The 71,607-nt window shown below is 38.0% G+C and overlaps 4 protein-coding genes across 20 annotated transcripts; 3 read left to right on the forward strand and 1 right to left on the reverse strand.

The window, feature by feature from the left end:
* The first annotated feature begins 86 nt into the window (after positions 1–86).
* LOC105697089 (cytochrome c oxidase assembly factor 6 homolog) lies at positions 87–2,246 on the forward strand. Of its 6 annotated transcripts, XM_023434833.1 has the most exons (7): positions 87–358; positions 487–557; positions 952–1,043; positions 1,120–1,233; positions 1,386–1,527; positions 1,684–1,745; positions 2,053–2,246. In XM_023434833.1, exons 5-7 carry the CDS (start codon positions 1,387–1,389, stop codon positions 2,168–2,170), a joined length of 321 nt encoding a protein of 106 aa, XP_023290601.1. In that variant the 5' UTR covers positions 87–358; positions 487–557; positions 952–1,043; positions 1,120–1,233; position 1,386; the 3' UTR covers positions 2,171–2,246. The 6 variants fall into 6 exon arrangements, with proteins under 6 accessions (XP_023290601.1, XP_012275519.1, XP_012275523.1 ...); XM_012420096.2 differs by having other exon boundaries at positions 952–1,233; XM_012420100.2 differs by lacking the exon at positions 952–1,043.
* Positions 2,168–7,643, forward strand: LOC105697086. 2 transcript variants are annotated; one of them, XM_012420089.1, is made up of 9 exons: positions 2,168–2,252; positions 2,310–2,396; positions 2,493–3,358; positions 3,426–4,203; positions 4,277–4,685; positions 4,770–4,909; positions 4,988–5,139; positions 5,211–5,597; positions 5,673–7,643. In XM_012420089.1, exons 2-9 carry the CDS (start codon positions 2,331–2,333, stop codon positions 7,606–7,608), a joined length of 4,734 nt encoding a protein of 1,577 aa, XP_012275512.1. In that variant the 5' UTR covers positions 2,168–2,252; positions 2,310–2,330; the 3' UTR covers positions 7,609–7,643. The 2 variants fall into 2 exon arrangements, with proteins under 2 accessions (XP_012275512.1, XP_012275511.1); XM_012420088.1 differs by having other exon boundaries at positions 4,277–4,909.
* Positions 7,629–40,799, reverse strand: LOC105697085. 6 transcript variants are annotated; one of them, XM_012420082.2, is made up of 20 exons: positions 39,711–40,799; positions 36,291–39,608; positions 32,121–36,125; positions 31,630–31,757; positions 30,966–31,521; positions 29,654–29,983; positions 29,037–29,547; positions 28,782–28,966; positions 28,556–28,703; positions 28,184–28,390; positions 27,359–27,474; positions 14,608–14,676; positions 14,448–14,522; positions 14,156–14,370; positions 13,787–13,969; positions 12,609–12,719; positions 11,589–11,677; positions 10,782–10,956; positions 10,240–10,554; positions 7,629–10,151 (listed from the first exon to the last, which is right to left on the reverse strand). In XM_012420082.2, exons 1-20 carry the CDS (start codon positions 40,351–40,353, stop codon positions 10,062–10,064), a joined length of 11,469 nt encoding a protein of 3,822 aa, XP_012275505.1. In that variant the 5' UTR covers positions 40,354–40,799; the 3' UTR covers positions 7,629–10,061. The 6 variants fall into 6 exon arrangements, with proteins under 6 accessions (XP_012275505.1, XP_012275504.1, XP_012275506.1 ...); XM_012420081.2 differs by having other exon boundaries at positions 32,121–39,608; XM_012420083.2 differs by lacking the exons at positions 10,782–10,956; positions 11,589–11,677; positions 12,609–12,719 and having other exon boundaries at positions 32,121–39,608.
* On the forward strand, positions 16,912–23,604 carry LOC105697087 (diphthine--ammonia ligase). 6 transcript variants are annotated; one of them, XM_012420092.2, is made up of 14 exons: positions 17,204–17,355; positions 17,847–18,123; positions 18,198–18,409; positions 18,783–18,967; positions 19,102–19,175; positions 19,309–19,489; positions 19,799–19,890; positions 19,984–20,074; positions 20,156–20,330; positions 20,437–20,604; positions 20,727–21,028; positions 21,121–21,448; positions 22,630–22,731; positions 22,805–23,604. In XM_012420092.2, exons 3-14 carry the CDS (start codon positions 18,295–18,297, stop codon positions 23,107–23,109), a joined length of 2,118 nt encoding a protein of 705 aa, XP_012275515.1. In that variant the 5' UTR covers positions 17,204–17,355; positions 17,847–18,123; positions 18,198–18,294; the 3' UTR covers positions 23,110–23,604. The 6 variants fall into 6 exon arrangements, with proteins under 6 accessions (XP_012275513.1, XP_012275518.1, XP_012275515.1 ...); XM_012420090.2 differs by lacking the exons at positions 17,204–17,355; positions 17,847–18,123 and adding an exon at positions 16,912–17,197; XM_012420093.2 differs by lacking the exon at positions 17,847–18,123.
* Positions 40,800–71,607: the final 30,808 nt, after the last annotated feature.

Here is a 71,607-nt window from a genome sequence, read left to right on the forward strand (position 1 = left end):
CACACGGTGCGATCGCGCGACCCTGCCCGTGAGCAATCTCCCAACTCATCTCTGTCATCTTTGCCTTCCACTGCTATGCGAGGTCTTGATATTTATGGTCTAAGGATGAGCACTCTCTGTTGCTCTTCAATTTAGGGCTTATCTTTTAATTCGATCTTGGAGATTGCGGAACTCATTTCAATTTATAAGATTTCTTTGCAGAATCCGATTTCAACGCGAAGAACTTCAAATAGAGAATCTTAACATAAAAGATACATAATTATTAATTAATTGGTTGACGGAAACTGTAATGTCGCATGCAAGAGAACATTAAGAAAGCAGTTCTAGGCACTATACGGTTTAAAATAAAAATTCTCAGGTTGGTTATGTACCAATATTAAATTTATGGTGATGATGCTGTAATTAGCGGTATAGTTTAACTGCGTTGCCAAGGACGCAATTTAAAATCAATCGTGTAAAAAATTACATGTCGGGAAATCTTTGTAGAAGATCCAGCATGAGGACCAATTGTGACCGACTTGCGTTATAACCTCAAAGCCGATTTGAAATAAAATTCAGTATGTTTCCTTTAAATATCAGTTTGCACTACTGTAAATATTATACATATAATATGTTTTTACCATTGTCTATTGCATTTTATTGTAATATTTTGTTATTTATGCTTTTAATTCTCACTCATTAATATAAGCATTATTACATAACCTATTTATGTTGGTTAATTTTGAATGAAAATGTCTATTTTACTCTCGCTATAATTAGTAATTGCGATTGTAGTTGATATAATTGAACAAATAGGTAGACTGATAAACTTTAAACACAAGCTTTTTATACATCTGGAAAAACATGAGTGAGTTGACTGTTCTATTTATGTAGACTTCTGCGTATCTGAGAATCCTTTGACATTCATTCAGAATTATTTCAGTGAGAGATAGTAAATCATAGTATTTTTAGTTCAAGGTTGACAGATGCTAAACCACTTTTCATTGAAGGAACAGTGTTTCGTCCAGTTAGACGTGAAACTGTGGAGTTATACAGTTTAATTTGTTAGTTAAACTTTTTATACTGATATCTCTATTTAACTCTGTTGTTAAAGTATAGTTGCTTTTCCTCTTGCATTAGGAGGATCTGTTAACAACTATTCTTGTCTTAAACGTGCATTGAAACGTGTCTGAGAGTGAACACCTGTATTGCTTTGTCATCTTGATCATAAGAGCGTTGTATTCATTACCGTAGGTAAGTTCTAAACTTGAAAAATACTATCAATAATTGTCAAAAAATATATTTAAATTTAATTGAAAGCAGCTGAACGATGCTTCTAAATTGGAAGAGAAATTATCCAACCTTATATTTGAAATTTTGAAATGGTAAATAACTATTGATTGCAGAATGTCTTTTCTAAATAAGGAAGAACGTCTTAAATGTTGGGGGCATCGAGATGAATACTGGCAATGCTTAGATCAAGGAAAGTCAGATACAGAGTGTAATGAACATAGAAAACGATATGAACAATTCTGCCCTTCACAGTGGGTGAGCGAACTCTTCGAAATAACCAAATAATTTCTATAACTTCGTGTAATTTACCAGTTTTTTTTTTTTTAAACATTGAAAAGTTTTATCAGAAATATCCCAAGTCAGTTTCCTGACTACATTGTTATCCTTTAATGGTTGTACTTGCTTGGACAGGTAAAGCATTTTGATCGAAAGCGAGAGTACCTAAAATTCAGGGAACAGATAGAAAAACAAGGGTATGTTCCAGAATTTCCGAGGAAAGAAGAACAGTAACATAATGAATTAATTCTCTAATAAGAATTTCCTAGCGACTTGTATTAACCTTCTTTAATCATTGTAACATCTGATTTCGAATTAAAATATATTGTTACAAACAAGATCTGATCTTTTCTTAACTCATCAATAATTATTAATGTACCGTGACTTGGAATGCATAGTTTCAAACTTGTTAACCAGTGCAACTAAGGAATTAAATAATAAATTATATTATAGTACGCTGTATTGATTGCAATTAAATAGACAACAAATATGTCTTAATTTCAGGGATAGTAATTCAGATGGTATGAAACTATGTCAAGATTCAGAAGTTTCTGTCAAAATCCCTTCACAGAAGCGGCACGCCATTGCGTTCCGTGTAAAGCATAAAGATCCTACCAACTGAATGCAATATGACAATGAGGACTTTTTTGTGCAAATGAACACGGACTACAAGCAGTTTCCATGTATTAACCAAGAGTATTAAGGTACAAATATATTGAGAATTAAAGGGGAATTATTAAGAATTATTAAACTTCTTACAGATTACAAATCGATGGTATAATATGGAATCGCAACAAATTTCACAGGAGTTACAAAGTGAGAGAAACAAACATGCGCATACTTTCAGTGTCAGTATTTTATTTATTATTGCAGAACGGTTATATTTAAATACAGCATAGGAACCATTGATATTTACTTATCTCTCCTTCATTTCACGTTTCTAGAGAATAATTTTGGCTGCATATAAGGGTAACCTACAATTTGCACAATGGAAATCAATTATAACAGAATTATTGACAATTTTAACTAATAATGAAGATATCGGCGGTGATTACATACTGTTAGCATCTCGTGCTTTCTCCATGATTCTTATATGCTTCCCAGAAGAAGTTGAAAAGAATTTGAAATGTTATTTAACATTTAATAACAATCGACTTCAATCATTTGACAGTGATTTTCATATTCGCGATGCAGAGTTATTTAAGCTAACAATTACAAATGGGTATCTGCAAGTCAGTAAGGATGCGATCCTTTCAAAAGCCATTTGTATACTATCATTTGATGTGATATACGCAAACTGCATTCGCTACACCAAATATTCCTACTTTGCTTACAAAGTTTTACATACATGGCTGCTGAGCACATTGAGAAATAATTTTTGGACAAATAACGAATTGATGTACGAGCATAAACTTGAAGCAATTATTTCTTCAAATTGGGACAATTCAATCTCAGATATCAGAAAACAAAATGCCACACTGATATTTAATTTATATTTGAAAATAATGGAGGATAAGTACGAAGGTTTCATTAAGTTCGTTTTTGAATGCTGTGTTTACAACATGTCTTGGTTGGACGAAGTAAAATATGTCATATTATCAGAAATATGCAACATATGGAACGATGTTTCACTCTTCACTGGAATAGATTTTTTAACAACTTTGTTCATGAGTTTGACCAAAACCCACCTACGCAATGCTGGCACAAAGCTGTACACCTGTATTACTTCTAAACTCGATGGGAAGCAATGGCAAGAGGCTTTTTACATGCCTTTAAAACTATTTGTTTTGAATTGGGAATCCTCACCTCGGTAAGATTTCACACATGAATTGTAAAAAAAGAAAACTTAATAATTAATTAATTAATCATTGCTGTAGGGAACATACTTCTCTTGATGCACTGTGTAAATATTGGTTAGAGCCGACTCTTGACAGATTCAGAGATATTTTACCATTTTTGTGTAAAAAATTTGCTCGTCTCCATGCTACTCTATTTCTGTCACATCTGGAGAGGATAGCCAGCAAAATCGGATATGAATTTGAAGTGTGCAAAACACATTACGGATGTTATTCAAATGACAGCATCAGGATAAATGAATTTGCCATCAACTGTTATAATGCATGCTGCAGTATTGGCAGTGGTAACAGTGAACCATTTGCTACGTTGAAGCATCTCTTATATCTCAGCTCAAGTATTACGACAGCATTTCTGAGAGATGGAATCATCCGTTACTTCAAAATTTTCCTTAGAAATTTGGAAAAATCTATCAGTGCCTGCAAGAGCAACGATGCCTGTGTTCTTGACTTCATGAAATGGTTACACGAGTACCTGCTCGATTGTTTTGAGATTGGTTCTTGTTACCAAAGGAAGATCCTTGGTTTGAATCTGTATAAAACTGTCCTGTCACAAACTAACGCCTCCTACTGCAACAATAGTCCACGAACAAGTACTTCTCGTCACCAAAAGAAACAACATTCAGGTTTTGTATTGGGTGCTCATCTTAAAACACGGGGCATGTGGACCTTTACAAACAAAGAAAGTTTATTCATGCTGATAAAACTTGTTTTGGAGCCTGCGGATGATGTTAGGAATACAGCTACCACGATTATATTGGACCATTTCGATCACAATATTTTAATGGATTCCGAAAAGAAAGTAAGGGCTATTCTATTTTCATGGCTAAATTATTAGATTTATCACATGACTTTTTTAATGTTCTGAATTCCAGATGCTGTTAGGTACAGCAGTAACAAAGTGTAATTCTTCGAAATTCTATGAAATTGAAAGTGGAGTGGCTCTCGTCAAAATAATGACACACTGGATACCATTCGAGCAAGCACGAACGTTAGATGTCCTAACTAGTAGAATGGAAGAGTGTTATTTAAAATTGTGTACAAACTATGTTGATTTCTATTACCATGACGCGAAACAACAACTTATCCAGATAAAACAAGATATTTTAAAAGCCATCATTCAGGGCTCACCTTTCTATGGGTCTATAATGGGAATTTTAGCAGTTGGTTTTCTAGAATCCGAGTTAAACGTAAAACAAACGTTTGCAATAAAGCTACTAAGTCTTCTGGAGGAAGCAACGGATTTCTTCTTATCACTGCTTAACTCGAAGTCTTCCAATTTAGGTAACGAGAGCACAGAGTATTTTATTATATTTATATCATTTTATAAGATTGTACCCGTTTCGATTTATCTTTCTGTACCCGTAGAAAATTCCTCCTCGTTTGCTGAAATGGGCTTAGCAATTAACGAAGCAGTAAAATCAAGTACAATGAGTAATGAGTACGATGAGGTGATTTTGACTCCGGCTCATCAATTGATCGTGTCCTGCATATGGATGTCCTTAAAGGTACCTTATGTCTGTTATATATAAACGTTCATTGCATATTTTTAAAGACATTACGTGTCTTCATCTCACATTTTTAAGGTTTCGTGCGAAACAGCCTGTGAGATAGGTCTCTTGCTTTTGTCAGAGGATACCGTGCATCGTTCATTCAATATAATAGCATCCGTATTGTTGAAATGTCGTCACAAGGGAGCAATAGAAGCAGCAGGAGTCTCCATAGCACAATTATCAAGGTAGACTTCAAGTGAAATGATTTTATAGAATGTACAGGTTAAATTAATATCTTTGTATCGTTTACCTTTAGATGTTTGTGCAAAGAGAATCGCTACAATACCTTGCCACAGACATATCTGAGGAAACTCTTAGAAACTGACCAGAAGGAAGGTGTAAATTTGACTAGACGTGGTGCAGGTCGAACAATAATGTTTCACAAAATCGTTGCAAGTGACGATAGAAAAGGCAGGCCTCTTTTGCATTTTGCCGTACGCACGTTACTAAATTGTCTTCAAGATGGAACAGAAAATTGTATCGATGACCCTGAGTGCATCTACGATTCTTCACGTACTGCGTATCTGCACTTCTTGTGTTCTTTGGTGGCTGACAAGGAATTACATCCACAATTAGTATCATATTTAGATGACATCTGCCTGACATGTTTTCAACATATACAATCACATGCGTGGCCGATAAGGTACAACATTTATATTACAAGGTCAAGTTCTTCCAGGGTATACATAAATCACGGCTCACACGTATTTATTTTCAGAAATGCAAGCTTACGGTTATTCTGCACGATAGTTCCCAGATTAGTAGGCCAAACATCGGAATCGCAGACATCAACTTTAGTTAACGGCTGCTCCGTCGATCATTTTATCACGCATTATCCACGACTCGCCGAACACGCTCTGAAGAGTCTCCAAAGCTACTCAAATTCATCCAAATCCTTAAACGCCACATTTAACGATCAGTCGAGTTGCATGCAGATTCTTACTCTGTTTTCCAAAATGTCCACCGGTGGTTGCGATTTCATAGACTACTCGTCCGAATTATACATTAAACGAGTTAAATTTTGTATCCGAGAGCTCCTTGCGAGCGTCATTAGTCACGTCAGACTTTTAGCTGCGAAAGCTTATACAGCTTTAACGGCCTTTTCACGAATCTGTACAGAAGTGGAAAAAATAATGCAGACTGTTATAACTCTCAGGAATACCAATTTGATTCACGGATATTTGTGCACGACATACTATCTATTGGCTAAATTGGACGCCGCGAAAACTCCAGAGTGGAGTTTTGTCCAATTACGTCAGTCGTCCAATTTAGTTGAGCGAATGCACAGATTTTATCTGCATTGCTTTCAGAAGCGTGTGATAAACATGCCGTACGTTCGTAATTCTACATACGACGAATCGCCAGATCGTGTAACTTCGAAAGGATTTTCTTACGTCGTGGAAACAATATTTTTAAAACTGTGTCATAAAATGGGAGGGAACAAAGGATTTCTGGAGTCATTTTTTCACTTGGACATGGATTACTTAAGGTCACTTGACTCGGTACTAAAAGAAGGCAGACCAGGTGCTTATGAATTTAGTGAGTTCGTGCTTTCACTAATGTGTGACAGTCTTCACAAGTTTGGGCTTCGTACTAATATCGAAATCAACGAACTGTTTGACTTTTCGAGCTTGCCTTTAACGATAACTTTCTTGAATTGTCTTAAACCACACGATGCATTGACAAAGGATATTATTCGACGTATTGCGAGCACTTGTCAAAGCCAAAACGCGCAATTACTGGATGCTATGATTACTTATTCAATTAAATACTTTACAAGAAGTTTACCCGCAGCAAAAATCAATGAATTGGAACATGACGAGAGCGTCATTGTTTTAATTGACAAAGTAAGGTATCGTCTAGGAAATTCCAAGCTGGAACATTTAATTCACTTGTTAGTAGCTTCTGTAAGTAATGATGACGACGCTAATTCGATGACGACATTGTACGTTCTCCAAAATGCATCGGATGCCAATGAAAAGAAGAGACAATTGTCGTTGGAATGTTTGTCGGTACTAATACGCAATTATTACAAGCTGCGGAATAAAGATAAGTTAGTAGTAGGGAAATCATGCTTAATGCTCTTACAAGATGACGTTCAAGAAATACGAGAATCTATCAGAGAAGTTATTCTAAATGAATCTAACTTTTATAACTTTAAAACGGGAAATAGAATTCGAGGATTTAACGAAGCTTTGTACTACTATTTACTTATTGATATAACACGTATTAAATCAGATACGTTTTTCTTTCTAAGCGATGGATTTTCTTCCGATGAGATTCTAGGTTTCATTTCTAATTGTCTCGATCAGATAAATGAATTTGACAGCGTTCCAAATTTAGAAAATCCATTCGATCATGGCGATTATACGCCTTTTTCAGAAGAAACGAAACTCTTGAATCTCCTTTATCTGAGTTTTCGAGTTCACTCGGCAAACCGTTCAAGAAAAACCGTGCTTTCTATTAACACAGTGAATACTTATAACAATGAAGTATTAACGGATTTTGCCAATGTTTTTCGAACGAGGCGCGAAGTGGAAACTAAATCCGACTGGGACTTTACTAACTTGAGGTTTTTCTTAAATATAACGGATGCGACTTACATACAAATGAAGAAAGAATTGTTACAGAAGTATGTCCGCGAGAACGAGTAATGTACAGTGAATCGAATAAATCAAATTTACTGTCATTTATTATAAATAAAATATTATTTCTTACAATATTTATATCATAATTCAAATCAAGTTCGAGAGATAGCGAAATAGCTTGCTAAAGCCGTGCCAAGTAATTAAGAATTTATTTAAACTAAGGTGTAATAGATGCATCGATCCTATTTTTCAAGGTTTTAAACCATATCGTTAAATACACAGAAAAATAGAATATCTCAACGTAATTGCGAGAATCGTTAGGGAAACAAGTTTTAGATATATTTTAAAACGTTTTAGATTAGGGTAATTCTACTTTGGAAGCAGGTATATCTTTCGACAGATACACTTATGACAAAAATGATAGTCGGTCTTTTTAAACGTTCCCCTATACACATACGTGTATAGTAACTTGCACTTACTGCACCTGCTACTTATTCTACAGTGAAGTTTCGTATTTACATTTGTCTTAAGGTGTGGCCGAGTTTAAGACGTTTCTTGGTTTGATTATAATATGCAACAATATTACAACCAGTTAAAGACTATACACTTTGGAAGATGTTCAAGAAACATTTGAAATCCTTATATATTTATCTACGTGCAAGAAAATTATCCTCAAACTCTTATGTTATCCTACACTTACGTGATACTTTATAAATTTAGTATCTAATTTATCTACTCGATTACTGCGCGTTGACTTATTGAATCGTTTTTCTGTTTTCCTCAAGAGCATGCATCGATTAGTTTCTTTTAAGGTCTTATGAGAATTAAAACACGCATGTTTCTGGCGAGCTTAGTTTTTCGCGATTTCGACGAGCAGATTATCAATATACATTATCTCAGACTTAAATCATCTAGTCCCTGGCTCTCTGCATTCCTCTAGGGTCCGTAGTTTCATGAACTTGGTCTCGAAAGACCAACCCTTATTGCAGAAGAGGCAAGCAGCATCGAAGCTGGACTTCTGCATTCTCAATGAAGAATAGCACATACCATTAAGGTAAATAAATAGTGTAATGGCGCCTATATTATATAATCAAAATATCTAAAAAACATTAAAATGAATCTAATAACTACATATTGCGTCAAAATAAAATACAAACTTTTAGTGTACAGTATCCACTCAATATGCGTACATCGGTCGAATTTGTCTTTTTAAGGTTATGCACACGTGAATGCATAAATACCCATATAAATATATAATTCAGTTTTTCAGTTTCAATTACAGAATGCGTGCACTCGACTCGCAAGATTTCACTTAATCGCTGAACTATATCCGTAAAAAATCCTTTACAACTGAGTCAGGAAATGAATATCAAGTGATCGAAATGAAACATATATATATATATATATACACGTATCAGTCATGCTTTACAAACTGAAGTTAGGTACATTTCCATTTCTATAATTGCAATCAGCGGTTAACAGATATACATACGTACATATACGCGTATAATATATAAATCTAACTATCAAATGACAGATGTAATGTAAGTTATCGATACAAACATTGAAAATCAACACTTTAAACTGTATCAAAGACTTGGAGATTTGTTCCTTCGGGTGAAGTGCAATTAATTTAATAAAACTATGACTTCGTATAAACATTGGAATTTATGGATCAGTAACCAACAATACTAAGATTTCGCTTCACTGTGTTCGCATTTAAATGAAATGGTCTTTTGGCTCATTTATCTCGATGACATGAAACTTTTGAACTTAATTTTTTCTCTCTTTTCTTTGGCTTAATTACGATATGTATTTTCAGCCTCAGTTTGCAAATTAAACGACACCATTTGATGCACCGAGCTCTTTGCGGATTCGTGTGCGTGCACTGAAGCAAAGCAAGCATCGTATTTCAATATATTTCCTCTCATTTCGGTCGTAAAATAGATAGCATGATTATCGTACTTCCTAGAATTGTTAAAAATAATAGTCGAACTAATCTGTCGAGATTATTCTTGATATCGAACGATCGTACGCATTAACATCATATTTTATCTTTTACACGTGAGATACAACACCACTGAAGTCTTTCGGCTCTTGCTTAACGTCTTCACTTACATAACTTCTACATTATTTAATGGAACATCATCGTTGCTTGCTCATCAATGACCTGTCGTGTCTCGATCCAAGCAATTATTCTGTCCAATTAAATTCGTATATACGGCGAAAGTGTACCGTCTCAATAAAACCCATACACTCCAATAATCCCTGAGTTTCAGCAAAATACTCGATTCTCGTTTATAGTCAGTGATTTTAGAAAAACAAACACCACCTCTCAAAATCGGCTGTGTACTCTTTTCTCCCATGCTTCCATCATCGAAGAATACTAGATCAATAATTTAACGACTCGTTTAAACTCTTCGCAATCCTTAGGATATGAACCTCACTATGGGTGCCATATGTAGTAATTGTTCTCGCTACTTTTCACGTTTAGTGGTACCAAAACCGCTATTTAATTGTTATTTGGTTGATTGACTGAGACCACTAGACGCTTTTGATTTTTGAGACGTTTCTGCAGCTTCGTTATTCGATGTTTGATCAACCTCCATCTAAACAAAACAAAAAGGAACATATTATTTTACGAAAAGGTTCCACGCCAATAGGCTAACATTACACATATGAATGTACTCTATGTACCTTTTCTTCTTTTTCATCATCGATTAAGATCGGTCCATTCTCAGCCTCGTACTCTTTGAGTACAGCGTCCAAGTTGTACCGCCGACGGTAGTTCACGAAGAAAGATCGAAGGTGGGCCTCGGTCTTGGTTCCAATGACATCGGCTATGGCTGAAAAGTCTTTTCCATACTTCCGAACACCCTGGACAGCAAGTAGTAACTCGTCATTCGTCCACCGCGCGTTTATACGACTGGATACTTCAGGTGGACGTAGATCATCGATCCCATCGGTCGTCTTGCGTTTCAGTGCGCTGACTTGTTGTTTGTTCGACTGGATCTAAGATCAAAGAAACACGATAATTACAGGATCACCTTTTTTAATTCTCAACGGAGCCATTCGATATACGAATAAAATCTGGTATCGATAATATAATGATAACGTAGTAGCTACACCAAGTTCTTTTCGGAGCATTCATATGCTCCGAGCAGGAAAGATACAAAGTTCATAAAAAATGTATCCACACGATTTACATCGTTAAGAGGTATGGTTCTTTCATAACATACTTGTCGTTTCAGGCTAACAATTTCTGTGTCGATAGCTTGCAAGCTGTTGCTGGCTTGATTAGGCTGACCAGCCAAAGCTGCCAAATCATCGTGATTTACAACCAATCCACGTGGAGGTTTTCTTTTGTTTGAGCGACCCGGCATGGAACTTAGTGGCCTCGCGACACCAGTGCGCCTAAACGATTAAGAAATAACGCTACGGTTGATGTTTTCTATGTTTCTAACATTAAGGGGATGTGAAAGTGGCATCCGAAGAGTCAGTCGTTCATGAAACTCTTTTCTCCGTACTGGAAGGGCCGAATCGTTTCAAGCTTTGCAGCGTGAATATGGAGGCTATAAGGATGGTCCAGACACTCACGAAATTAAATTTTTTATAACAAATTCTAAGAATATCTATGAACAAATTTTAAAAAATTGAAATCTCTTGAGTTTCAGGACCTCCCTTATACTCTCCATACCTATATTGTAAAGGCTTTAAACGATTCGGTGTACTCAGGAGAAAAAGTTTCATAAACGAGACCTCTTAGACGCCACTTTCACATCACCTTAAGACATAAGTTCCTTGAACCAAGTACAAGAATGCTCATACAAGTTGAACCGTTACTCGATTGCTTTTCGCCGTGACATTGGATTCCAAGGATAGGAAGGGATAATATTCGGTAGCTACCTATGGAAAAATAACAAAGCTTAAGACGCGCCTGTATGAACATCCTACCGGCAATCGGAAACGTTCGTTCAGATTGAAGAAGTCCAACTAGATTTAGAGGATTTTACGTGTTTACGTTTACATGACAAGAGTTAACTGACCTCCAGTGCAGATAGCAGCTATGACACGCGTGTCCCTTGGGCGTCGCACGAACACTATGACAAGCAACGCCACAGTTGCTACACGACCCCTACAACACATAATTCCCTTTTTAAAATAATTTTTCGATAAACTGACCCCCGCCCCAGCGTAAGAGACAAACTCCTCGCGATCGCAACTAAAGCCACACATGAAAAATTAAGTGCACCGTATGGAGGACCTTTTAGAGAAGTGGCATTTGAGGACACGTTACCGACACTTGTGATCGCACAGAGACGCCCCGTACTACACGAATTATATAACTTACAACGTCCAAACCTCTAAACGTTTAAGAAAATGGAGGTCTCGATTAAAACACATTATGTATCGACAGCTACTTCGCCGAGCCTGGAGTTCCAGTAAATTGTACAGAAGTTAAGGTGATATGAAAGGGTCATTCTATGTATCAAAATGTGAAAAGATTCATAAAACTTTTCTCCAAACTGGGTGCACCGAATCATTTGAAATTTCCGCACGTGTTCATGAAGGCCTTAAAGAAAAATGTGATGCTCGTGAAATTTCATTCTTAAAAAAAAAAGATTTTTTATGTATTTATCCTAGACTAGAACCAAGATTACATTTTTTTTTTTGTGAATAATGAAATTTCACGAGCATCGCGTTCTTCCTTAGAGCCTCCATAATCACGTGCTAAAGTTTTTAATGATTTGGTGCATCCAATTTGGAGATAAGTTTTATAAATATTTTAACGTTTTATATATATAATGTTCCTTTCGTATCACCTTAAATGATAAATGTCCGATGATGATATTCCACCGTTACGCGTCTGGTCTACGTTACGAGTCCATTTCTATGTCCGTAGTTAGCCAAATGAAAGTGTAGTTAATTTCCTCGTGATCGTAAGAGTATGTGGTGTCGGCAATAAAATGAGACAAATTCGCTAGACTGACGTAGTGCGAGAAAACATAGCGGAATGTGGTAAGCAGGCTATATTAAGCAGGTGGGGTAAGGTTTAGGTTGAGTACCTGAACCTGAGGGATGTTTTCCGAGTCGGACGAGGCCTTGGCGTCAGTGCCTTGGCTTCCTGGCACAGCTTGGTTCTTTCCACGACGTATTCCGCGGTGGATCGTCCATTTCTGGAACGTTCCACATTTACGTTCATACACGGCACAAACCTGACATCGCAACTTACTCCCTATGTGAAAGAAAACGACTGCCAATCGATATATCTTTTCGTTAATGAACTTTAAGTGCTTATCGCTTGGTACATGAATCGGTATGCATATTTCCTTCGAACGGTTAAAAGTGATTTTGAGAAATTAATTAGACACCTTTCGATGTTCACTACGACACTATCTATGTACAAACAGGGTGTGTATTATTTACAATTCTACGGATTTCCCACGTTTACTCCAGTCTTTTTCCGTTAAGATTACCAACACTTTCTGTTTCTACAAACTCTTTCAATATGGCTCAATGCATTGACGTGTGGATACATTTTTAGGTAGCCCTTAATGTTAAGTGGTACAAAATAAACAAAAAAAAAGATAGACGATTGCGGTAATTCCCTTTGAGAGCTCCAATTATTTTCTCACCATTCTCCTTCCTATGCTAACACGGACTACACATGAATACAGTGAGTTCTTTGAGAGAATCCAGTTTCTTGAAAATTTGGGCGAATTTGAAGAAACGTTATGGATTATTTTAAGTAATACTTTTGCTAGATTTCTTGAAGCGGTTCATGTTACATCGAGCATAACTTGTTAAAGTCACGGAGAAAATATCCTTCAAGAATGTTGAGATTAATTAAACAGTACAGTAGTCGGATAGCAGCATTGCAATGTTTTAATGTATATACAATCTAAATGTAGATGTAAATGAATTGACCGAGAACAGATCCTTTCGTCAGAACTCACAGGTAAACAGGAAGGTAAGTGATGGTGATATCAAAGTTGGCGTAAACTACTATGCATGCATTTTTAAACATGATTTAATAACAATATCAGTTGGCATTATCATTTATATGTAGATTCACCACCCGTTTACTACACAAACTTGATGTTATAACATAAAAACAACTATGACGTTAATTACTGTGGTAGTAAAATGAATAAATTTTCACAATGGGTGAACATAATAAGGAACAATAATAAAAAATGCAACTTAAGAAACAGGTTAGAATAAAATGTTGGGAAGATCTTACTTTTTCCTCCGACTCGCTATCTGTATTAGATCCCAGTTCACTACCATTTTCGCTGCCATTTTCTCCTTCTTTTCCCCCGCTAGTCAATTTGCGGGCTTGTCTGTCCATTAACGATGTTCGTGTCCTCGTCTTCTTCCAACTATAGTAATACTTTACTAAACTTGCTATCGATTTATCTGGAAGCTGGAAAACAATCATATTTAAGGACTTCTGACCAATATATGAACCTCATACATCTTCGTCATTTAATTTGACATTATTGCCTATTATGTTTTAAAAAAGTAGTATTATTCATTTATTAATAACAATGCAGATGATTGAGAATGCTATTTAAGATCAAACATGACTAAGTAATAACTTAAATCTTACCATTTGGCGAATGCGATGAAAACTTTTTCCGTGAAACTGAAATGCTTGTTCAAACAGGACTTTATCTTCAACGGTCCACTCATCGGGGAAGGGTGTGAAGTTAGCCAAATCCAATACAGCTCTCTCCAAATTATGCTTATGCCAAAATAACATTCCAAGAGCTTGTTCTCCATTGTAGCCATATTTTTCTTTCGCTAATATAATGTATTCATCAACTGAAAGATACGAAAGAGATTAGAATTATGATTCTTATAGAAAATAGTAACATTTTAACGAAGCAAATAATAATTACGTTTCTGATCCGGTATGTCCGTCGTCGGAGACCAAACCAGTAAAGCTCTATCGGGGCATTGATCCAGCCGTCGCTCTATGATATTAATGTACAAGATATTAAATACACAGAAAACAACAATATATATGTGTTACTTATTTTATACTTATTAAATACGTACCATTGACTGGAACAAATTCAGGGACGATGACTTGGTAATCCCTTCCAACACGAATTTTCTCTGCTGGAACTTAAATTCAAAGATTTGATATTAGACAAATATATTCCTGATAATATTTGTATCAACAAAATGCTAGAAATCCATACTCCGAAATAAATAATCTAATTTACATTTAGGAGTTTACATTTTATATCCATATGAAAAACAATCTGTGCAGTGCTCAAATTTCGTATATTTTAAAATGGTCTCCAATGCAGAACACCATATGACTAATTTACACGGAAAATAACGCTTCCGTATAAATAAAGATATCCCATCTTGCGAGCTATGAAAACGGTTAAAAAAAATGTATATCCCCCATTTTCTAAATTTTAAACGTTAAACACGCGAAAGACATTAAATATTTCCGAGATTTCGTTCTTTGGGAAAAAAGTGGGGCGCGCGGTTTGAAGATCAGTTCACGCATCTTCGCCTTTGGCCAATACGGGCATCGCGTAAAATATAAAAATGCCTAAGAAGGTTTAGTTCCAGTAGCGGAGAACAAAAATTCAATAAAATTGGAAACAGAAGAGCATTTATATTCCCAGCGAAGCCCATAATCCAAGTCCATACCTCCGTCTTCCTCGCTCGACGATTCAGTCTGGCCATTGGGGCTGGGGCCTCTCGATCTTCGACCATTTCTCACGTTTTCCGCGTTTCTCTCGGCCAGAACCATCGTATACGACTCTCTTGCCTCTTCCTACGTTGAACGATAATTAAATTTCTCGATCGCTGGAACTTTACGCGTTCGAAACCCGCCGTCCAAGCCGCAGCTTGACGAGCATACGAAATGGTTCCGTAGACTCTGGCTTGCGCTTCGTGCGACCGTAGCGAAAGCAAAGATGGCGGCGCCTGACAACCGTTCCTATTGGTCGCCAGTTCACGAAGGAAAAATCACCATTACCACTTTCCGTTGGTTTCGAAATTAACTTTGTACCTTTCGACTAACGATTGCCCTATTTACACATTCCGCATGCTAATTAATAATATTTTATTATATGTATCTTGGAAAAATGGAAGCACTTTCACAAGTTCGTACGCCTCGCGTTTCAGGGATGCATCCAGGGGTTGAGACGCCCGTCCTACGACTGCCTTACCGGCGGAAGGGCCATGTAATTTTACCCCTATAAAAGTTCTCCACGAATTGCTTAATCCCTAAAACTTCACGGAAGTGCCCATAGTACGGAAAACGAATCCGGGAATTTCGTTCTCTCGGAAGAAATTTCGTCATCCACGTATATTTATATTAAAAGAAGCAAGTCCTAATTTACATAAAAATGTAATCAAGCCAAATCTAATAAGGAAACGAAATATATACGCTGCAGTAATTAGATATCATTTTTCACTCTTCCCTTTGGTTTAACATAAACAACGCAATGTAGATTATATTTAATTATGTTAATCGATATTTCCACGTGAAAATAGTGGTGTTAATTTTATATAGATATGGATTTATATTATTTGTTTATACTTTACATTTTATATTGAATTTCATTCAAGAAATAAGTAGGGCATTAGGATGTCGAGACTCGGATGTTCATAGGCTTGCCGCCATATTTAATAGCTACTTTTGGACGCTTGTGATTGGCTCATAGTTCTATATATAACGAATTGTAATGTTAGTTGATCCCTACCCCACGCTGTCTAGTTCACAACCTATCTCTTTCTGACTCATTGGTGGAATATGACCCTGTTGCACTATCTAGTCAGTGTTTTAAAATTTACTACTTACCGTTGCTAGCATCGTTGGGACTCTTTCTCTCGTATCGCGGGAGATAGAGATAAAATAACGATGAATTTATCACCTGAATTTCAGAACACGGCTTAAATTAGTAAGTTACCTCTCTTTTGCATTAATTAGTGAAAATTTACTAATTAATGCAAAATAAGCAATCTTAACCATAACAAGCAAAGTGGGGGTAAACTCGAATACGGAGTTAAATAAATTTATTCAAAAATTGATCCCATATTGAATCAATTTCTATCGATTAAAATGAGGAAAGGAATGATTTAAGAAGTCCATCCATCGGTAAAATTAATTGGTGCAACCACTTGTTTACGTTTTCTGTTACAAATATAAATTCGTATGTTTCTCGACTTAAATAATAATTTTGCCACTTTGGATATAGTACGTTTATACAGTATTATACTTGATAATTACATTTTGTATTTTAGTTAAATACTTTCGGGCAAATGTGCTTTCCCTGAAGTAGCCATGTAAGAACAATTTTAGCATCACCCTGTGTGTGGTGACGTCACGAACTACGGTCGCGTGTGTTTCACCTGAGGATCTGTAGCAAAATATGTTCCTCTTATTTCTTATTACTAAATATTATATTATACGGGGAAAGGAATTACCTGATTATTTTATAAACGCGATTCCTATTGCGAGGAATTATGAAAAAGCATTTGTTAAAATGGTTTTTATAAAAACTTAGAATAACCTCAATTATCTGAAGTTGTCGGTTTGACCACCACGCGACGCCACAGTGCAGATTCGCAGTCGTTGATGGACTTTGCCGTAGTAGAGAGTATCCTCGACAATTTTAACGTAAATATTGCATTTATTGACATTCTGGTACTTATTTCGGTAGAATTGGATTCCGGACGGCTATTTCTAACCTATTACTTTGCCATTTCTTAACGACATTTCGTAGAATCCGCTTATTATCCTCTTCAAGAATAACCGAACCAAAATTTTTTCTGCAGGTATTTTTTTCATTCCTATCAATTTCTTGCAATGCGTTTCCAAACTATGTACATTGTGTCTTGTTCAGACGTTTCGACTTTGGCTTTTGTCGTTAATTTTGCAATTGATGCACTGTTCGATCACTATCCTACTCACATAAAAATATATATGACTTCCACTCAGTATCACATAATTTTACCTTTGATTCATTTTGCTTTTTCTCTTTTATGAATGACTTATTTGCAATATCTAAATTGTACTTGTAGTCATGGAAGTTTTGGAACATATTGATACACATTAAATTATTATTTGTCATAATCCAGTGTTGCACTTATCGATTCGCATTAATTGGGATATAAATGTTTTTGGTGCTACAGGTTCGCAATTATTTGTAACAAATATCATAGAGGAGTTAAATTAAGATTAATCTAAGTTCTATTAATAAATCATCCTATAGTCGGTTTTTTTATACCATACTTCTTAATCAATTGATATAAAATGTTTATCACAGTTGCTATAAAAGTCTTCAGCCTAGTGACGTAACTACATGGAAAGTTTCATTGATGCAATAGCAAGTCCTTATCATTAAAAAAACAAATGAAACATGTAAATAAGAACTAAGGATCGCTGCAAAGTATGAGGAATACGTAACTCTGATATGGCTGCCAAGTCGTTTCTTGTATTATTTCGTGTGAATTTTATATTATACTATTGTGGAGATAAATAGTGTTAAATCTTTGTTTTTACTACAAGTGGCATAATCAATATTGGTTATACAAAGAAGAGAAGTATATATTTGGCACAGCTCTGTTTTTCTTTGTAAGCACTAATGAACTAATGACGTTCCTTTCTATCATAATAGATGATCGCATGAATGCAGTAACAGTGACCTGCATCTACTACATCATAGACTTCTCACAGATTACTTATCTGAAACTCAATAAAACCTATACCCTAAAATGAGGGTTGTGGCATTAGTCAGTGGTGGCAAGGATTCTTGCTTCAATATGATGCAGTGTATAGCAGCTGGCCACAAGATAGTAGCTTTGGCTAATTTGTACCCTGTTGGAAAGGGTAAAGAATCGATTTTTATATCGGAATCTTTTTCAAATAACTTTGCTAGACTTAAAATCATCTCGTTAATGTTAAAACCTTATAACTTTTACTGTAAATTTTATAATTGTCTGGATGGAATATTTATGTCAAATTTGTAAGTGATTTATGCGCCTATGAAACATTGAGCAAAAGTATTAAGACATTAAACAGTTCTTCAAGTAATCAGGAACCTTTTTATAATTTCAAAAAAGTTAGAAGGTATTTACATTAAAATAGAAATGTACTATGCATTATCCTTTTTTTTTTAGAATTTGAAATCAAAGTTTATAGTGGAAAAAGGAATAATGTGAATTTCATGATTATTTTGAATTAAAGATTCATTAATTTTTAGATGAGCTGGACTCATACATGTTCCAAACTGTTGGCCATCAAGGGGTGGAGTATTTAGGTGAGGCGATGGGTTTGCCGCTGTATAGAGAACCAACATTTGGTAAATCGTTGCTGAGGGAGAAACATTATTTACCAACTGAAAATGACGAAGTTGAAGATCTCTACAGGCTCTTGGCCAAAGTGAAGGTAGTGAAGTGTACTCATTGCAGTTGAAGAAAAATGAATAATAGAAACTGCGTTATAATCACAGTACAAAGCCTGTTAGATGTTTTTCCCAGTATTATTTCCAGCTGTTTCTTTATTGTAGCTTTTATTTCCAGGAAAAGGAAAACGTGGATGCCGTCTCCTCTGGCGCAGTTCTCAGTGATTATCAAAGAATCCGCGTGGAAAATGTGTAATTAATTTATTTTAAAACTTATACATGTATGATAATGAAATATGCTTGAAATTACGTTCACACACGTGCGATGTTTGACGAATAACTTAATATGTTAAATATGGAACTAAAAGAAAAGGATCTGTTTCAGGTGCAACCGATTAAATCTTACCTCTCTAGCTTACTTATGGCGGCGAGATCAAGAAGAATTATTGAAGGAAATGATCGAATGTTCCGTAAATGCAGTACTGATCAAAGTAGCATCATTGGGTCTGGAGCCGAGACATTTGGGCAAATCTATCTCTGAAATGCAATCTCACCTCGCCAAAATGGTAAGTAAATGTCGTGGTGATTAATTTGACATAAGAATATCGGTTGCTTTCAATGCTTTGCTGTAAGCGTAAACCTAAATTGGACCTGTTCCAATTCTTAAGACAGCACTTGGGGTGGAAACAAAATTTCAGGCAGTTATTTTGAGATGAGCATTTTGAACCAAACGATGTTACAAGAAACATGTAGAACAATTAAGTGTACAATGTACACGTATTAAGCATTTACATATTGTAAATTTCACTCAAAGTTCACACATATTTTTTATGATAACTAAGAAAATAATTGTAAGATATACGTTCTCTTTACAGAAAGAAAAATATGGTGTCAATGTCTGTGGCGAAGGTGGAGAATATGAAACTTTTACTCTCGATTGTCCATTGTTCATAAAAAGCATTGTAATGTAAGTTTAAATAGCATCACAATTTGTAAATATCATATGTTGCATATTAACTGTATGTATGTGTACATGAAATTCAATCGTTATATTTTATAGAGACGAGTATGAAAGTGTTGTGCACTCTAATGATGAAATTACGCCTGTTGGATATTTGAATTTTAAAAAGATACATTTACAAGATAAAGACGTGAGTACTCGTTAAGTTCGTAAATAAAATAAGAGCTTCGCAGGAAAATCAGGACATAAAAAGAAACCAAAAACATTACAGGGTGGAATAGAGAAGTTAACGTTACAAGAGAGACTGAGGTCGGTTTCGGTAAAAGCACCATATGACTACATGGCTGAGATCGTAGGACCAGAACTGCAGGATGGCTGCAATTTGTCGGACGAGGAAAACGACGAGCATGAAAGTGATAGTAAAAGTTTAAGAACGTCAAATTCTGGTTAATATTTTTTTATAAATAACAAATTAACAGCTGTACAAATTTCAAGTGACTACAACCTAGTTAAAAAAAAGAAAAGGACCTTTTCACGTCAACGTCTTTACAGGTCAGTTCAACCCACCTAGTCCTATGGAAATTGTCTACGAAGAAGAGGATTATCCAGACATGGCAACGTCCAACAAGAATCAGAACGGTTGGGCCTGGTTCGGAGGTATCGTAGGGAAACATCCTGTAGCGAAGCTTGCCATGGAAGAAGCTCTAGACAAATTAAGCAGTAGGTAAAATTTACGCTTTTCTGAAATGTTCTTATTGAACATGAAATTAAATAACTCGTTCCCTATGCTGCAAAAGTCTGGTGTCGATCATAGCCAAGGTAACAGTTCCTCGTTCGTTTAGATCTAGTCAAGAAGGAAAACCTCCAGATATCGGACATCGTCGCGGTGACGCTGTACATCAACGATATGTCAAACTATTTATCGATAAACGAGGCATACGTCTCAAAGCTCGGTAAAACGAATCCGCCGGTTCGTGTTTGCATTGCGTGTCCGCTAAACGTCCACGTCGTCCTCGATGCCTTGGCTTATAAGGAAATCAGTAACGTTGGAGACAAGGAGGTCCATAAAAGACACACGATGCATGTTCAGAGCATAAGCCATTGGGCCCCTGCCAATATTGGCCCGTATTCTCAGGCAGTACGAGTAAGTAAAGAAGTAGACGAAGGAACAATTCCTCGAGTTGTCCCCCACGGTTGACATTACGCATGCTAACGCGTCGTTCGGGAATTCTCTAGGTGGGTGACATTATTTCGGTGGCTGGACAGATCCCTTTGGTGCCTGGCAGTATGACGATCCTAGACCTAAATATAAAAAGGCAGTGCCGCCTAACGTTGAGGCACATCAATCGAATCGTCAAGGCCATGGACTCGAACACGCAACTAAGGGATATCGTGCAGGGCATCTGTTTTCTGACACATCCCAGTTATATATCCGAAGCACGGAAGGAGTGGGAAAAGCGGACGAACAATGCCATCGTGGATTATGTCGTTGTACCGAGTCTGCCTCGAGGAGCCCAAGTCGAGTGGTGTGTTTGGGCTCACAGAGATAACAATAGATTCGAATGTACGTAACAAGGCAATAATAGTAACGAGACGAGACGTATTACTATTTATACAAAACAGACGGCCACTCGGCAAACAACAGCGAGCGCTCACATTGACACTGACGAAACGGGAAGACATTCGAGTAGTCTGAATTTGGTTTCAACGATTAAGGTAATGTGAAAGTGGCGTCGAAGGGGTTTCGTTTATCAAACTTTTCTCCGAACTGGGCGTACCGAATCATTTCAAACTTTATAACGTGAACATGGAGGCTTTAAGGAAGGTCTTGACATACATGAAATTCAATTTTTTTTTTAATTTGTTTATAGGCGTTCTTAACATTTTTTTTTATAAAAAATGAAATTTTCATGAGCGTCAAGACCTTCCTTCACATTGCCCCCATAGCATCCAAGACATCGTTCACAATGTGAAGTTTGAAACCATTTAGTACAATCAGTTCGGAAAAAAGTTTCATTCACCCCTCAGATGTCACTTTCACATCCCCTTAATGCCCGATTCCACCAACCTCGGTCAAAAAGTTAATCCTCGGTTACAATGAGTTGCACGTTCCACCACATTTTAACGGCGGGTTAATTTCCGTTAACCGCCGTTCAGAATAACCAGTCAAATTCGATCGTTTCGCTTCATTCAATTGAATTTCAACCTAAAAACTGCACACATATAAAGAAAACATGGATTATATTGAGTATGTATTAACATCTTACGACGAAACGGATGAAGACGCTTTTGATTTTATTTACAATTTCTTAATGATCGAAGTACACTTGAAAATATTTTATAATAATTCTTAACACGTTCCGTGCCACGCCGTGTACCAGCCGATGTTAACACGTATTATCGGTGGTACACGTGGCACGTAACGTGTTAACCAGGGAATTTTACTTTTTGAGGCTAGCATCTGTGAAATAAATTCTTGCATGAAACTAGTGGGACTTCGTGTCTCGAAATCACGCGAACGCGTGCATCTACAATTCAACTTCCTTGTACTTACTCAATGGTGTTTACAATTAGTTCATTATACGCTCCAAATAAATATGGTGGAACATTTACGTTTTTAACCCATAATTAGCTTGGACGTTAACTTTAACCTACAGTTAGGTAATCAGTGATTTAACCGAGGTTGCTGGGACTGGGCTTGAATTTGATTAGAACGATTAAATCGTAATTTCTCTTGGTTTTCAGATGAAGAGACTGGAAGATGTGTCGGTAACTACAAAGTCGCTATCAGGCGAAGATGGAATTACGAGAATACGGTCTCAGCGATCGTTTGTTATTTGTCCACGGGTAAATAACGTTGAAACGCGCCTGGGTAAGGGATCCTTCGCTGACTCTGGCTAAAATTCTGCATATCCCGCAGGTTCATCAAACTCCACTGGGAATTTAGTAGCCGAGACAAGTCTGAGCTCCGCCGAGCTGACGGAGGCCGAGCTGACCGAGGTGTTCGAGTACTTGCTCTGTAAATTAACGAAAGGTTCTCAAAGCGTAAATCCGACCTGCAGTTTGCGAATCTTTTACAAGGTCGGCAGCTCGCCGGGTCCGAGCTTCATCCAAAGTGTCCTAAGTAACTTTTCGACGCGGAATCTCGTAGTCACCATAATACCGACGACGCATCTCCACAACTTCAACACCTTTCTGTCGGTGTGCGGTATCAGGCACGAGTAAGGCGCGAGATTATTTTTATACGTTGTCAATTACACGTGGAAATTGAATAAGGGCGTGTGCACTTGATAGTCCAGAGGAGCCAACTATCGAAATGGTTGTGTACAAAATGCCTCGTGTCGCGAACACTTCTACACGACACGGCGATGGAGATAAAAGAGTCACTTACTTCCTAACCAATTGAGCCTCGTCCGTTCAAACTTGAAATACCACTAAATATCTAGTCCACCTGTCGTACGAGTAAATTACACGTCAACACTCTTCCGGCTCGAATTACTTTGCACGTCCATCGGCTGTCCGTCTGACCATTTCGCTGGCATTAAGGGGATGTGAAAGTGGCATCTGAGGAGTCGATAGTTCATAAAACTTTTCTTCGAACTGAGTGTATCAAATCGTTGCAAACTCTACAGGGTGAATATAGAGGCTACAAGGAAGGTCCCGACACTCATGAAATTTCATGATCTTCGGGACCTTCCTTATACTTTCCATATTTATATTGCAATGTTTGAATCGACTCCGTACACCCAGTTTGGAGAAAAGTTTCATAAGCAAGGCTACAAGAAAGGTCCCGACACTCATGAAATTTCATGATCTTCAGGATCTTCCTTATACTTTCCATATTTATATTGTAATGTTTGAATCGACTCCGTACACTCAGTTTGGAGAAAAGTTTCATAAACAAGGCTACAAGGAAGGTCCCGACACTTATTTATATTGTAATGTTTGAATCGACTCCGTATACCCAGTTTGGAGAAAAGTTTCATAAACAAGACCTCTTTGATGTCACTTTCACATAACCTTAAATTCGCACTACGGATACCTTACGTTTCGGCTAGTCAACGGGTCGAGTGCAATTGCGAACTGACCGTCCCGTTAGTGTAAGTGCTCTAGATAACTCAATCCGTAAGTCACGTACGTTCTCTAATTTTGCTCAGGGTATTCTTTTTTATTCATTAAGTGTCACACACGGAGTGTTTAAAAGGCGTGATTTCCCCCGGCGATTGAATGTACACGGCCATCGTCAACCAGGGTATACGAGTGATTGTAAGAAATTCATCAACGGCAACGGCGAAGCCGTACCTCAAATTCTTCCGACTTTTGCACGGTGTATATCAGAAGTAATCGAGTTTCTAGTTCATCTACACTTTTGTTATCCTTCGACAGAGGGGATACGAGTTAAGTCGATTTTCAACATACCCTGGTTGTAGCCAGGTCAAGAGATATGCAACTCCGATACTTTTGACAAATGAAACGTGTTTCTGCCGCGAAGGTATCCTAAAGTGATCCAGGATGAATCTTGTTTACGGATATGTTGACAAAGAAAACAAAGGAGTTCCTTTCGCCTCTGAGATCGATAAGTCAGTGCTCGGTTAATAAAGGTTCCTCGTGTGGAAGTATCAGCTTTGCGATGACTTAGGGCATAGGATGATCATCGAGTCAGGAGCGCACGCACAAACTTTCGTTAACAGTGCTCATTTGTTTGTAAAATATGTCGCGTGGAAATAGGAAATTCTAGAGAGGGTACGTCACGACTTCGTACAGTCAAATTGGCACAAGAGAAGCCAGAATTAATGCTTTTAAATTTCTCGATACTGGTTTCGCTATTGTTTCGTTTTTCCTTCTTTTTTTAATCGTGTAAATAATGAAGAATAGTAAAAAAATACTCCTGTAATTAGTGTTCGATGAGAATGTTGCATGCTTAAAAGGTATGCCTCAGCTCAACGAGTAGGATCCGTTTATCGAGGCATTAACCATTGCAAAAAAAAGGGGAAGTTAAGATGAACGCAAGATAAGTTTCAAGACGAAGGACTAAAGGAAGAAGAAACTGCTATATGTGCGAAGTGATTACTATATTATTATAAATATGTAAAAAATATATAATGCATCCACGTAAACTTGCAACAAACACTGATACAAGAATTACCGCAAACGGAAAATAAATAAAATGGTATATATTTTTAAGAAACCACCTCTTGCTTCTATATTTTATTATCTTTCTTTTTTTTCCTATTTGCAATTGCGTGCGATATCCTTACAGAATATAAAAGGACCTATCCATCGTAGGTTACCAAATGGAGGACTTGTGTTCGGTCTAATCCCTTTTCCAATCCGTGTTTAGTAGAGCACGAGATCAGAAAGAGTTCATCGAAGGTGTGAACAATGATGCGTTAAAATGGCAATTTTCATTACACGTGTTTGATACTTTTTACGCGCTCTCTTTCTCTCCTGAGAAAACGAAAAGGACGACGAAACTATACAAAAATCACATCGCTAAGATGCATCCGCTACTCCTGAGCAGTCCCGACGAAGGCGATTGTCAGGCTTTTTTTTTTTAATCGAAAGACCATTACTATACAAATCACCTCTAATATTTCTTTTTCACAAGTCGTGGAGCGCTATTAACAGAAAGCATTTAACATTAACGAACGGCAGTCATTTACGGATCCGCCTGGCAGCATTCGAATCAAAATGGCATAACACTCGACGCATTTTCAATGATGCTCTTGAGCTCCGTACAATAATTTTGCGAGTGCGTCAACTGTTATCTACATTGTAAAAAAGGGGAAAAAAAAATTTGTACGTTATCTACATAATCGTTATAAATATAAAAGTAACACTTAAACGTTCCCCTGGTTATCAACGGTCGGTTCATTACGTTTTCGTCGTTTTAGGGGTTAAAGGTTTAGTAGGCTGCTGTCGACTCGGCGCGCAGAAATCACAAAGATAGTTTTTCTTGTCGATTACCGTTCCCTTGGTCTCCACGCACCCTGACAACATAGAGACAATTATGAAGTACTTCGGAAATCGTTACGAACTTACAGATGTACGATACCGCAACTTCATTACATAACCTTCAAATGCATGATCAAAAATTAGCCTACTAGTTCCCGGCTCCACCAACCTCGGTTAAATCATTGATTATCTAACCGTAGGTTAAAGTTAACGTTCAAATTAATCATGGGTTAAAAACGTAAATGTTCCACCACATTTATTTGGAGCGTAATTAACTAATTGCATACACCATTCGAAGTATGTTGAATTGTCGGTGAACGCGTCGCGTGATTGGCTGAAACTCCGATCGACTGGAAAGCAAAATAGATGCACCGTTTTCGAGACACGAAGTCCCACTAGCTTTATGCAAGAACTTATTTAACAGGTGCTAACCTCAAGAAGTAAAGTTCTTTGGTTAAGAATTAATATAAAATATTTTCAAGCGTACTTCGATCTTTAAGGAATTGTAAATAAAATAAAAAACGTCTTCTTTCGTTTCGTCATAAGAAGATGTTAATACATATTCAATATAATCCATGTTTTCCTTACATGTGTGCAGTTTTTAGGTGAAGTTCAATTAACTGAAGTTAAACAATAGAATTTGGCTGGTTAATCTAAATGGCGGTTAATGGAAATTAACCTGTTAAAATGTGGTGGAATATGTAACTCATTGTAACCGATGATTAGCCTTTTGACCGAGGTTGAAGGAACTGGCCATTCATTTCTCTCGATAGAAGCAGATATACAAGAAGTAGCCACGACTAAATGAGTACTAACGATAAGAGAAAAAGTGTTCAATGAGAGAGAAAAAAAAGTTAAACTGTGAAAAACCGAAACATTCCTCGATCAAAGAAATTGAAACTGCACAACCATGTATAGCAATGAAATGCTTTCTCTAATCTTTGCTCTCTTCTGCACGCTAATACTCTATCGTGAACACAATTAAGTACATTCAAACATGACATCCACGTTTAAATGAAACGTCGAGAGTACAAAATTACACGGTTGAAAAACAACAGCTAATTGTTTATGCTTATCGACTATTTTACAACTAACGATGCAAATAGCTCCTCTCCAAGGTCAATAAAGAACTATTGATAACAGGGTATCGATATGCTGATTTTCCGTCACCGCTCTCACTGGAGATCATGAAATTCCTTTACCTGCGTGCAAGGCATGATTTTTCCCTTAACCAATGTATTTTTCAAATTTGTTAACAAAAATCATGAAGATGTTTCAAGATTTCCTAGCGCCCTCCTGACTGTTGGATATCGCAATAAATTTTTTTACCTTTCTACGGATTCATTGAAATGTTTCCAAATTACGGAGCATTGTTATCCCAATATTGAATGCTTGTCGAATTCAATGCTATTCTAAAGTTTCCACGAGTTACACCATAGCCCGACATGACATGCATCAAAACTATTTAGACAGTGCAATCGAACTAGAGGACGGAGCTTAATGAATACTGAAAAAATACCTAAGTGCAGATATTTGTCACATGCGCTGCAATGCACTAGATTCGGTTCCAGGTCGAGCCTCGTAGCACTGTAACAGCGACTGCAGTACGGGCAATATCGACCCTTTCGCCACAGCCTTATCAACGTATAAACGATTATGGGGTTAGTGAAACGAGATCCCACATCGATTCACTACTTTTAGGGCCATCGAGCAAGGATAGGCAACAATGAATTTTTTTCTAACCCTGTCACATCACCGACATGAAGTTACTATACTACTTATTGCGTTGTTCGCAGTCACATTCGACCAGTAAATAAGCAATATAATTCCTTGTTAGAAATTATAATGATGAAAGGTCGTGTACCGAACATTACCGGAATAAATAATGCAACGAACTTTAATTGAGGTTATGTACTGAATCACAAAAAATCTACCATTGCCTATCTTTGTCGATGAATGAAACACTAGAAGAGGGAAAGAGAGCTTTAATACCCGAAATGTGTTATTTCTTAGTGAATCAATATGGTACAGCTAGAGAAATGTATCGCAGTAATTGCTAAATATTGCTTTTAAAGAAATACGTATCGATCGTCGATGCTCAACGTTCGAATTAGGTTAGTATCAGATGCAATGCCTTGGTAAAGTTCTAAACCAGGTAGATTACCACTTCATTTTGAAGTTGTATATTTTGAGTCCCTAAGATTGCCACGAGTTCCATCAAGCGAAGGTAAAGCTCTGTACAGACATTCGTCATTGAAAACAGTACGCAATGCAGCGATTCTCCTCATTGGGCATTTGCCCTTCATACATACACGATCGATAACATATTTGGTAGTCGACTTACTTCGAGCAAGGAACACAAAGTGTGGAAACGTAGATCTTGGTGTTCTTCTCTCCCTTTTTGTATTCGTGTTGCCATTGAGCAACGCTATTCCTATCGGAAGTTGCACCGCCAGCTTCCCTCGAGCCACAATTTGCACACACCGCGCATTCTTGACAATGCCACCTGCCTTGAGGTACTCTCCTTAATCCCACGCAATAGATATGGTATCTGCACGTTAAGAAGTGAAATCACTGACATGACGTATAGCTCATAACCATATTTTTTTATAATAATTTGCAATTGGTTACCATAGCGAGGAATAGATGGCAAACTATTATCTACATAATATCGTTCTTATAAATTTCAGATTGACAAACAAAACAATAAACCTACCCTCGATCACACATGTCGCAGAAGAGCATTTTATCCTCATCGGCGGGATCATGACATTGAGCGCATGTTTTACAATCTGTACATTGCCACGCATATGCTTGTATGTGTGGTACCATATCTAAAGTTAAGTCGATACATGAGGGATGAACTGGAAAATAAATTGTCCACGTGATTAATACGATAAAAATTATGCGCATAGTTAAGACATCGCTCAGGTTTTACGTACCGTTTCCATTGCACGTACCACACTGAATTAATATTTCGCTTTTACTATGCTTATTTAGCGTTTTTAAGCACATCTTACATTTGACATTTTTCAATTCCTCCTTCTGAGCTACCATCTCTATGTCCACTTCATCCATCGTTGATTGTGACTCCTCCGTGTCCTGAGTACCTTCGCTGGAAGACGAACTGCAGAATATGTTAAATATTAATTATTTAACATTACTAATTAATAATTAAGCATAGACGATTTCACTACCTTGAATCATCGGATGACGAGTCACTGTCACTGTCACTTTGCGAGCCATCGGACTGGCTGTCGAACTTTCGTTCGTTTGGCCTCATCGGACCATAAAGAACTGTATTTAGAGGATAATATCTTAATTCCGCAGGTGTATATTCTCGATAATAATCCGTATACTGTCCGGGTATGAGGGCAACTGGATAATGACTGACTTTTCGATCCTCCTCGACCTTCTGCTGTTTCTTTGGCACGTGTATCGTGAAAGTCTGCAGGTCCAAGCTGCATTTTCGACTTTCCTTTCGAGCCTTGTTAAAGTTAACGTTCCAAGACATCGCAGACTGGACAGCCATTTCTGCCAGATCTATCCTGTTCCTTTCGGCATTAGCAGCCGCGGTTAATTCTTTCTGCTTCTTGGAATGTTCTTTGGCCTGTTTTTCTCGCATATGCTTACGATATTCTTCGTACTGATCGGGGAAATCGCTGCACATTATGTCCAATACTTCGGAGCTGCATACAGCGGTTAAGCCTAAAACACAACAATAAATTAAAAACAAAACCAAAATTCACTATTAAATTACAATATTTATAAGAAAAAAAAAACACGTTACAGCAACATTTTCTTTTCAACTCACCCATGTCACACATAGCTTCGCTAACAAGACCATTTTCTCTCAGATAGCTTCGCTCTTCCATGTCAACTATCCTGCGTTTTAAATCCGGATACTTTCTTTTGAAGGACTTCACTCCTAAATACTGCGATATCTGCTCCTGTATCATGAAAGTTTCCCCCTTTCGATCAAGAGGCCACTCATACTCCGCTATCTTGTCGACAGTAAAAGGTCCTTCGTCAGGATCAAAATTAATTTCCATTCTTCGGTTCTTTATTTTGACTTTCTCTGATTCGGTTGTCGCAGTGCTGAGTACGCTGCCTTGAGATTCTTCATTAATTATCGTCTCCGATGCTGAAAACATGAAAATTAAGATTAGTCATCGAGTTCAAGTCAATACTATATTATTAAAAAAAATGTGTACTTCAGGTTTCAAAAGTGCACGTACGTAATGTAAGGTGCGGTGAATGCACATATTTGTGGAGTTACAAGTTTCGTTTGGGACACCCGGTATGTCTATACAAGGAGGAAGGAGCGGTAATAGGATTACTGAACGTAACACGTCCTTTCGTAGATCGAAGCCAGTGAATTTAAATACGCTGCGACGAGCAACCGTAAAAGCACGATAAATTAAGACTTTTAATGTGTAACGCTGCAACGATGTTATATCCGAAATAGCATCGAGGAACGTGCAATCACAAAGGAACCGCATATTTCTTAACACCACACACTCCCTAAACATCGAACATGTCGCACTACATCCTCGAAATCAACAAAATCGGCGTTCCCTTTACTTAAACGCGCCATGTCATTTCACATTTGGGAACTTGGAGATCTTAGAACATCAGAAAAAGATCTATTTTTAGCTGCCTCACTTGGAGGTCCACCAATACGTTTATGCTTTACTTTAGTCTATCTGGTTTACTGATATAATACCGTTCTTCCCAACTTTAACGACCGGAGCTCTATATTCTTATTTATACATGCATTTAAAAATAAATTAAGCACTTACAATTCAAACAAAGAGCCCCTGAATGGCGTACGTGAGATATTACGTTGCATTAGCTTTACTTTAGTCCAATTTGTATGAATAAAATAAAAATATCTAAATATCCTACATTGCAAGTAGGAACTGGTTACACTTTTGAGTGTCATAATAATGCGGTTAATTATATCATTTTATAAACTTGAAAATATAGGTTCATTTAAAGATCAGTTATTATATATATATATATAATTGCTTTCCTTTCGTACTGTTACTGTACGTGTTTAAATATGAACACACATGTACTATGAAAATAAAATTAGTAAGTAAATAAAAATGATAGTAATGTACCTAGAGCGGATAGATTTCTGGCAGGAGTTTGAGACCTCGATCCAGATTCTGCACTCATCCTGGTCTCTTCATCGATGACTTGGACAGTGGATATAGATTCGTTTCTGGTGGGCTCCTTCTGTTTATCCATATCGGTGGAGTGTTTCTTCGACAAAGGTGTCAACCAGTTCTGATGTACTGGAACGATGACTGCTTCCTTCCCATCTGTTGTCTTTTTCTCTTCTAATTTGCTCCCAGACTTTTCCTCGATAATTACAATCTCTGCTTTCTCATCCTCCTCTTTGCCTTCACGGTTCACTCCAATTACAGATTTGTCATTAATGGATATAAGTTCGGCAAGTTGCTGGCTAGCAATGGGTCCTTTTAAATTGCTCGTGTCCAGTTGGGCACTACTTCTAGGATCTAAAATAGTAGCCTTATGTGGATCCAGGTTTTTTCCCAGTTCCTTACGGGCCACTTGCTTTTCACCTCTGCTCGACACACTTGTGCTATTACGGTCCATAGCTGGCTGTTTGAGCGCCTTGTACAACTCGGACGATTTCTTCCCCTTTTCGACCTGTATCATTTCAGACAATTTTCTTACTTTCTCGGCCTGTATCGATTTGGCTGATTTTTTTGCTTTTTCGATCAGCATCGATTTAGATGACTTTTTTATTTTCTCTACCTGCGTCGAAGACTCCTCAAGAGTGATCAAAGCCATGGTGGAGTTCTCGATTGCTGTCAAGTCCTGCTCGATTCTGGCCTTCTTCTCATCGGGCATTTCTACCTTGTCCATCTTTCGTTTACCTCGTCCTAGAGGAGTAATAAGAGCAAACTGTTGTTACGTGGTATTATATCAGAAACTGAAAAAAACATATTAAGGTATAAAATTGAAGAAATAAATGTCCAGCATGTCGAATTACCCTAAAAGAGTTCAGCAGAATACAGTCCGCTTTAAATTGTTTTTAGACGTCAAAGCAAAAGCCTACAAAGTAATCAAACTAATAATAAAATCACATATTATCACGACAAACGTTTCGAAAATTATTAACACAGGTAACATACGTGTTCGAACTACACAATTCCAAAACGGTATCATTTATCTGGTAAAACAAAATGGTTATAACAGTTTATTTAACATAAAATAAAATAAGGTAACATCAAAGTTGTACAAACCTCTTCCTCGACCTCTCTTAGGTGGAGCATAGCTCTTTTGAATCCTGCAGGTTCTTCTAGGCCTCTCGTTCTCCCTGTGTTCGACAGCATGAACTACCTGTGGAAGGTCATCCAGAGCCAAAGGATCTCTGGGAATAATCATTTCTTGTATCGGCTGCATCATCTGAGGAGGAAGAGGATTCCTCCGAGGCCTTCCTCTCTTCCTGGGAATTTTGATTTCCGGCATTCGGATGGGTTGGACCTCCTCTATTATCATAACGTCTTGGCTCGAATTAGAATTTTCGTTAACAATAATTAATTCTGGCCTGTGCTCGATGATCTCGCAGTCAGAGCCCACTGGAGACATGGCTCTGTTCTTTCCTAGAATGTCTTTAAGCTTATCACTCATCGATTGATCCTTCGATTTGGACGGCCTCACTTGAGTTATACTAATTTCCTGACTAATTACGCTCATTTGCTGCCTACTTATCACACTGGTTTTTGGATCGAATATCATCTGCTTGGAATCCCTCATCATAACAGGCTGGATGGTCACTTCAGGCAGGATCTGAGAGAGCTTTGCCTCGAGCTTAGACTTCTTTGATTCCACTGGAGAAATAGTAACTTCCTTGCGTTTCGGTGAAATGTTAGCTCCACCACTTTCGTGTTTTCTGCTTTGAAGGTGAATAGGCTCGATCGTTAATTCGGCTCTGCTGCTTTGAACGAGCGTTGGATGTCCTGTTTTCATGATCTTCAACGCGGGCTCCTTGCCGGGTTCGACATCTTTGTGCTTCTGTGCAGAACCGTGTGTATTTTCTGAAGAATCTTTGCCTTTTTGCGAAGAACTACCTTCTGCCGATGCATCACCTGGGATGATTGTGGGGTGACCTGTCTTCGAGAGCTTTATTTTCATTTCCAACGAAGGATCGGTGTCCTTCCTTTGCCTAGCGGCTTTCTCCTTTTTCTCAGACTTCTCTGGTTCTACAATTGAGGCATCTCCAGACTTTGATAGCTTTATCTTTACCCCCAAACAGGATTCCATACCTTTGGATGACTCCATTTCTGAGGTCTGCGCAGGCTGTGCTGATTCTTCCGAAGGTTCACTTTGAACTATAGATGCATCCCCGGTCTTTGAAAATTTGATTTTCATCCCCAATGGAGATTCCGTTTTCCTGATCGTTTCCTGCGGTAATTCCAGTTTTTCTTTAATCTTTGACTCATCGGTCTCCTTGTCAGAGTGAACAATAGAGGCATCCCCACTTTTGGATAATTTGATCTTCATTCCAATTGGAGACTCAGATTTCTTCAATGCATCTTTTGCAGTGTCAGACTTTGAAGTTTGGTTGGTCTCTGAAATCTCTGAAGATTCTACCATTACTATGGATGCTTCTCTACCTTTCGTTACTTTAATTTTAACACCTTTGATGGTCTCTGATTGTTGCGAGGCCTCTGATTTGTCCTTATTCTTCAGACTTTCATCTTTATCCTTACTTTTCTGACCAGCTTCCTTAAAATCTTCGGGAATGTCTCTGTGAACTATCGATGCGTCTCCAGTTTTTGACAGTTTGATCTTCATACCTAATGGTGACTCAGTTCGCTTGGGAGCCTCTGGAACCTCTAACCTATCTTTGTGGTCTTCGGAATCATCTGTTTGGATTATCGATGCGCCTCCACGTGTCTTTGAGAGTTTAATTTTCATTCCAATGGGCGAGTCGGTTCGTTTCGGGGCTTCTTGAGCACTTTCCAATTTATCCTTAGCTTTGGACACTGCTTCTTTCCCTTCTTCGGACAAATCAGACGGTATAATAGAAGCATCGCCGGTTTTTGATAATTTTATTTTCATACCAAGAGGAGAGTCGATTCGTTTTGGAATATCTTGAATAATGTCTAGCTTGTCCTTACTTTTTGACATTCCTTCTTTGTGTTCCTCTCCCAAATCGTGCTTTTCTGGCTGAATAATAGAGGCATCTCCAGTTTTAGACAATTTAATCTTCATGCCGATCGGGGAGTCCATTCGCCTCTGAGTCTCTTGCAAACTGTCGTGTTTATCTTTATGCTTGTACATAACCTCTTTCAGGTCTTGCTGAACAATGGAAGCGTCACCGGTTTTCGACAATTTTATTTTCATCCCGATAGGACATTCTATCCTTTTAACTTCCTCGGAAGACTCGTGTTTGTCAGATTGGATTATCGAAGCATCGCCTGACTTTGATAGTTTGATTTTCATACCTATAGGAGACGCAGACGACGTATCCTCGGCATGCCACTGACCAGTATCTTCCACATTTTCGTTTGAGATGATGGAAGGATGTCCTCCTTTGGACAGTTTCAATTTGATTTTCCCTAATTTCTGACCAGGACTATCCTCCGGATTTGGAGAGTTTGCTGCTGAACGTATTTTGGGACTTCTCGGAGACCTTGGCTCTCCACAGTCGGCGATTGCAGACTTTGCTATTTTTAGAATTATCCTAGGAGATCCTACATTTTCAAAATCGTGCTTTTCAGAATCCTTTCTCGGTGTATCAACGAGTTTCAATTCAGCCCTTTCAGACGACTTGGGGGACTCCAACATTTTCTGAAATGCCGCCATTTTGGCATCCTTTTCTATAAGCAAACTCGTTTTCGTAGTGGTCAATGTATCGGAGAGTTTCAATGCCTCTGGCACTGGGATTTCTATTTTCGGGGGTTCCTTTAACCTCTCCTCCAGTATCGACACTTTAGGAATTGGTTCGGAAGTCTTTCTGATACTCTTTGAGACACCCGTCAAATGTGACAACACTTCACTACTAGTAACACTCTTTCCTCTACTGTCCTTTTCACTTTTCTTAGTAATCAAAGCGTCATTAGAAGAAGTCATAAAACTCGGCTCTTCTTCTGCTCTTTGTAGATCATCCGCAGCCTTCGATAAACTTTGACTTACTTTCAACTCTGCGGTCAATTTTGCTTTTCGCTCGCTTTCTAATTTTGCAGCTTCCGATATGATCTCAGCTTCGGATATGGCTATTGGATCTGCAGAAGACTCAGAAAGTTCTGCAGCCAATTCTGCAGCGTCGTCACAGATGTCTTCCTCCGGTACAAAAAGACTGTCATCAGCTGCTGACATATCCACTACACTATTCACCATTTTTGGTGACAGTAACAGTGGAGAATCTATTGCTTGTTCTTCAGACTCTTGTAGAAACTTAACCGCAGATTCTATTTCAGAAATTTCAGAATTGGGATGAGAACTCTCAATACCTAACGGTATGTCATTCAGAGCTTCGTTCTGATCGGCATCCTCCAGTAAAAGGTCTTGGGGTATTTCGATTTTGGATTCATCCCCTAGAACAGCACTGGTATCGAGAGGACTAGTTTCATTACCTGAAGCCAATTCAAAAGCCATCGTCTCTAAATCATCTGTCAAATTGGGCTCGTCCGTACCTAGAGTCTCTCCTACGACAAATGATGCTTCATCTTTAATTTTTGCTTCGTTAGCCAACTCTTCACCTACCTCCAGTAACCTAGCAGCTTTAGCGTCCTCCGATTCATCGTTCAAAATTTTCGTAACTTCTGTCTTTGCGGTATTATCATCAAGTTCTGCACTGTTTGTACTGCTTAAACAACCACTGATAACATCCGTTATGTAATCCTCGTCTTTCAAAATGTTGGAACCGCGATTTGTCTCCCCCAATAAGACGGACGCTTTCTCTATAGGTTGTATGTCCTTTTGCGTCTCTTCCACTATTTTCTCCACTTCACGTTCTACTTCCTTCAGCACAGATCCTTCACCTTCAGCCATTAAATCAAGTCCTAAAAGTCCTTCCAAAGAATCCATATTCTGTGCTGTCATCGGATCTTCTAGTTCTTTACATATCGACTCTTCGGATTCAACTGGTAACTTGTGTGTTAAACTTTCAATCGTCGCTTCCACTAATGGAGATCCAGTTGGATCTGCAAAAGCCTTTTCTACCTCTTCCTCGGCAACTGTGTCTAAAATATTTTCTAAACCAGTTATCTTCTCGGAAGGTTGATTCTCAGTCAACAAACCTGCAACATCGTCCACAGAATTTAAAATACTTGTTACAATATCTTGGGTACCTTGAGATTGATCATCAGAAAACATGCCTGCCACTCCCTCCGCTATTTCCAAAATATTCTTCAAATTGTCTTCGACTTCTTCATCAGCTTCTGACTGTTTCTCAAGTATCTTACCTTTCTTTTCGAGTAATGCCATATCGATGTCATCTTGGCATTTTGGGCTGGAAGCTTTAGCCACACCTTGTACATCCACTAGAATATCATCAACTTTATCTTCAGGGTCTAACGATAAATTGATTTCCACCTGATCCTCTGTTTCTTCTTCCGCATCTTTTACCTTAGGCGTTGTATTTTCGTTACCAAGATCAAATGCTTCCGATTGTAGTTCCGAATCTTCCGGATCGAGTGTTAAATTCATATCCTCCTGCGTTTCTTCTTCGATTTCAGTAGCTTCTAATTCTTCGGCACAGAGTTCTTTCTCCGTTATGTCTTCAAAGATATCTGAGAATTCATTTCTATCGTATTGCACGTCTTCACTATTTTGCTCTTTCTCTATATCCTGAAAGGAAGCTTTAGCACCGTCTGCTTGAGTTGTTTCATTTGTGTTAAGAAAAGACTCTTCATTTGCTTCAGCCTGTTTCAAGGATTCGACAGCCTCGTTGGAGATTGCTAGATTAAGATCAGAGTTCAAGAACTCTGTTTTGTTAGGTCTTTTCGAAGAGTCTGCATTTTTTTCAGAATTATGATTACTCTCACTAGGTTTAACCATAAAGTCCACTTGTTCTTCGGAGACTGCCATCTCAACAGCAGAATTTTGAAGCTCACTATTTGTATCAGCCTTGTTCGAACATTTTCTGCTTTCTTCAGGATTTACAATATTTACCGAAGAAGTTAAAAGTCTGTTATTTTCACTGGTCTCACTCAAGGTTTCAGCACCTTCCTCGGAGGTGGAGACGTTAAGTGCTGGACTTGAAAACATGTTACTCGTATTAGACTTACATGAAGAGTCCACATTTTCTTCAGAAACAGGTATGTCATGATTGGAGGTTAAAATCTTATTGTTTACGTTGGGTTCGCTGGAAGAGTTTGCATCTTTTCCACTGTCTGTAATTTTCAGAGCAACACTTATGAGTTCACTGCTCTCTTTAAGTACATCCAAAGATTTCGTTTCTCTTTCAGATACTGTTATAGCAGAAGAAGAACTTGGAAGTTTACTAATATTACTGGATCTGTCTGGACAGGCTGTATCTTCTTTAATGCTCGCAACATTTATGGTAGATTCTAAAAGTTTGCTGTTTTCATCACTCATACCTGAAGTGTTTTCTTTAGAATCTACATTATCACGAGAAGAAGTCAATTGCTCATCATTTTCAACAGGTCTGTCCAAGGAGTCTGCTTTATCCTTGCAAATTGCACCCTCGAAGGTAGAATCTATTCCAGATGACTTATTAACATTGTCCGGTTGTTCAGAACTAGTTGCATTTAAATCTCCAGATTGTTCAGCTGCAATCTCTGAATTTACCTCTGCAGACTTTACTTTGTTTAGAAATTCCGAAGGGGAATCAATAGATTCAAAAATATTATCCGAGGATGTCATTGCATTCGTCTCAGACATGATATTTGCCAGTAAATTTGTAAATGCATCCTCTGAATTCTCCTGAATTCCAGCTGAATTGTCTTCTTTGTTCGATTCAAATTCTTCTACTTGTATAGAACTGGCGGTGACTTCGGAAGGTGTATCATCCACCTTTTTGAGATCCTTATCTTCATTTAAGTCTACTTCTTGCGGAATTTTGTCATGAATTAACTCATCATCCACGTCTTTTATTTTAGGTTCGGTTTGCAATTCTATTTGGGAAGATTTGCTTTCTTCTGAAGTACCGTTAGAAATCTCAGTCGTGTCAGGTTTAAATAATGTTTCAGTCACTGGGGAAGTGGAAGTACTTAAAGTAGGCGTTCTTTCTGGATTGATTTCTTCATTATTAAGAGAATCAGAGCTAAATTCTTTATTAGCAATTGTGTCCGATTTATCCTTTAATGTATTACTTATAGAATCTTCATCAGATAACGCTACATTTTCTACAGCTTGTTTGTTTTCAGTAACACTTAGTGTAGGAGAATTGGCCACTTTAGATTCATTTACCGGAGGTCCATCTTCAGCTGTATGAAATAATTTATCACTTTCTACATTATCTGGATTGGTATCTTCTGATATTTCATTAACTTCTCCCACTGTATCTTCTTTTTTAGGTGATGGTGTTTTGATAAGATGCTCAGTCGTTTCGTCCTCAACCATTTCCTTCACTTTCTCTTTTACAACTAAGACTTGTTCTGAACTTTCAATGGATCCTTTTTCAATATCCGAAAACTTATTTTCTAAATCCATTTCAGGAAGAATATGCTCCCCTGATTGAGATTTAGGAAGATTTTTAGTTTCGAGCTCATCAGATGGATTATTGCGTTTGACTTGAGAAAGTTTAGCCTCTTCGCATTTTTCTTTATCGTTTAAATGTTTAAGATTTTCCTGCTGAAGAGTAGATTCCATTTCAACAGAAGCTTGAATTTCTACAAGTTCATTGTCTTTTTCTTCGGATCGAGGCGTTGGTTCTTCCTTCTCTTGATCTTTGACTTTATCGTCTTTGAGTTCTTCAGATTTTTTTTCAAGAACAGAATCATTAATGGCTGCTTTACACTCAACAGTATCATGTAAATCTTGATTCATGGCAATTTCATCATTGGAATTTGCTTCTTTCGCTGTTACACCTGTTTTATCTCGTTGCTCATTTTGAAGTGATGACTGATCTTCTAATTGTCTGACCTCTGCTTTTAATTCTATGGGCAAGTTTGAAGTTTGCTCAGTATCTTCCTTTACCTGTTCATTTTGTTGAAGTAAGATACTATCAGAATCATCATTTTGTTGTTCTTCTTTGCTTTCCGCAATCTCAGATTCACTCTGTACATTTTGTGAAATTGTAACAGAAACGTGAGATGAATCTATCTCCACTTTTTCAATGGAATGATCCTTTAACAAAGTAACATTAGATTTATTTCTTAAATGCTTTTTGGCATCAACAACTCGTTCATTAGCCTCTGCTTTAGGCTCACGAATTACAGTTTCACTGGAAGTTGTTGGCTGGTCTTCGCTATCTTGAGAATCATCAGAAGTATAAGCCTCACCAATTAGCTGAAGACTTTTACTTAAACTGGATACATTTGATTTAACATCTTTATCTTCTTGTGGTTTGTTTGAGGCTTGTAAAGGATCAAGCATTGAATCTTCTGCTGAATCTTCTTTATGCTCTTCCATGTCTGCTTCAGCATTAGCAACTTTTACAACATCGGTAACAGTTTCTTCTCTTGCTTTTATCGGAGCTTCTTGTGCTTTTGTACACATTGGATCTCCTAAAGATTCATCAGGAATTTCAGAAGTAACATCTATATTTTCACTACTGATTGCAGCATTCTGAGATATTGTACTATCAGCAGAAATCTCTGAAACAGTTTCACAATGTAATTTCATGATAATCAATTAAGATACAAGATAGACATAAAATGCTTATAAATTATTTCATGCATGTAAAATAGAATTCTTACCCATGGAAGCAACTTCAGACTTGTTTTGTGCATAAACAACAGGCCTATTATCAGTCTCCAAACATGAACCCGGGCCGGGTTCACATTCTTTATTTAATCTTGTATCACTACTACTTAGATAGGTTTTAGAGCACTCTGGCAACTGTGACGTGTCAAAATCAACATCGTTATTAGAGTTCAATTCTGAATCGTTACCGTACATCTGTCCCTGCAGCGTATTCATCGAGGCCAAGTCCTCCACTACATTAAAAGTATTTTTACAAGAACTACCGTCATTCTGTTCCGCACCAGCATCCGTAATGTTCCTGTTCAAACCACTGTTTTTATTTGCACTGTTATCGCTTTGTATTTTGGAGTCATTGCTGTCCTTTTGAGAAGACTCTCCCTTTGAGTCGGTTATCATCTGCGAGAGAGCAGCGATTTCGCTCTCCAGCGTGGAATCGCTGACTGCCTCGGATTGAACGCCGATAATATCATTTATATCCATCATGCTCAATGCTTCGGTATCGTAGGTTTCGGAATCACTGTCGATGCAGTAAGGAGGGTAATTACCAGGTGAGGTATCTTTTGCTGAAGAGTCAGTTTTCGATTCCTTATCCTTATCTTTCGAGCCAAGCAGGCCCATTTTAGGACTCTCAGACATTGTTTCGAAACCCAACCTTGCGGAGCATTACACCCATCCACAAAGTGTCATGTTTATCATCAAACCATTGACTCAATAGCATTAGGTTAATGCACGGAATACTTTAACATTATACCAGATTACCTTAACTAATGGTGGACACGAAGATTCCACGAAATCTGCCCAGCTTGAGACAGCCTACGGTATTGTTTCCGAGAATTCAGATCTGCATCTGGGGAGTAGCTGTATCACGTTTGTTTGCACTAACGTATGCAAGACATAACCAACATTTTTTCTTCTCGCTAGTCTATCGATTTTCACGTCACAAACGCGGAATGCATTCCCACCAGCGAGTCATCGAGTTCGACTACATCTCTACGTCGTTCTTAGTCTCACTGTATTGGCCCTAGGTCTTTCTCCATTTTATCATAACTCATTTTTAATAGCACTAAATACTCCGACCGACGCTAAATGTCTACCGCGATTGACCACAGGGGAACGACATTTCCATGTATTGGAGTGTAACCAGAGATTAGCAACACGATGTAGTACAGAGTGCCTGTGGTCCAAGTTTCGCAACGATCATGAGCCATCTAGCGACGGTGCCCTAAAACTGTTCCATATTTCCCTTAAGCCAGTATATCACTCTTCGGCGGCGTCGCACAACGGAGACATAAAAGATTTTGATTGGCTGTAGAGACTATTGAGGCGGAAGTCAATCAGAGGTTCTCATTGGCTCATGTCTCAGCCTGTACAAAGCAAGCAAGAAAAATAGCACCGACTCAGTCACCGAAAACTTACAGGGTTTTTAGTGCTGCTATATGCAGTGACGTCATTTTTAAGCACAGTTATCTGCAAAACTCCAAAAAGGCAATCCAGCAGGGGAAGGAGCACTATCCGAAACGGGCTTATTATACACAGGGCATTGATATCGCTTGAGAGAAAGGCCATGCGAGATTTTTTGCACTTCATAATTTTCGTATAACTTCAAGAATAAGTTGATTGGTCTGAACTGAACGGTAACATGGTGCGTGTCCATGCTAAGTATGTAATAGTTTCAAGACTTCACCGTCAGATGGCACTTTTTTGGCGCGCGCAGTTCACTCTACATCGCTATTATAAACCGCCATTTTGAAAATTCAAACGACAGTGATGGACCACCATACGCCGCCCACAAAAATCGGACGAGTGTACTTATTCTTTTTCCTGAGTCGTCGTATTCAGCACTTGAGTTCTAACGGTCAGTACCTTGTTTGGTTTATTTAATTATAATAATCGTTTCTGCGAACTGTTCATATTCACCAGAGAAACAAAGTAAGGGTCTCTTAAGTGGGAGACAAAATTCCGTCGTTACTTCCGTTGACTACGAGACAAAATTAGATGTATGTATGTACTTCAAGTCGCCTTTGAATTGCCGCTTCTTACCCGTGATGCTTGTATTACAATTAAATGCATAACATACTCTGTTATTTGCACCGCACGCTAGAAGGCGAATAGCTCCTAGCAGCTCTGATTAAGTGTTTTTAAAACAGACGTCTACTACGATAGAGCGTACGGAGGGATGTAACTTCCCGTTAAGTTCGTTCAAAGTTACAAATGAGGACTTCCTTCGGTCGTTGTACAAAGCAAAGTGTCGTTTTTTGGAGCCACGCAAAGACTCGCAGTGTCTCGAAAAGTGTTGCTGTGCCGCGGAAGGGATACAAAAATGTTCTAATTTCTTCGTGATTGTTTTCGGTAGCGGGGATGGCTAAAAATGTCGCCTAAAAATGTCCCCGACATCGGCAGCGATGGTGTAATTGTTATTCTTAATATGTAATAGGTAGAATCTGTAAAGGGAGAGATGGAGGGAAATATGAAGAGAGAGAGAACAAGGAGGTTCACCGATATTCCGTTAAATAGAAGAAAGTCGGATGCCGTTGACAAAGGCCGTGGCCAAAATTTAGAGGAAATTTTTTAAGATAGTGGACACACAATCTGGCCAGTAGTCGCCACGTTATTTCTGCAAAGCATTATTCAATTGGAATCCAATTGGCGGACCGCAAAAGAAAAAAGGAGATCTTATTGCCGCACCTCAATCCTTCACATTCATCTCTAAAAAGGAAGATAAGCCCCTCTCTCTCTCTTCCTAGTTATTGTCATTTATAATTTGCGTCTTGTCTCGTACTCCTTTAACGTTGTTATACGTCTTTTTGTCTATTTGTCTTTTTTATCCCTGCGTAGCGTTATATTTTTATATTTATTTATTCTTGTATGGTTATATTTTCTGTTAGCGCGATTATTTTGTTATTTACTCTTTTAAGTTCGTTTCTGTATTTGTTTCGGTCTCTTTTTATATTCCATTTATAATTTGCGCATTTTTAATTCTATTTATTTATTTATTTACTCTTGTTTGTTCAATATAGAGACCTTTTAGACTCCTTCGTTTCTTCTCATTTATTCGTGTCGTCGTTTCTGAAGTTTAGGTCTCCGGATAACGTCCAATCGTTACGGGGTAGGCAAAAGGGTAGCCTGGTCGAGGATGACCTGACCATCCCTTTGTTAGATCACGTATTGTCAGAGGGTATTTTTTATGGTCCTGTGTATCCGAAAGTTCGGTTCCTTCGCACGAAGGCAGGAACAACATTTGGCGGGCAAATGCACACCGTGGGAATGCGGAGAAAGTTAAAAATTCCCTGGAAGGTACGAGGTCTCGTGAAGTTATAACTATGCTCTACTTACTACAAACATTTTCCTTACGGACGCAACACACTCGAAGGTTTTATTCACAGATTTTATTCAATATCGATAAATAAAGGTTCCCAGGAAAAATCTATCGGCTAATGATATTAAGATTATAAATACGATCATGATAAAGTCTGCAACTGCTGATGGTAAGTTAGGATGTCGATAAGTTAGCTGCTAAGTTATTGCGTAATAATTCCTGGTATCCTTTTCCTAATTGATTTTCTCTAACGACAATTTGACGTACAATGTTAAGATTTTCTTTTTCCGCGATGATAGGTAATACCTTCAATATAATTCGTAGATATTTAAGGCAAAAAGTTATTGGTTTTCCATTAAATTTCTCTTTAACATTGTACATGATATCGTTCCGCGAAGGCGACTTCTTTTAATTTTAGAGATTGATTTAATCTACATGTTATTTATTGGAAATACGAAGAGTAATTTTATATTAGCGAGTATTTCCTGTTCCGTCTATTACCTTACAGGTAAGACGGAGTTGGGAGCGGCACTGCGCCATTACGAAAGAATCATTGCCCAAGGTTTACTGTTGTTCCTTTCCTCAGGACCTCTAACGAAAGTGACTTCCACCCGCCAAGTACGGGTCCTTTATTCAAGACAGTGTGCGAGTTTTAAAAGTCTCTCTACGAGAAGTCCGCACTTACCTCCGTCGTGGTGAAGTACACGAGAGTATGCCGAACCACAACTGTTTTAATTTGAACGAATAAGAACCACGGAGAGATCGCGCACCTCGGGACAAGTTTGTGAAAATGGCAAAACGGATCACGGGAGTTTTTACGATGATTGAGATAGGATGATTAACGAATTCGATTTTGCACGTTAGGTTCGATCTTCGTTCGGTTTCGATGTTAACCGTTCGATTGATTTTTTGGTTCTGATTTGTTTCTTTTGAATCGTTTTTATATCGACAGCTGGGTCGAATTATATTGGGTATTGTACCAAATGGCATACTCCACCCGTCGTTTTCGTACAATAATTATAAAGAAATCAAAGTAAAACTCCAGAAATCCTCTGGATTCATGCTTTCTGGGGCTCTAATTGACTGCAGAGGGACCCCCTGCGCCATCTGTGATTTCCAGGTCAATTAAATTTTCACTCCGAGACCTCGTATTACCATCGTTTTGGCATACAAGCGCATACAACACTTTTTTAGCCTTTATCCCGTTCAAATGCGAGTTTATCGATTACCAGAGTGTTCTAAATTGTCGTAAAATTGTCCTGACCCTTTCGATTCTCATATCAGAGTCTTCAATGATTGTAATATTGATCGAAATATGAGAGCTCGACGCCATTTTGGTTCTGGTCTTGAGTTAAAAAATTATGTTGAAAAATCCAAATTTTCAATGTGTCAGGACAATTCTTAGATGATCAGGAGTGATGTGTCAAAGTTTCGGACAGTTTGATCTAATGCCCTTAAAAAAGTGTTGTATTCAAATCGATTGATCTGAAGGGTGTTTCACTTCACCTTACGGGTTCGGAGAATGAAGACAATTCGATGGATAGGAAGTACGGTCTGAAACTAGAGAAGGGTTTTCCGGATAATGTTTTTGGGGATAATAAATTTTCTTAAGCACATTGTTTCGCCGAATACTCTTCGCGAAGCAACAACCTCCCTTTTTCTAGTTCTGCTTTCTGCTCCGCTTGCCTCCGAAAGAAGAAAGAAATTGCAACTTTGGTGCAAAACTTTATTGCTGGACGGCGTTTCTCGGCCGTCAGTCGGCTTAAAAATACCAATTAAGTCTAACTTTCGTTCCTTTTTCTCCATGCATTGCGTCAGCCGGAAAATATCATTCGACTAATAACCGCGTCTTTAAGTTCTCCAGGATGTCCGTCATCTTAGTTTCCAGTTCGTTGTGTCGGCGGGTCGCTTCCCTCTTATCCTGAAACAGAAAATGTTCAAACGAACGGTTCGGTAGGTCGTTTGGTAATGCCTGAACGGACGTGATGCAATTCGCAAAGAAATTGCAGTAATGACTAAAGGCGAGCCTTTACTTTTCAAGACTTCTCGGATGTATTTTCGGTACACATTTTTAAGACTGTCGAGGAAATCGAGGCGAGAAACGTGTTCCGTGTTTAAGTCAATAAGCTTTTAGTTGGTGTTATGTACTTCGTTTACGTTAGAAATTAAACGGTTTTACTGACACCTTTCGGTATACATTATATAAATTATATTTTAGATGTGTTCTTCTCGTTTCAACATTGTAGTAATGACATAAAGATTCGAGCTCACTTTTAAACTCGAGTCTTTATGTAATTACTGCAACGTTAAAACCTATATTGTAATTTTATAGCATTTTATTTATATACGTAGCAGATAGAAAATTTATTAGTTTTGCCTATACAATTTGATATAATAGTGTTATAAAATTCTCAATTTATTTAGAAATGTATAATAAATGTAAACTAATTTACCTTTAAGACTTGAAATTTACAATTTTTTTACAACCTAATGTCCTAAAAGTGCATGAATTTTATGAATATTTTTAATAGTGTTTGAAAGTACGCAATCGAATGCGTTTCACTATCAGTTAATTAGATATCGCAATCACCTGGGAGGCTAATCTTCACTGACTTCACTAGATTAATATTTTACCGTTTTTAATAAATTACTGGATTTTTAGAATCCACTTCCGAGAGATCCCGTGAAAATTTATACAAATTTAAAGTTCGAATAAATACGGAATGAAATTAGACTTATCAGTTGTAGTTAGGATTTCGATAAAATTGAGGTAAAAAATAGCAACAATGTTGACATGGTGTTCAGCTTTTATTTCTGTCACAGCAAGCATCCTGGTCGATCCATATAATCGACGCGACACTCTAGATGTATATATAAAAAATTAAATAGATTCATCATATCTCTACACAACTGACCGAGGGGCTAATCACTCGGAAATCAGTTAAAATAGTGTCCTTTAAGAACCAATTGCCATTGTTTCATAAGATGAAGTACAATATAATTAAGTTGTAAGTAACGCTTGGCAATAAAATTTCGCTACCGATGGTTTGATAATTTATAACAATTTCGAGTGATTTGTATCACTCTGCTTGCGATTCAATCGTTCTAAATGATCTCCCACTGCTTTCACATGATTCTTAACAAGGTTTGTCGTTATCACTGGTTTCGAACAATCTCAAAGTTACATTCTACAATAATGCTCCTAATAATTTCAGTTTATTTCAACGCGATTTCAAACATCAAGGTCGGTCGTTGATATCAGAATTTTTCGGTAACCTGATTAGGCTGTATGAAGATTTATTCTTCAATTCCTGTTGAAAGCGATCGGTTTTTAATTTTTACTGGAACTACAAAGCAATGCATCTCCGGACACACACAGAACTACATAAAAATAATTGGGTGTGTGCGGCATTCTGCAGCGAAACTATATAAAACACGCCTTCGAATCGCTTTATTAGATTTTGTTCATCATCCCATTTTCCTGATGCATTGTCTTTGCATGCAGATCGAACGTTAGGCTTTTCACTGGACGTCAAATTTCGGAATCCAATCGGAAATGTGCGGCATCGCCACACATTCAAATTCCACCTGAAAGCGCAAATATGAAATTTGAAATTTGCGCCTTCAGGCAACCTGATCCGATGACCGAAAATCAGATCCAAAAACCTAATGTCTGCGGTCGGTCTTACAGCTGAACCTAACATCAGGTTTTTTTACTGGACGTCACATTTCGGAATCAAATCGGATGTGTGTGACGCGGTCACATAATTACATGAAATGTACGCCTTCAGGTAGCCTGTTGATGACTTGATCAGGTTCCAAAATCCTGATATTTGCAGCCGGCTTGCAAGTGAGCGACAGCCCTTCTCAATAGCCAATTCACCGTCCTGAACTAAAGTTGCAAGTCCTAGAAATATTTGGTATTCGGGTTGAAGTTCCTTGTTCAGGACGTTAGTAGTTGCGACTGTAGCCGATGAGTCGGATTGGTCCATCCGAGCCCAGCCTCTCCAGTTCGGATACCTTCAACGTCGCCACTTTGTTCCTGAACTCCTTCACTCGAATGCGTTCGGTATCGCTTTCAGGTACGACGGTGAATTCCGTCAGACTCTCGTCGTACCGGTAGGGTGCAGGGTCTGGGATCGTCAGTAATTCAGGTTCATCAGCAGCAGGTGCGATCGTCGTAACGTCATGGGAGCTCCCAGAATACTCGGGAGATTCCCTCAGGCTTTCGAAGTCGTAGTCGTTCTTGCTGAATCCAAAGTAGTCGTGAGCACTGAGGGGGTCGTCAAAGGTTCCCAGCTTCTCGCCTTCCTTGGGGGTCCTGATAGGCGCGTTGTTGGATACATCAGCGGGACCCTCTTGTTGTCTATCACTGTTCCCTTCTATCCTCATCCCAAACGTATTGGCTTCTCTAAATTCTGACGATGTAATCGATTCCGAAGACGTCTTGGAGCCTCTCTCGGGTGGCCTCCTGGATGGTACTCTGGTCCTGGATGAAGTGGACCTATGAGGGATCTCAGTAATCCTGGACTTCGTTATCTCCATTTCTGTATTCCTATCATCGTTACTGTCCATCCTCGCTTCGATTCTGTACTCGTATTTGCTTAGATTGGTACTCGTCGAACTCTGCTGGCTTGGCTGGAGAGAGTCCTCAGGGCAGTCAGGGGGATCACTTTTCTCGTTTGAGTGGTCCAAGTGTTCATTACTCGAGTACTGAGTGTTGCTAGACACCAAGCTTTCATTTTCTGGGAAATGACGCTGGAATGGTGCCGTTTCAGGTGTATCACTCAAAGGATCAGGTCCTCTAGTATCGACTCGACTGGTTTCAAGTGGTCTCTCGGAGCACTCTTCTGGGCACTTGTCGTACTGGTCGGGCTTCTCCAATGGAGGGTTTTTGGTGGTATGCTGATTAATTTCTGTAGTGCTAGTCGTGGTTGTATCATGACTGTTTACAGGCTGCGCAACCTTGGATTGTTCGGTGCTATCGAAGGCGTAGTCGAACGGAGGCGGCCACGCCTGAATCACCCTACCTTCGCCTTCATGAAGTAGCGTTGAAGTCGACCTTAAGGGAATACCAATGGGAGTCTGTAATTCGTCTTGCTTAGAAGTCGAACTTAAGGGGATACCAATGGAAGCCTGTAATTCGTCTTGCTTGGAAGTCGAACTTAAGGGGATACCAACGGGAGTCTGTAATTCGTCTTGCCTCGAAGTCGATCTCAAGGGGATACTCGCGGGAATTTGCAATTCGTCCTGTTTAGGCTTTGCAGAAGTATTGCGGTACTTCACTCCATTCTTTTGCGGTCCCACTTTGGAGTAACTTCGTATCCTCTCCATGATCCCTATCAAGTCTTCAGGACGATAGACGTACTGAATGGGAGTATAGTAGGGGGTGTATTTAAGGAAGTCGAATTCCTTGATGGGGGTCTTCAGCATCCTTTGTCCAGCAGGGACGGAAGCGGCTGTTCTCGGTGTCGATGCTCTGCGCCCGTCTTTCTTTCCTGAAGAGTCAGCTCTGGGTCTTCCTCTTCTAGCCGATTTAGCTCTGGTCCTTTTTCGCTCGTACGTTTTCCCTTGAGCATTAACGCGACCGTTTTCAGAAACTTCCACCTGATGATTTTCCGTATTCCCAGGAGAATTGGCTAGATCCTCCTCTGGGTTCCTTCTCCAGTACTCCTCGTTCCTTTCATCAGTCTGCTCCTCTCCAGAATTGTTCGTTTGATATTTATCCTTGGTATCAGAAAGATTGGGCCGATTGCGTCCAAGTTTATCTCCCTGATCCTTGTCAAAGCTTTCGGATGAATAGGTTTGATTTTTTCCTTCTGCCGCATTTTCGTCCCGAATGTCGGGAGAATCGGGTCCATTCTCCTTTGATCTTCTTCTTTGGTCTTTCACAGTGCTCTCGGATGAATCGGGTTGATCTTCTCTGGACCCCTCCTTCTGACGAGTATGAGTGTCGCTGTTTTCGGACGAGTCGGGAAGATCCTCTTTAGATTTTTCCTTCGAATCATTGTCTTCATTTTCGGCCCGATTCTCCGCAGATTTTCCTTCATGTTGTTGGTTATTGTTGTCCGGAGAATGTGATTCACCGTCCTGCCTCTGGTTTCTGGCGTTGTTCTCCAAGGAATCGTCACCAAAGTCCGTTTGTTCCGTGTCTTCAACTATTATTTCGAATTTCTCAGGTGCATCAGGAGGGTCCTTGAAGTCTTCACCCTTCACAGGTTCCGCCGATGTGTCCGTTGCTTCCTTTTCTGCTTTTTCGGTTGTCTTACCACTATCTTCCCTGCGCCGTCCTGGTATCGCGTATTCATTCCGTATCGTTGAGATGTAGTCTTCGAAATGTCCGTCAGGAAGCCCTCCCTCGTCTTGGACGTCCCCTTGCCCCGAAGGTACTTCTGCGGCAGACTGATAGTCGTACGACTCTGGATTCGGCCTACGGAAGTAGGGCAAATAATCGGCAATGCTTTCATCAACATGTCCTCCATTCTCCAAACTCTCACCATAGCTGTTTCGGATCTTCCCTGGGGCAGACGGCCTATAATCTTCTCGAATCGGAAGCCTCACTTCGAAAGGAACCTCCTGACCCCTTGGCGCCTCCTCGCTGTCCGTGTATGGAATGGGCTGGGGATTGTAGTAGTCGTCGTATGGATTGTCCCTAGAATCCTGATAATCAGCCGACGGTTTGAGCCTGGAGTCCTGATAATCACCCAACGGGTTGAGTCTTGGGTCCTGATAGTCACCCAATGGCTTGGGTCTTGGGTCTAGATAGTCAATGAATGGTTGTGGTTCAGAATTCGGGTAATCCGTAAAAGGCCTAGGCCTAGGATCCTCATAATCCACGTATGGGTTGGGTCTGGGATCGTGATAGTCCGAGAATGGTTTCAATCTTGGATCATAGTACTCCACAAAGGGTTTAGACTTGGGGTCGTTATAGTCGTCGCCGTACTCTTCATATGGCTTTGAGTAATCATCCTCGTATTTCTCCTTCGATGCCTCGTCCTGTTCACTGTTCTCCGAAGACACCGGCTTCTTGATCAGCAGCTTTGCCTTCTGGATCTCCTTGAAGTCGTGCTCCTGAAGGAGATCTGGCGTTCCCTTTTTGCCGCCTTGAGCCGTCGGCCTGCCCGTTGGTAGGTCCTCGGGTTTGGCTGCGGCAGCTGGCAGGAGAGGAGGTGGAAGATCAGGCGAAAAAGGAAACGGTATTTTGACCAACACTGGAGGGCCAACAGGGTCCTGAGAAGTCTGGGCAGTCTGCGGTGGTGCACCTCCGTGGAACATTTGTTCGTACTGCTGCAGGTGTCCTAGAAGGTTGGAGTTGTTCCCGAAATTTAGGACGCCGGTGATCCTGAAGGTCTCTCTGAGTTTTGGAGTCGGAGTAGCCGGAGGTGCAGCTCGGGCTGTCGTCATTGCTAGAGGGATGCTGGGTCCGAGAGGCAGTGGTCCAGGTGCAGCTGCAGGCTGAAGCGCTGGATTTGGAAGGGTGCCTATCATCACTGGGGCTGTTCTAAACCCTAAGGCCTGGGCAAGACCTTGAAGAAACAGTCCTAAGGTTCTTTTTCCTCTAGGTTTGTCCTCCTGGTTCACGTCCTCCGAGGTGATTGCTGGACCTCTCCTCTCCAGGCTTCTCTTCCTGGTCACATTCCGGGAAAGATTGACGGTTTCCCTGGGGACCTCTAGCTGCAGACTTCTCAGGGGGCCCTGACTTGTAACATCTCCTGATCCTAGGGCTAGGATTACCGACGACGACGCTATTACTGCACATATGTACAGAAACCACAACGTTGCACGATGATCCATCGTTGAGAGGACTACGGTCTTCACGATCCACTTCACACATAGGTTAACCACATCACTGGGGGCTCTGTGGTAGGCCACCACTCAGGATCCTCCTTTCTTTCACTTTAACTGTCAGAGAACTGTCGGAGAAATTTAAAATTGATACGATTACACGGAAAGAAGAGTTTCGCTGCTGGGTCTAACTATTCCTAGCTGATCTATGCTCTAATTTAGGTCTTCGTAATACTCTCATTAGGATGGTGTAGCAAAATTTCAACGACGCAGTTTATCAATATTGAGTACTCATAATACGCGGGCATCGCATAGATAGCTACATTTCATGGCGTTACCGATGCTCAATGATATTTGTTTTTGGCTTGCAACTTTGTTACGTTTTCTTGAAGGGATCTGATTTCTTTTCGAGTTATTTGTAGAATATGAGTTGCGACTGCAGTATGGATGCGTAGCGTCAGCGAATGACCTTTTTCCGTGTAGTTGAATCAAGTTTTCACTTTCTTTGAGGTTATGATATCGCGGATTAGGTGTTGGTTCTTTGTACCTAGGGAGGTCTCGCAAAGTACCATAGGCCCCGACGCGGGAGCGTTCTGGTCCCGCTGAGCTCGGCACACGAACTGTCCACCATTACGGTGAACAAAGCGGCAATAAACAAGGGGCTAGCCGGCGGGGATTGATTTTTGCATAATATCGGAAGAGATTGCCGAGTTTCTCTTCAGTTGTACGGACACACCCGTTGATTTGTGCCAACTGAAGCGGGTCCGTGCGGTCGCCGGCAAAAAACCGGCGCGGACCGGGGAGACGAAAAAAGCCAACGAACTCGACAAGAATGGGCTGATTTATTAAAAAATCGTAGCGATCGCTTTGATCAGACTCAGGACTTCTCGTTAATTACGGCATCGATCGTAAAATCGTGATTTTACGTGCAGATACACTCTTTAACTCACATCGACGCGCCTTTCGATATGCAAGCCGAGCGGAATGAGTGCACTCTTCTAAATGTCTAAAATTTAACTGAAATCTACAAATTATAAATTCCAAATTATGATGTAAATTAATATTCAATGATAATACACGTATAAACAAATGTAGAATTTTATGGCATTTTGTTGTAATATTTTTGCACCGGTTTGTAAAATTTAAACGCACTCTTTAAGTCGCATAGACCCACTTTTCGATATGCATGCCGAGCGGAATGACTGCACTCTTCTAAATGTCTCTAAAATTTAACTAAAATCTTCAAATTATAAATTCGAAATTATGATGTTAATTAATATTCAATGATAATAAATGTATGAATAAGGGTAGAATTTTATGGCATTTTGTTATAATATTTTTGCATCGATTTATAGAATTTAAACGCACTCATTAAGTCGTATAGTCGCGCTATTCAATATGCATGCCGAGCGGAATGACTGCACTCTTCTAAATGTCTTTAAAATTTAACTAAAATCTTGAAATTACAAATTCGAAATTATGATGTAAATAAATATATAATGTTTATAAACGTATAAACAAATTTAGAATTTTATGGCATTTTGTCGTCATATTATGGCACTCGCTTATTAAATTTAGAGACATGTCAATTAAAATCGTTGTTAAACCCGGCAGTGCTCAGATCTACGACGACGGACACTACGGAATTAATTGACAGTTTTGTTCGCCAACAAAGTGTCCATTATTATATAGAGTAATAAAATAAAGTCAATGGCTTGCGCGCATACTTGACTTTTAGTACTAAAAGACGTTTTTTAGTCATTCAAAGATTATATACAAAAAGACGTCTTTTAACGCTAAATGAGAAGTATGAGTATGATTATATTTCCCTCGTAATATTATAAGGAACATATTTACAAAAAATCTATTAAAAATCAGTCCAGTAAATCTCGAGATTACCGCGAACATATAAATATATAATTACAGTATTCTTTTGATGTGCCTCTTTTTCGTTTTTGTACTTAAAAGTGAAGCTTGACTAACCTCGGGCAGACTGACAAAAAAATGAATGCGTACAGATTATTTATGTAACGCAGAAATCTGCGGAAGCTGTTAGGCTCGATTTGATCCTGCTAATAATTGGAAAGTTTGTCATATCTATAATGAGATGTAGCAAAGCGTTTCTGAGAAACACTGCGAGTCAGAAAGAATGCTGTGCGGATATTTTATTTTTTTTTAAATAATGTTGATGGGGATAAGATTTATGAAAATGATACGGGAGAGAAATCCATTTTACAGACCGCGAAATGTATCGAAGTCGAGAGTGTCGTTCCGTTGTGGTTAAAAAAGTCGAGTCTTACAAAGGAAGATTGTCAGTCCTTTGTGACTTCGACACATAAGTTTTTGCAACGACATAATGACACTGGCAACAATACGACGATACCAGGAAAAAGTGAAGCAGGGAGCTAATAACGTGCCATGGTTCCCTATTATTTGGTGCCAATCGGAGGAAAGTCAGAACGATTTGACGACATTCCTTCAGAACAAAAAGCGCAAAAAGAGCAATGGCGGAAAAACGCCACGCAGGAATTTGAGAAAAATTGCAAAATCCATCGCGGATTTCTTCGGCTCTTTTGTGAAGTCGAAGAGTGAAGGTCGCCTTTCCCTGGTAAGAATGATAAAGACAGTAATTACGGCGACCGTCATTACTGACCGAGTCTATTTACTGATCCGAGAAGTCCTCTTCCTTATTACCGAGATTGACACCAATCTGCATAATGTTGCTAGGTTTGCATCCGTTTTATGTCAGGTAAGCGTTTAGGTCAAACGCAAGCCAAAATATATATTGACTTCAATCATTTGGAGAAAGTTGCGATATACCATTCAACAGATAAATGAAGAAACATTGAACAGAATTGTTACTTCACATATACGTCAAAGCAAAGTGCGTATTTATTAAAAATCGTACAGTTATGCAGATATGACTGGATGTTACATTCACTGCGATGTTCTAACTTTCCGGAAACGTGAAAAAAAATATATAACTGTTAAGCGTATAGTTAACGCTTATAAATTTTATTATATCCCGGAAGGTGTTTTATCAGATTCGGGTTTACTAGTAAAAATCAGAGTTTAGAATGATAGAAGAAATAAAATAAATAAAAACGCGAGGAAGGACGAAAGTACTCGGTTCTTGCTTAAGGGAAAGTTTTAAAGTTTATACAAAACGCAATATCTAATTTGGTGTTTCTTGTCTGGTTTAACTGGATTAATCGATTTTAACAGATCATCAACAACATCCGCCGCTTTTTTGGGCCACTAGAGCGCGAAAGGACAAACATGGACAAAACAGCTTTCAAGGAACAGGCCGTCGCAGTTGATCCTGTCCATTAACACTAGAACTACCAAACTCATTAAACCAACTGGTTTCAGATAACTAACCAAAGATAAACAATATCCGCCGGTAGTTCTAGTGTTATAAAACTATTGTCAGAATGTTTGAAATTTCTTGATTTTTTAGGCGGTGATTTTCAACAGATTATTGTTACATAACCTTAGAAACAAAGTATTGATACTTAACAGAATTTCCCTATTTATCAAACTCATTAGAATTTCATTTTGTTATTTAATGAATTATAGCCACGTAACGCCGGAAATGAATTATTACCACACAGTAGAATTTTCCCATTCTCTAAATTTCCTAGAATTTGATCTTGTCCGTTAACCAATTATTGTCACATAACGTCAGATATTAATCATTGCTACGTAATAATATGAGATCTTTGTTATTTGAATTCCCTTGAATTTGATCCTGCCCTTTAACGAATATTATCTCTGTTATTTAAATTCTACAGAATTTGATCTTCTTCCTTTAACGAATTATTGCTCCATGACATTCGTAACGAATTCCAACATTCGAAACGAATCATTGCTACATAATTAGGCACATCATCTCTGTTATATACATTCTCAAGAATTTGATCTTGTCTTTTAACGAATTATTGTTTCATGACGTCAAAAAGGAATCATTGCTACATAATTAGTCACATCATCTCTGCTATTTAAATTCCCTGGAATTTGAGCTTGTTCATTAACGAATTATTTCCACATAAGGTCAAAAACGAATCATTGCTAGTTAATATTTAGATCGGCTCTGTTATTTAAATTCCCTAGAATTTGATTCTGCCCTTTAACGAATATTATCTTTGTTATTTAAATTATCTAGAATTTGATCTTGTCCTTTATCGAATTATTGCTTCATGACGTCAGAAAAACATCATTGCTACATAATTAGTCACATTATCTCTGTTATTTGAATTCCCTGGAATTTAAACTTGTCCATTAACGAATTATTTTCATATAACATTAAGAACGAAACATTGCTAAATAATATTCAGATCATCTCTGTTATTTAAATTCCCTAGAATTTGATTCTGCCCTTTAACGAATATTATCTCTGTTATTTAAATTCTCTAGAATTTGATCTTGTCCTTTATCGAATTATTGCTTCATGACGTCAGAAAAACATCATTGCTACATAATTAGTCATATCATCTCTGTTATTTAAATTCCCTGGAATTTAAACTTGTCCATTAACGAATTATTTCCACATAACATTAAGAACGAAACATTGCTAAATAATATTCAGATCATCTCTGTTATTTAAATTCCCTAGAATTTGATTTTGCCCTTTAACGAATTATTGCCACATAACGCCAGTAAGGAATTATTGCCACGTAACACCAGTAACGAATTATTGCCGCATAACGCCAGAAACGAATTACTGCCACGTAATTTAGAATTTCCCTAGCCAGTGAATCAGCTGGGGCAGCATTTTGCTCTCTTCGAATGGTCCATTTAGGGTAATAGAAGTGATCCGTGGACGTGACCTGCACGTCATCGACGTCGTTGACGTCGTTGACGTCGAAAGGGCAGGTCGGCGTGATCTAATCATTGAACGGTGAGTCGTTCTTGCTGACTGCGAATTGCGTTAGGGTATACCGATTAACTTTCGTAAGTGCAACCTGCTTCGGAGAAAGTTCTTGGCGGTGCGACGTTCTCTTTCAGTTTCCTAGTCCGTCGCGACAAAACCTCCGGCTGGAAAAAAAACACATGTTCCCCATACCTAGATTCAATTGCGCAATTAGGCAGGTCCGCCAAGACCGCAAATCCTCCATCGGACCGAAATTAGCCATTTGCACCTAGTAACATCCTTTCCTGATTTTTCTCATCAAATTGAAATCCAGACAAAAAGGATGGGATATATTTTTCGTGCTAATTTCCTAGAATGAGAATCACGATTTTGGCAGGAAAATCGTTACGTGTTCATTATTGAACATGATTCTTTTTCATCCTTTGTAATATCAGTATCATATATAGATTTTATTTAACCAGAATTTCTTGCATCGTTTTCCATAAATAAATTTACTTTAATGTCTTTGGTTATGTTGTGCGTATTTCAGGTAGGAAAAGCGAATGCTTAGACGTTCAAGTTATTAATTGAAAGCTATGGAAATTCTAGGGAGATTTTTCAACTTAACTTTTCGATATGCCACATTTCTATTCGAAAGAAATATGATATGCAACTATTTTCTAAAGTGCTAAATGAATATATAGACGTGGAAATAATTGTTTACGAACTGTAAGTCTTCTCTTCTTAAGCACGATCGGAGAATTCGAATTATTGCAGTATCGCGTGACTCTTGTTCCATTACTACCAGAATTCTTATTATTCACTAAAAAGTATTCGACGTAACTAGTGGAAAATCACGAATCTGAAAAAAAGCGAAGAGGATGGTGGAAGTATGTTAAAATGGTAAAAATTAAAATTGCATAAAACAAATTAGAACCCTACCATCTTCTTTAGGGAGAAGTTTGAGGAGAGTTCGACACGGTATTGTTTATAATTTTGTTTTGGACATACGTGATGTAGAAGGAGCTTAACTGATTTGAAGGATTTCAACAATCGTTGTTTCTGAAACAATACTTGTTTGTCTATTAGGCACAGGACCTTCGACTCTTCCTCATCATTTGTCGATTTCTTCAAGCTTGACGTTTGGAATATGTATGAGTCTAATTTATTACTTCCCGTCTGGTTTAGCTCCTTTAATAATAATGATCATAGAATGGCAGCCGGTTATAAATTCTTCTAAAAGGTAAGCTAATTTATATTATACGCATTTCATAACACCTGCGAAAATGATTAAAACGAAGAGCCTAAAAATCAATCATGTTTATCATTAGACGATTCGAAAAAAAAGAAGAAGAATCAACAAAGATTTTTACTATAATGATTAGATGTGTACGCTATTGAATTATTCGGTACTTTGCCCAACATTTTATGCCCACGTGGAAACAAATTACGTAAAAATGTATTTTGTATGAAAGAAGTATATATTTCCGGGAATATATTTAGGCGAATACATACAAAGTATATATACGGAAAATATCCGAGAAAATATATTCTCGGATATATATTACGACCAGAAGTTGTCTATTTCCGTAGACATTTTTTCATATATAAAAATATATATTTCACATAAATTTTTGAAATATATTTATTTCCTTGTGGGTGAACCTCGCACATGTAATTAATTTTAAAGAAATAAATGGTAATCAAATCCATGATATTTTGTAAAACAAGTTATTTGCCGGAAAACGGATAAATTCTTGCGATGCCAATTGTTTGACATCGTTCTGCGAATTGTCAGCGAAGTTGGTAGCTGCTGATGGATCTGATCGATGAAAAGTGATCGCGTGCCTTCGATCAGTTGTAAAATTGATTGCTACCGGATATTCCGCTCGATCGATCGTCAACGACTCGCGAAACCAACCGTCGAGAAAACGGGATATCACCAATGGTGGATGTCGACCAACTTGTCGGATTTCATTACGGCCATCGGGTACAAACTTTCTGACCGTAATTTGATTTCACAGTGTACTAACGTTTATTACGCGGAGCCCGTTGGGTTTTCTCTTTCAATAGTAACGATTGCGCAACAGAGAAAAAGAGAAAGGAGACGTGAGGGGACGGTTTCTCGTAAAAATTCGGCAAATAAAATGGACAAGTTTATCGGTAGGACAAATTTTAACGACAAAAATCTCAGTTTTGCGCCGCGCCGACAGCAATGCCAAAGCCCTGAAACCTAATTTATTGTTACGGCACTGGAAACCTCGTTCCATGGTTATAACAATTTTTACTTTTCGCCTTTTATGTTGATATTTCGTTGTCATTTCCCAGGCTATGTTCCATTCGAGGGGTATACTTTAATTCTAATTGACGACTAAAGTAATAACTGCACATTAAGCGTTAAATTGCTTCCATTTGCTCGTTTCTTGCCTACTTTTATTACAATGATAAACTGTTAAGCGAAGAGCAATATTGGAATAATACAAGGTGACATTTGATTTCATTTTTTATTTTTTTTTAATATTAATTCTTTACATATGATAATTTCTGACAGTTGTGTTTCCTTTATTCGGGTGGGTTGGAACGGATCGAATTAAAGAAAGGTATTGGAAAAGAAATGTATTACGTAAAAAAATTAACGCCTGCAAACTCATAGTCGTTTCAAAACCCCGAAGTTACGCGACGGAGTTATAAAATAGAGGAATGACATTTCGTTCATTCATTCGGAAACATCCACTATGATTATCCGAAGAATTTGGTCGTAAAATAATGTTTCATGCAATTCTCGTATTAGAAGGGCCGAGGGGATAAAATACACGTTTGAAGCACTAAACGAAATTACGTAAGATTATCTGCACGGCGTACCTGATAATTTTGCAATAAAGGTAAAGAATTGTGCCAATAGCGATTAACCAACGGTCTTTCATCTCCCCGTTGCTTTTACGTATTAACGTAATTCACTTGAATTATCCAGCGATTTCACTGATTCAATTCATGACATTTAATGTACTGAATATTAATTTTCCATAAATAACTACGTCCCTACATGTATACATAATTTTGTAATGCGTCGGATATGTTCTGTTTTTCCCTGCTAATGTATAAAATTACTGCTTTTGACGGGTTATCATCGATTAATTTGATATCATTTTCGATTATGTTAAGAGTTGAATTTAAATTTTTATATATATATATATATATATATATTTTTAACTTTTTAAGCGGTGTACCGTTAAAAGAAAATTAATAAGATCATGAAACACGTCCTGTCAGTTATATTTAGGTATGGAATACTACACTTATAATTTACAGTGCACTTATTGAAAGTTGGAAGTTTACAAACATTACACTTTAACAATGCTGACGTTCGAATCTAGTGATTGGAATAATTAAAACAAACAGAGGCGGAAAATGTGTTGGTCGGTACTTGACTAATGACGACACGTTACGTGTGAAACAGGTTATTTTAACAAACCTACCGATCCAATTAATCATGTCAAGAGTAGATCGATTACCAGACATTTTCCCGATCAGCACTTTCAATGGCGATCCCTTTTGAGTAAACGAAACAATTCTTTTTATACCGTTTATCTTCAACCAAGGTAGATCTATTTACATCACCTGATCTCTTATTTCATTGAAGTACATATTTAATTACGTGTTATTAAAAATATTTTGATAAACCTAAGGACTTGCATGATCCAAACGGTTACATGTATTCCATTTGGAAGTACTCTCAGATAGAAATTCATGATCATCATATGATAAGGAAACTCGATTTACAAACGATTTGCAGACCATTTGCTGCATGAAATATCTGCAATATATGTACGCATATTACACAATAAATTTGAACAAAAATTTGCGGCAAATTTGTCAATGGCTCAAATATGAGCTACATACGCTACAATTATTTATCGGCAATGCATGAGGTAAATTTAGCTGCACATATGCGGACAAATATTGAGACATAGCACGTACTTAAATTTGTTACATATTTAAATATTTTTGGTTTGTCATTGTATCTTGCAGATATGAGTTTCAAATGAGGACTCATAAGTAACACCCTCGTGACTCATTTCATGATCCTTAAGGGGTTATACCACTTTGAAATTTTAAAAAATTAAAAAAAAATTTTTACGCGTTTATACTTTAAACGTGTTTTTCTTAAAACTGCATTTTAAAAATCGGTGGGCACTCTAGCTCCGCCAATTTTCAATCAATCGTCTTGAGTCTTTTTTGTTTTATTCGTGATAAGTTTATCTAGCGAAATACGTATGGTTTTTTGAATGTATTGATATTTGCGTTTTTTATGCAACGTTAATTAAAGTAATTTAGGGCAAAATACGTATCTTTCCTTGCAAATCGATGCCATTTTGTGAAAAATGCATATTTTTGAAAACGGCTACGTATTTCGCTAGCTTTTGGGCTACAGAAACTAATTCTTTTTCGTTCATTGATCTAGCCTAAACCTGGACTGAGTTATTGTTGCCCACCGCACGATCATTGATTTTTGCAGCGCTCTGGTAAATCACCTTTCTAGCCGGCATTTTTGTAAATAAAAGAAATACAAAAAAATATATTGCTGTTTAATAGTAGTATAATACCTTACTGTACTTTAATTTGGGTAAAAACGTTTTAATTCTTAAAAAAAAATTCTTGAAAAACCGTAATTTTGGGGTGGGTCAAAGTGGTGTAACCCCTTAATGCTGCAAATTTGATGCAAATTTTGCCTCGCCTTGTCTATTTGGGAAAGTATAGGGTCCAAATCTTTATTTGTAGAGTAACTAAAGGTACAATTAGACCCAGTCTCATGTAACGCGAAAGGTCATACCAAGTCTCTGTACTGTGAAGGCACATTCTTCGGAATATTCGTTTGCGGTGTACCGTCGGTTAAAAGGAAACCGCCGGCGGTTTCTTTCCAGGAGCCAAACAAGAGACATTAATCGGCCATACATACGGATCGGCGATAGTAACAATCGGCCGTTAACTATTTTCTTATCACAGATGTTGTCATCCCCCGTCTTTTGCCAGGTTTAACAAAGACCTTTTCTTCGAATCGCCGTAACGCCATGGGAAAAAGTGTAGGTGGATGATCGACTGAAATCGGCGCGATGTGTTACGTTATTTCTGCCACCGATTACATTGCTTATGGCGGATGCAATGGAGGGGAATGCCAAGAGAATCGAATCGACCGGAGGTGAGCACGAAGGTTATTCGCTTCGAAAGCGTTCGACGTCTCTTATTACGAGTGCGATCGATTAAACGTGGCATCGATCTCGAAGGCAATGGCGGCACTTCCTTGTCCGGTTCTTTGTCGCGAGAAAGTAGGAAACTTCGTAATTCCAATTTGCACTGGATGTTGAGAGAACTGGTCCAGGGTCCGTTTGTTTACGAGATCCGATTATCGAATCATATCAGGCTCGAGACAAGTGTATGCACACATACGTCACGTCACATAGACATTGCACATTTAAATAATAATTCTTAAATCCTCTGGATTTCAACGACAGTTATAAAAAAAATTTTCCTTCGCGTTACTTTATCAGGTGCGAGATAAGTGTATACATGCACATACGTTACGCCAAATGGACATTGTATATTTAAATAATAATTTTTATATCCTCTGGATTTTAATGTCAGTGCCAGAAACAATTTTCCTTTGTTACTTTATTAGGTGCGCGACAAGTATATACATGCACATACGTCACGCCATATGGACATTGAACATTTAAACAATAATTCTTAAATTCTCTGGATTTCAACGTCAGTGCCAAGAACAATTTTCTTTAGCGTTACTTTATCATGTGCGAGACAAGTATATACATGCACATACGTCACGCCATATGGACATTGTACATTTAAACAATAATTCTTAAATCCTCTGGAGTTCAACGTCAGTGGCAAAAACAATTTTCCTTCGCGTTTCTTTATCGCGTTATTCCGGTCGTATTCATTTATCTAAACGTTAACCCAAGCGATTTATATTGTTTTACTCCTACGGTTTAATTAATTCTCAAAGAACCCTTTGATTTGCTACATTTTGATGTAAGTAACGATACAATGTGGATATCGTATGAATATTGATGGGAATACAGCCGTAGTACTCAGGGGAGAAGACCAAATTAATTTCAGGGGATTAAAACGTAGCAAGTGCCTTAGAAATAATTGAGAGTTGTAGCAAAGTTAAAATCGCGAGAATTTAAGAATTCTGTTTAAACGTGTAATAATTACGTTGACATGTTATATGTGCATGTACACAACATTTTCCACTAGCCCGATTCCCTTACGACTGTAATTTCTTATTCGATTTCTTCGTTTTATGACGTTCAGATTTGATTTATATGTCTAGTGTTAAAAAATATATTGTAATATATTCCTGAAACGTGCATTGGAAGTTTTACTCATTGCCTTTTCTCATTGTCATATATTGAGTTATTAATACACTTAAGAATATATCTCGTACATACGTTGTTTAATTTTACAAGATGGTTTGACAAATCCCTGACAACACGTAATAAAATTGGAAACTAATTTAAGTCGCTACGTAAAATTTTTCATTTTAATATAACTTAATATTTTAAATGTATGGAATTTAGGAACATTTCTAATGGAGTACTTAAAACATCATCACCAAACTAATGGAAAGCTTAGAGCTCCGAATGGGCTCTTTATAAATACCACGTGTAAGCGATATTTAATTTCTCCACTTTTTAATTGTGTACTCAAGATGTCATATTTTTTCCTGCATAGTTTCATTTATGTCTCGTACGTAAAGTAACTCGGACTAATCCGGCAAATCGGAATTAGTAATTTTTCTACGAAGTCGAGGTATAATGATCTAAAATGTAAGAGTAATACAATCGCGCCGCGTTATGGAAGAATGGATTTCGAGTCACGCAGTGTGCGTTACTTTTTTACTTGAAGTCACGATACTTCATCGGTTCGTTGACCAGTTACTTAGAAGTCGAATATTCCGCCTCAAACAGACCAAGAATTACGATGTTATTATCGAATTTCAAATTACTGAGCTACTCCTGACATGAGCCATTCGCAATGTGCGAATTTGAGAATGCAATCACTAGTCGTCGATTCCTGTTAAATTCCCATTCTCCTTTTTTGACTTGAAAGTATATCATATTTTTTCAGAAAATTTTGGCTTACAAGTCACTTTGTATGTCACACAAAAGGAAGTCTTCATTTTGTAAAAAAATGAGCGATTAATTAATTACGGATTTTCTTAATTCATAATTTGATTCAAGGAACTTTAAAATATGAGGAGGAAGTGCATTCTTTGTAGCACGTAATTATGAGTGCAGAGCATGAAATTATTCAACGATTTTTTTGTTTTAATAGGATCCATGTTAAATTTGTTTCAATGCACATGGAAAGTGATTTGTATGTCGAAACTGTGTGGAGATATGATTTCTATCGAATATTTGTAAGTGTCAACATGTAAGGTTCTGACGTTTGCACCATCAAAAAAGAAGTCTTCATTTCGTAAAAATATGACCGATTAATTAGTTACAGATTTTCTTAATTCATAATTTGATTCAAGGAACTTTAAAATATGAGGAGGAAGTGCATTCTTTGTAGCACGTAAGTATGAGTGCAGAGCATGAAATTATTCAACGATTTTTTTGTTTTAATAGGATCCATGTTAAATTTGTTTCAATGCACATGGAAAGTGATTTGTATGTCGAAACTGTGTGGAGATATGATTTTTATCGAATATTTGTAAGTGTCAACATGTAAGGTTCTGACATTTCCACCACATAAGACTTGGTGCAGTGACACCCGGATAAGAATGCAAGTGCTGTTACGCAGTTTTGCAGTTTTCTGTAGATGGGAGTGGTTGGTTCGGTAGTTCCTAGTGTGAGCACCAATGGAGCTTGAATTTACCATAATCCGGTAAACAACTTCCATGGGAAACCTGGTATAAAAGAAGTGTCACCCATAGGAACGAACGTCAGTCCACGGAATCAAGCTCAAGGGTCATGAAGATCCTGGTAAGGTCCTTGCTCGTATCTCTTATCACGTCAAGGGTGTTTTAGTGCCTTCCGTCTCGTTGTCATCTAGTTAAAAATTTGGGGATTTTTTGGCACCATCGTTACATAGGTGTTTCTAAAATACTAGCTCGATGGATGTCAATGAAAAGTGGTGAAACGTTTCAGCTCATCTTGACGATAGTCACCGTGGTTTTCGGCCATGAAATCTTCGAATCATCCAAGACAGTCGATGTGAACGAAGTACCTCAACCAACTGCTACTCAACTTCAACCAGTTGAATCCGAAGGCGAAAAGAAGTTGAACAAAAGAAGCTACGGATGGAGCCCTTGGATTTATAGCAGCCATAGCTATGGGCACGGATGGCCATCGTGAGTTCATAAATAATCAGTTTTGATAAAAACCTTGAAACGGGATCGTTCAATTCGAAGATTTTTCATTTCGCTAGATAATACAATAATTTATTTGGCACTTAAAATATTATTTTATATCCCAGGCTGCTTGTTTTTCTCATATTTCGAAATTCGTTGGTTCAGGTGAGGAGTTTATGACGAATAATATTCTCTGCAATTAATTGAATTAAATAATAATGTAGAGTGGTTGTATTCCCCCTTAAAATGATACGAAATTTTAATTACTTTAAAACATTACGAAAGTTTCTGTACACGTATATTTGAGCTGTAAAATAAGTGTTTCTTGGAACAGTCAGACGTGTACGGCTACTTTTTTTTTAAATTATTGGAGTTAATATTGAAGGCACATTTATCTGAAATTTGTTTCTGAAAAGCCATATGCCGTTATCTTTTAATTTTAGGATAACTTGTTTTAATTGAAAAAATAATTAAATTTTATATTCAATGCTCAGGTTGATTACAAAGTATTTACAAATTATAGGAATTGAGTGGTACTATTTTATGTGCTTTAACATTTTGATTGTCATGATAGTTTTTCATATTCTGTTGACAATTATTCAAGGGAATTAAAATTTGCAAATTAATTTCATTTCAGATACGGCCATGGTCATGGGTGGTCTGGGGGATGGGGAGGTCACGGATGGAATGGTGGATGGTACCCTAGTTGGCCATGGTGGTATGGTGGTTTCCATGGTGATTGGCATGGAGGACACGGTGGATGGCACTCGAAATGGTAAACTCATAGTATAGAATTGCGTGGATCGAAAAAGATGAGCGTTCATACCAATAACAATCGATACTTCGAAATAATAAGATTCGATGGATTGACAATTACAGATGTAATGCAACGACAATAAAAGTACAATTACCACCACTGTCCGGATTTATTTGACTTCAAAGAAGTAAATATTGGCAATTTGTGAGAACTGAAAAGGTATTAATCATTTTCTCCGTTGGATAATAACGCTCTAAGTGGCAATAGAGATTCAAACGAAAGAAACACCATAAAAGGTGATAAAAACAAATCCTACCGATCTAGACAATCGCGTATAATACTCTAGTAGCACAAATTATTTGTATTATATTGTCTATATATTTAACGAGTATCTTTAATTTTGAAAATATTTAGCAGACGGGTGAAATATTTGCAGAACATTTACTTTAGAATATTACTTTTATAATATTTCATCAGGATAATAGCTCCACTTTATTTCCTAATATTTTTCCTATAGATATACAAGACATTTCGTTTCATTTTAATATAAGTATTTTTAAATATATTATAAACGTTTTAAAAATAAGTAAAATCAAAATCACATGTTTTGCTGCCTTTGTGAAATAGTGGAATAAAGATATTACAAAAATTTATCGTGTTTTTTTGATACCAAATGAAGTGTCCGATAATAATCGTAATTTTTATTATATGTTTATAAATGATTGAAACTAAATATGTCATTGAGACTGTCAAGAAATATTTTAGATATCTAAAAATGAAAACTACAGAGCATCTCAAAAAATCTGTCGCTTGAGATATTTAGCAAGGATTAAAAAGAAACGTTTAAAAAATATTATATGCTGATAGGGTAATTTCATCCACCACGGCAGAAGAACATAGACAGACTAAAATTCAATACACTTGTTAAATTGTCAGTTTCGAATCCCTTAATTCAATGATCCAAAGAAATAACAGTACTCCAAAACAATGTCTCAAAATCAGTTTCTCGAATCTCTTGGAAATAAATACAAAGAATTAATCACAGAAGAAGAATCTACACGAATACTTATTTACTCACGCAATTGTTGTAGGGACATTGAAAACCAAATTATATTATTTATATTACGTCAGAAGGTTTAATACTTATACCGTAATTTATTAAATTTTCTTTAACTTACTTCTATCCGCTTCTGGATGTAAGCCGCCAGAATCTCCTCGCAGATCGTCAGATTCCTGTCCGTATCCTGAAAGGAAATCGATAAAATTGAAAATACAGTACCCTAAATATTTTTCAGAGTAGTAAGTAAAATTTCATTAGGTTTACCTTCAACATCATGGCCAGCTCCTTGAACCTCTGCAATTTGTTGCACTGCATCTCCGTAGTTGTCTCCAGTGTTCTCATCCCACGTGGGTTCTGTAGTGACATTTGTTGGCGACTCGATGGGGGGTAGATTTTGGTTTTTTTTTATCCCGTGGAACGCCGCGGTGAGACTGAAAATCCAGAATACGAGCATTTTAGTCCGATTCGAAGCAGAACGAAGAGTTAAATGCATCCGTACACTTACCTGCCTCTGTCGACCTGCCATGTTGCTTAGGAACGTCTCGATGTCAACAAAGGAGGTTTCCAGATTAAAGACCTTTATGGGTCGATCAATGCAGACGACCATCTGAATACGAATAAATATTTTATTGACAAATAAAGAAGGAACTCTCTAAAAAACGTTGTTTAAATAATTTCTTGTTAATTGTTTCTAGCAAATCTGTTTCACTTGTTAGTATACGAAAAAAGTTCCATCTGATGATAAAGTAAGTAGGTATAATATAAGGGAGCAATTTAGATATCTTGAAGAGAAGCATCTTTTAATTTTTATTTATTTACAAGGATGCGAGATAAATTGCATTGCAGGTGGAGTATTATTATTGGAATTTCATTTACGCCTTCTTCATTACTTTTGTGATGGGATCCTTTATTTTAATAATATTTTGAAATATTATCTGATAGTGGAAGTTATATTGTTTATTAACAACCTTTAGTTGTCATTCTTGATTTAAAACGAATAGAAGTAGTGGAAGAGAATATTTGAAAGTTCGAATTCTTTCGAGGACAAATGCTATTATTGCAGGCCGTATTTTCATGGGAAGGTAACGTCTCTGTACCTTTGAGAGGTAAGGTCCCTTTGCAAAAGTCGATATTACCGACATAACCCTTATGGGATTCCTGCATTATCCACAATTTCATGGGATAAACTGCCGAATGGTTTCCTTTGCAGTTTCGTAGGTGTCTCTCTCCATAAAAATAAAAATCGATGATCTCCTTCAGACGTTTATAAATTAAAATAGTACTCCTGGTTCAACAATCTTTTGCCTTAAAAAACACCTGCATTGATTTGTTCCGTAGGTCGGTTTTACATGAAAACTGCAACCAGAAATATAATAAATAATTCTATTCAATTTTATATTTATACACGTTAAGATATTTCAAAACATTCCACGTGTTGACAAATTCTCAATGAGCCATTCGCTCGGTTATTTTCAAGTCGTACAATTACTTACAAAATGAAGCTCGGTATGACTTACATCTTCCACCGTGCATTTACATAATCCGTAATGGTGCATCCGCTTAAAAGGTATATGATCAAGATGTGAAGGGCGAAAAAAAGAAGAGCCGTCCACTAAAACCTCTAACCAGGATTAATAAGAAAAGTTTCAGTCCACAAATTTATTCATCGCCATCGGTACGAACACTGTTAAAAAAACAAAAAACTGTAATAAATTCATAAACCCATTTAGGAAGTTCTATTAAGATGCAGTTAACTAAATAATACACTCGTGGATCTATTTAATGTACAGGCTATACAATTTTACAGTTGGTTTAAACAATTTCCACGATCTTGTTAGGGCGAAGAGAACGAGATCGAACGCGAGAGATTCATCTCACTTGGATCCGGCAATTTAGCAACTCGGATCAGGACCTGAAAGGAATTTCCCCTAATATAAAACGAGGGTCAGAGGACAACTGGGAGCATTTCGTGGTCGAAAGATCTCCCCGCAAAATGGACAATGTCCATTGTGCAAAAGGGCAGCATCCTTGGTCCGGTTGGTCCAGTTTCCAGGTGGACGCGTGGCTGACCACTCCGAATTTCGGGGGCCAGGACCTCGCCACGCGATCGGACAGGTCCTTAACAGAAAAGAATTGAATATTTTAAATAAACCTTTCATTTTTTAAAAATTGCAGAAAATTCCGGATATAGTATAACATCAGGATAAGTGTGTCCATTGTGCAAAAGGGCAGCATCCTTGGTCCGGTTGGTCCAGTTTCCAGGTGGACGCGTGGCTGACCACTCCGAATTTCGGGGGCCAGGACCTCGTCACGCGATCGGACAGGTCCTTAACAGAAAAGAATTGAATATTTTAAATAAACCTTTCATTTTTAGGAAATTGCAGAAAATTCAGGATATATTATAACATCAAGATAAGTGCCCTATTCTAAATCTTCCGTTCTAAACCGAACGTGGGAGAGAATTATCATTTATCGGAAAACATTTTATGAACAGGTATTTTATAAATTGAAACTCACGATTAAAAAATCATTTAAACATTGGAAGTCGTAATTATAAGGCCATTCATATATTCACGCAGAAAAATAATATCGTAATCATTACATATGCTCGCGGGTCAAAGTAACCTTAACAACAATTATTGTAGATGTAATTACAATTTTTTGTTCTTTTAACCATTGCGGATGAAGCACCAACTTCAGAATTCTTCTAAATAAATTGTAGTTATATTTGCATCTGACAGGGTTACATATATAACATTGGAAAGTAAAAATTACACGTATAACAAATTTTCTTCTTTCGCATGTAGGGATACATAAAATATTAAAGTATAATAGTTTTATACGTTAATTTGACTGTCAAATCAATTTAAGTTACCTGGATGAAATTCCCCAAATATGCGAAAAATCGTGTCGAGTTGGTTCGTCCGGGCGAAAGAGACCTCGAGTGCAAAGGGTTAAATGTTATTCAGAAATTGGAGTTATGATCAGAAGGTCCCATTGAATCAAGAAGAGTATCTCTTCTGCTGAAAGTCAGCATCTCGCGCATCACCCTCCACTAGATAATTCTATTAAGGTCCTAACGATGAGTGTCAGAATCCAGGACACCGTTGGATCAGGTGTTAGTCCGCTTTCGAAGGGCGATCGTGCGATCTAGATCAGGTGGAAACTGTTCCACGATAATAGGGAGCAGTTTCCGAGGCCACATCCCTCGTGTGGGGAGATCATGGCCAGGGAATCTCCCCTCCGAATGGACACTGGCCATTGGGGTGAGGGCAGCATCCCTGACCCGGTTGGTCCAGTTCTGGGATGGACGCTGACCAATCCTGGGATCCTGGGGGCCAGGACCTCGGCACGCGAGCGAACAGGTTCCCGCAATGCCGAAGAACCTTTGAGGGACTTTTCGACCCGGAAGAAAGATCACACGTTCCATCCGACGATCCAGATCAGGTGGGAACTGGTCCATGAATCAGGGATTTCGAGGGTCAGCGGGACCGATTGTTACCCATGGACTGGTTTCCCTCTTCGCGAGAGGAGATCAAAGATCGGACCGTGAAAAATAGATCGTGACCTGAAGCAAGTGTGGACCACTTTGCTTTGGAAGCTATTTTGCTTAGGGTCCGATCTGACGCGCCGAATTGGGGGAATACGAAACGACCGCTAACGAGGGCACTTTAATTATTTTATTAACACCTCGTTTTATATACCCATGCAAATTGGAATTGCATGTCAAGACCGATAACATTTCTGCTTAGCATGTAAAATTAATTATGATTTAAATAGTAACTTGTATCGTTCAAACTGGGTTACAGCAACGAGACATAGAATGGTACATCTTCCACGAGCGCCTGCATCAAATTTCAATCCATACAGTGGTCACTTCGGGTCAAAAGAATTCATTTTGAGAAAGTACCGCCATAAATAACAAGGTTCATCTTATCATTTTTCGTACAATTTATTTCCCACTTTGTATCGAACACATCTTAGCATCTGTAGAAATATCGTGCAGCTTTTTCTAGATTTTTCAATCCCGTTTAACCATTTTATTCCCTGCCGAAGTCGTTAGCATTTGTAAAACGACCATATATCGTTGTTCGGCCCTGAAAGGGTTAATCCTAGTTTTTTACTTCATGAAGCATAGTCGAAATCCTAAATTTTGCGAAGACCCACTTTGTGAAGTCCTTTTGTAAGGAAATTGTTCCTTCCCACGTGCGTTTATAAAATCCAGACGAATCTCGAATCGTGGGGTTTCTGGACGGAAAGTCTTGACGAGCCGGTGAACGTTCACCCTGTCTAGGAAAAAAGCGAGGGGTCCCTTTTTCTGTCTTTTAGAAGGACAAAGAACTGGAGCGCTCAATCAAAGGGATTCGAAAACAAAGGGTCTTGACGTGCGTGTCACGCGAGACGAGGAGACCAGCCCACATTGGCCACTTCATTCACCTGTCTATCATTCGCTTACCGACTAAAGAGGAGATTTCCGAAGGAGGACATTTGCGTCCCGTTCTCGTCCAGGAATCATTGTGCCGACCAACAAGGCGTCGCAATACTTTATGCTCCCCTGCTGATGTTCCTCGGAACGCTGAAAGGGTTCACGGCGACGTTCCTTTTAGCGCTGTTTTTATCATGTCATATCGCTGAGATATGTATCCCTTGCGTTATTAATTGAACACTATGACAAAGCAGGAAACAAGGCGCATGGAAAAGGAAGGATGACAATTAAGATGCAATATTTATCTCGCGATGTAATTAAAGGGTCTTTTCAGGATACCGATAGGTTATATCCCGGGATAAAACAAATTGTGACGATTTTATGTATGTAGTGTCAGAGCCCTGTGCGGCGCAATAAAGTTAATAGAATAAAAAGAAGATGAAAGCGTTTAGCTAGACGAATAGTTGTGTCGCCAATAAGGCAATGAAGATTAAGAATAAGACTAAATAGAAGTTAGAGTGAAATGTAATGTTTGTATGATTGTGGGGTGAAATGAGAAGTATTTAGATTAAGTGACAGCTCGATAGGTGATACTGTTTATGTGTGGTTGAGAGTTCGTGAAGTGTACATTTTATGTATGTAGTGTTAGAGCCCTGTGTGGTCCAACAAAGTTAATAGAATAAAAAAAAGATGAAAGCATTTAGCTATACGAATAGTTGTGTCGCCAATAAGGCAATAAAGATTAAGAATAAGACTAAATAGAAGTTAGAGTGAAATGTAATGTTTGTATGATTGTAGGGTGAAATGAGAAGTATTTAGATTAAGTGACAGCCCGATAGGTGATACTGTTTATGCGTGGTTGAGAGTTCGTGAAGTGCGAGCGGCCGTATGACTCAGTGAGTGAGAATTTTGACGCACAAAGAAATGTATTGATGAGTGTGGGAATGAGAGAGTGAGGAATATGAATTGAGTGAGAAAGAAATTAGAGTGAGGCTGGATGAGAATGATCGAATAGGAGTTAGTTCTGATTGAGGAGAGCTCGAGCGAAGTCGGAGAGAAAATCAAGTCCCTTTTTCTGAGATCTTTAAGACGTACTCTTCAATGTATACAATTTCTTTATATTAATTTTTTATTAGTAAATCAATCGTTCATGTTAAACCTGACACTTGAAATTTGATCCTACATGTATCGTTTATATACCGTCTTGTCGAATGACGTCAGTGGTAGTTCTAAATTTTGGAAATTAAATTTAAGGGAACAAAGTTTCTTCGGAGAGGTTATTTTGAAAAGAAGATCCTAGCTGGGATGGGTGTACACGTT

Source organism: Orussus abietinus, unplaced genomic scaffold, assembly GCF_000612105.2.
Source record: "Orussus abietinus isolate OABI.00-Male unplaced genomic scaffold, Oabi_2.0 scaffold57, whole genome shotgun sequence".
Lineage (NCBI taxonomy): Eukaryota > Metazoa > Arthropoda > Insecta > Hymenoptera > Orussidae > Orussus > Orussus abietinus.

What these genes read in the sequence shown, in the direction of transcription:
- LOC105697089 (XM_012420096.2), top strand. Translation starts at nt 1,387, where the DNA reads ATGTCTTTTCTAAATAAGGAAGAACGTCTTAAATGTTGGGGGCATCGA. An exon ending in AATTCTGCCCTTCACAGTGG is followed by an intron (nt 1,528 to 1,683) that starts GTGAGCGAACTC and finishes TTGCTTGGACAG; the next exon opens with GTAAAGCATTTTGATCGAAA. An exon ending in GAACAGATAGAAAAACAAGG is followed by an intron (nt 1,746 to 2,052) that starts GTATGTTCCAGA and finishes TCTTAATTTCAG; the next exon opens with GGATAGTAATTCAGATGGTA.
- LOC105697086 (XM_012420088.1), top strand. Translation starts at nt 2,331, where the DNA reads ATGGAATCGCAACAAATTTCACAGGAGTTACAAAGTGAGAGAAACAAA. An exon ending in AATTGGGAATCCTCACCTCG is followed by an intron (nt 3,359 to 3,425) that starts GTAAGATTTCAC and finishes TCATTGCTGTAG; the next exon opens with GGAACATACTTCTCTTGATG. An exon ending in TCCATAGCACAATTATCAAG is followed by an intron (nt 5,140 to 5,210) that starts GTAGACTTCAAG and finishes GTTTACCTTTAG; the next exon opens with ATGTTTGTGCAAAGAGAATC.
- LOC105697087 (XM_012420090.2), top strand. Translation starts at nt 18,295, where the DNA reads ATGAGGGTTGTGGCATTAGTCAGTGGTGGCAAGGATTCTTGCTTCAAT. An exon ending in TTCATAAAAAGCATTGTAAT is followed by an intron (nt 19,891 to 19,983) that starts GTAAGTTTAAAT and finishes TATATTTTATAG; the next exon opens with AGACGAGTATGAAAGTGTTG. An exon ending in AGATAACAATAGATTCGAAT is followed by an intron (nt 21,449 to 22,629) that starts GTACGTAACAAG and finishes CTTGGTTTTCAG; the next exon opens with ATGAAGAGACTGGAAGATGT.
- LOC105697085 (XM_012420081.2), bottom strand. Translation starts at nt 40,353, where the DNA reads ATGTCTGAGAGTCCTAAAATGGGCCTGCTTGGCTCGAAAGATAAGGAT. An exon ending in TCGTCATCCGATGATTCAAG is followed by an intron (nt 28,967 to 29,036) that starts GTAGTGAAATCG and finishes CATATTCTGCAG; the next exon opens with TTCGTCTTCCAGCGAAGGTA. An exon ending in CTTTGTGTTCCTTGCTCGAA is followed by an intron (nt 27,475 to 28,183) that starts GTAAGTCGACTA and finishes TACGTTGATAAG; the next exon opens with GCTGTGGCGAAAGGGTCGAT.